The sequence below is a fragment of the Triturus cristatus genome, chromosome 9 (assembly GCF_964204655.1).
Source record: "Triturus cristatus chromosome 9, aTriCri1.1, whole genome shotgun sequence".
NCBI lineage: Eukaryota > Metazoa > Chordata > Amphibia > Caudata > Salamandridae > Triturus > Triturus cristatus.
The window spans coordinates 600,897,516-600,969,604 of record NC_140592.1 but is presented as its reverse complement, the minus strand read 5'-3'; positions in this window follow the sequence as shown (position 1 = coordinate 600,969,604).

Below are 72,089 nucleotides of genomic sequence, written 5' to 3'. Positions count from 1 at the left end.
CACCTGGCTAGGGCTACTAGCCAGGCAATCCTCATTATTTTGATTGGGGGGTTCTTGTGGACAGGGGCCCTCTTGGGGTCCACTGGCCTCCCTGACCTCTGCAGCCCTGGGCTGACTGAGGCAGGGTAGAGAGAGGCAGGCTACCTGCACCAGACTGGGTCCCACCTTGGAAGGGGCCACTGACATCAGAGGGTCTGCCAGGCCAGGCCTGGCTATCTCTGGGGCAGTTCCTTCACAAGGGGTGAGGTCAGATCCCTGAGGAGGCTGACCTTTTCCTAATGTCTGGGGAGAGGGAGACTTTTCTTCCTCCCCACTACTCTCTGTTTGTGTGGAGTGATCCATAGTTTCAGGCTTCACTACACCTATGTCAGTCTGAGTATGGGCTGAGACCATTACAGCCTTGCCAACCTTTTCAGGGAGGCACTCAGTTTGGGTTTGAGCTGTGACTGTCACAGCTCTGCCAGTCTCTACAGAGAAGTCTGTCTTTGCCTGGGCTGTGGCTACCACTGCCCTTCCAACCTTTTCAGGGAGGAAATCTACTTGGACAGGGGTTGTGACTGGCACAACCCCACCACCCTTTTGTGAAAGGCCTACCATTTTAGAATGGGTGTCTTGTTCAACTCCAGCCCAAGCTGAGAGTTCTAAGTCATTCCCCAGTAAGCAGTCCACAGGCAAGGTTGGAGACACTGCCACCCTTTTAGGGCCAGTGACACCTCCCCAGCTGAGACATACCTCTGCCATGGGATGACTGTTCTGTTTGCCATCAATGTTAGTTACCTGGTATGAGAAACCAGGCAAAAGCTGCTCAGAGGGAACTAGCCTATGGGCCACCATAGTGATGCTAGCTCCAGTGTCTCTGTAGGCCTCAGCTTTTCTACCATTGATGTAGGGTTCCTGTCTGTACCTACCCAAAGTGTTGGGACAGGCAGTGAAGTTGGCAAACCCCATGCCACCATCACAGACAAGAGTAGCTGCTGTAGGGGAATTGGCTAAGCCAGGATCCCCCTGTGTTCCCCAAGAAAACCCAACCAAATTTTTGGGGGCACTCCCACCACCTGGGGGATTACTGCTGACAGTAATAGGTGGTGTGACAGGAGTAGTTGGAGGAACAGTTTTGTTTTTAGCCTGTGGGCAACTGCTGTCAGTTTTCCAATGCCCAGGTGTTTTACACACATGGCAGTAAGGCTTTTTAACTGTGGTAGAGGAGGGAGTTTGGGACCCACCACCCTGTGTGGAGTTTTGGGGCCCTGAGGAAGATTTCTCTTTTGTTTTATCCCCACCCTTCTCTTGAGGCTTGGTGGTATCTTTCTTTTGGTCACCACCCTGATTTTTAGGCCTAATCCTGGTCCTGACCCATTTATCTGCCCTCTTTCCCAATTCTTGGGGAGAGGTCAAATCTGAGTCTACCAGGTGTTGATGGAGAAGCTGGTTCTGACAATTACTAAGGATCTGCTCCCTCATAATCAAGTTGTACAATCCTGTATAGTCCTGCACCTTGCTGCCATTTAACCAACCTTCCAAAGCCTTAGTGGCACAATCCACAAAATCAGACCAGTCCTGTGTCTGTGTCTTCTGGGTGTCTCTGAACAACAACCTATATTGCTCAGTGGTTAAGCCAAACCCATCTATCAGAGCACTCTTCAGGACTTTGTAATTGTTTGCATCCTCATCACTGACTGTGAGGAGCTTGTCTCTACCTTTGTCAGAAAAGGAGAGCCACAAGATAGCTGCCCACTGACTCTGGGGAACCTGCTGTACTTTGCAGGCCCTCTCCAAAGCAGTCATCCACTTGTGGATGTCGTCCCCATTCTGATATGGGGGGACTATCTTGCTTAGGTTTCTATGGTCATAAGACCTATCCCTATCTCTAGGAATGTTGCTGCCACCAGTGGGTTCTAACCCACTTAACTTTTGTTCTCTAGCCAGAGCAAGCTTCTCTTTGGCAAGGGCAAGTTCTTCCCTCTGAATCCTCAGATTAGCTTCCCTCATTCTGGCTTCATGCTTCTTTCTCTCATGGGAAGTCATTCCCCTGTGAGAGGAAGCATTAGAGATGTTAGAGACATGGGAGTGGATGGATTCCCTTGAAGGGGATCTGTCCCTCCTGCTTCTCTGTTTAAGCCTACTTGGGGGTCTGTAAGGGGGGACCCCATGCAAACTCCCATGTAAGCTTAGGTTAGCCTGGCTAAGTCTTCCTACTTGGCCCTGGCTGTATACCTCTTCATCTGAAGTCTCCTCTGACTCCTCTGTGGTGGGTAGACCCTCCTCTGTACCTAGGGTACCTGCCTGAGATGCCCTAATAATGTCATACTCCTCTAGGAGTTGTCTTAACTGAAGGAGGGTAGGGGTTGCACCCTGTTTTATTCCTCTGGAGGTACACAAGTGTCTCATCTCCTGGAATGTTAAGGTATCATATCTAGAGGGGGTCTTTTGCAGACCTGATCCTCCTGAGGGAGCATCTACTTGATCTCCTCTCAGAGACATGATCTAGTGAGGGTGTGGTGTGTGCACCTACCTACACTAGTTGTATCTACTAAACCTCTCTAGTAGTTGTAGTCAGGGTGTGTTACTCCCTTCAACCTACAACTACAAAGTCCAGTAGGACTTAAGTATTATAATCTATGTTATATGAACCTAGACAATATCTGTGTGATCTTTCAATTTAGTATCTCAAGATTACAATGGTATTACAACAGCAAGCTCAGATCCCAACCGCTGCTCACCAATGTGAGAAGTTGGCCTGATGTATGATGTCACTAGTTCTAGTGTACACCTTATATCAGTCCAAATACCCTTATGGTGATTGGTTGTAAAGTCAACCTTATAGACCAGCTATCCTAGTGGTAGCATGGACAAGAGCAGTCTTAGGCTAAACTCTGAATGGCATGTGAAGCCAGCTGTGATACCATATATAATCCCTTGAATACCAAATGAAAGGACACCACAACAGATATATATATAAAATAAAGTGTATTTATTCTAGTCAAACCCTCAGCACTCTTTATGAGATTAGAGGTAAGTACAACACAGTCTTATTTAAGCATACATTAAGTCACACAGGTAAGTAATACAGTTAGGCCCTAGGGGCCACGCAAACCATATACTAAGTAAGTGGTATAAGAACCACTGTCACGGAAATAGAATAGGCCTAGGCCTAGGGAATCGCTGGGGCTACACTACACTAGCGTTAGTTAGGAAGTGGGAGGCCCACGGGATTCGTGTGCAGAGTGGAAACACTCACGCGTAATGCGTAAAAGTCAATAGCAATAGTACAGTTTAGAAAACGGTAGATTTAGGACACTTCCGGAGTCGCTAGGAAGTTGAGACTTGAAAACTAGACACTAGGATAGTCACTATCCTGATGAGCACCGGAGTACCCAAGTTACCTAGCCCACAGGCTGCGGGTGCATAGGGGTGAAGATGCGTCGTTTTCGTCGTCGACTCCTATGGATGCCTGAAGAAAGATGCTGACAGGCAGTCAGTGAAGAGTGTTCGGTGGATCCCAAGGCTGGGATCAAGAAGAGAGGAAACCTGCAAGCAGAACGGACAGAGTCAAAGTCACTAGCCAGTGACCACGTGGAACCAGGAAGGAACCAGGCGATGTCGTGAAGATTGCAGGTGAAGGTGAAGCTTGTCGCTGCAGCCAGGAGGACCAGGGAGCGTCGAAGACGACCAGGACCAGGAGGCGAGCTGTCCCACGAAGGCTCTTGCTGTCGGCGGCGTCGAAGTTGGACTAGGACTCACCAAGCCTTGGCAAGCGGAACCCACGAAGAACGAAGGACTTGCTTCTGGTGCAGACCAGGAAGGTCTGGGGTGCTTCTTCTTTGCAGAGAAGCGGGAGCCAGTCTGGAGGAGCCAAACCAGCGCAGAAGGTTTCAGGGAACGTCGTCACAAAGGCCACTAGCCAGCGGGCAAGCAACCGGACAGACGCGGTAAGCAGGAAAATGCTGAAGGGTCCCACGCAGGACTCGTGGAGTGTGGGGGGCTGATCTTCGGTGCAGATGGTGCTTGGGGTTGGGGCTTCTCAATCCCCGGTGCACAACTTCGAGGGTACCTCAGAAGCTGCGCTTTAAGTTACTAGCCACTTTTTCCAGGTAGCCGGTCCCACGTCGCTCGTCGCCTCCACGGATCTCAGCTCTGCTGTAGATGTGGATCAGGGTCGGAGAAGTCTGGAAGTCAAGGCTCTGGTCAGGCTCTGCAGTCGGTTCCTCGTAGAACGTGGGCAAAGCAAAGGGTAGTCTCTTGATGGTGCCTGTTTGCACAGGGTAGCCACTCCTTGGCTACAAGGGAGATTCTTCAGTCTTCTTCTTTCGTCGAATGTCGAAGGTCCAGAGTTTCTGTTCAGTTTTGCAGGTTCAGGATAATCTAAAGTCTTGAGGCCCAACTCCCAATCTTATACTACTCTGGGGGGCTGGGATACCTGCTAGGTCACGCCTTATGGGTGGGACCTGGGAGGGGGTGGTTACACCCACTTCCCTTTGTCCAGTTTCGCGCCAGAGCTGGGGCTGGAGTGCCCCAGCGCCGGTTTGAACTGGACTATGCAAGGAACACCTTGTGTGCCCCAGGCATGTCTCATTCCTTTCAGCCCACCCTGCCCCAATACACTAAAGGCTGTCTGGGGAGGTGCTAGCACCTCCCCAAGCAGGAAACCTATTGTCCAGGCCTCCCTGGCTGGGATCACTCCCAGCTGCAGGAGGTCAGACTTGTGTCGTGGCAGCAGCATCCATTTTGTGATGCTGAGGCTTTGGTCAGAGGCTAACAGTTGAAGTATGATTTTAACATGTCTTTCCCTCTAGAAGGGGGGAATAATATTCTCATGTCCAGAAATGGCATGGGGGTATTATTCCACAGTGTTAGACACCTTACACGACATGTTTCGATAAAGCCAAACCATAGTTACCATAACCGTCTAAGATTATAAGGCACTTTAAGAGTATATGGTAGGCTATATCATAGAACAGCTATAAGGATAAGGTTCCGAAAGCTGCAGACAGGCTCAGCTCATGCTAGAGCACCATCTCACATGTTACCAAGCACTCTGCCTCCAGGATTGTCAAGGCCTGCCATAGGAGTGACTGATAGGTACACATGTGTCTATATGTAAGTTAGGTATAGGAATACTACACCTAAGCAAGGGGTGATTACACGACCTTGCCCCAGCTGAGTGATCAGCCAGTTGTGTCAGAATGGAAGGCCAGGCCAGGGGTGGCATAATACATGCTGCAGCCCCTGGTAGGCCTAGGGTACACCTATGCCCTGGGTACCTAGGGTACACTGTACAGGGGCCAATAAGGTGATCCTATCCAAATGGGTTATGCACCTAGGGTACATGGAGTCCATTTTAAAGAGAGAGCAGACAGCCTGAGACCCTGAATGGCAGGATCTCAGGCCAACTAAGTCGAAAAACCAGCTAGACACTAGGCAAAAAGTTGGGGGTAACCATAGTCAGATATCCACCTTCCTACAGCAAGCTAAATAAAACTTGATAACCAGCTTATGAGTATGCGACGTTCCTTTGGATATGAAACGGTACATGTGCGAGACCCAACTTAAACTATGCAAATATTAGGAATTGTAAAGTGGCATACAGTACAGTGTTGTAGAGTGTGATAGAGTGGGGTGGTCGTAAAGTGGCATAGAGTTAAGTAGAGAGTTGTATAGTGGTATAGAGTGGAGTAGAGTGTTTTATAGTGGATTGTAGGGACATACAGTATAGTACCGGGTCATACAGTGCTGTACAGTCTAGTAGAGTGTTTTAGAGGCCACTTTTATAGAGTAGAGTAGAGTCCGTAGAGTGGAGCGGTGTACATTGGAGTGTCCTACAGTAGCATAGAGTGGGGTAAACCTCCAGACAGTGGAGTGGAGTGGCATAGTGTAGAGTGGACTAAAATGTCATATACTTGTATGGTATCTCGTATAGGACAGTGCCGTGAAGTGTAGGACAGAGTCATGGTATAGCACAGAGTGGAGTAAAGCATACAGTGAAATAGCATAGAGTGAAGTGGCATACAGTACAGTGGTGTAGAGTGGAATAATGTACAGTGGTGTAGTGTATACTGGAGTGGTGTACAGTGTAGTGACATACACTACAGTGTTGTACAGTAGTGTGCGGTAGAGTGAAACAGCATAGAGTGGAGCAGTGTAGGGTGAAGTTGCATACAGTGGAATAGCGTACAGTACATTGGCGGAAAGTGGAGTGGTTTACAGGTGAGTGACAGAGTGGAGTGGTGTATAGTGGAGAGGCTTATAGTGGAAGAGCCTAAATTGGAGTGGTGTACACTGGATTAGGAAGTGGCATACGATGGAATAGAGTAGAGTAACTTTGAATATAGTTTAATAGTGTAGAGTGGAATGTTGCAGAGTTAAGTGGCACACATTGGCACACAGTGGAATAGTGCAGAGTGAAGTAGCATAGCGTGGAGTTGCGTACAGTGGAGCCACGTACACTGGAGTGGTGTACAGTGGAGTGGGGTAGAGTGAAATAGCATTCAGTGGAGTGACAAGCAGTGCAGTTGCCTGCAATGGAATAGGGGAAGAGTGGAGTGGCGTACAGTGGAGTAGAATACAGTGGAATCGTTTAGAGTGGAGTAGCATTACAGTGGAGTTATATAGAGTGGAGTGTCAAAGATTGGAGTAGCATACAGTGAAGTAGCAAGAGTGGAGTGGCGTACAGTGGAGTGGTGTACTGATTTAGATTACATTTGTCAGGAATTTACAGTATGGTGTGCAGATTAACACAGGTTAATACAAAACTATGATTTGCACTGCCTTGCGTTTCCCTAGATTTACAAAGGAAAGCAGGGCCAACAACAGTGGCGTTGTGTTGCTTTAGAAAAGTGACGTAAATATTGCGTTGCCCATGTAAGACTATGCGTGATGCAAGGGTAATACAATACAATACACATGGCCCGTAGTTATACAGTATGCCACGGTATACTACAGGAAGATGACAAGGCAGTATTTAATTAGCTAATGTCTGTTGTTACAATGTGAAAATGCAGGCATATATATTTTTTTAATACGCTTTACTTGTGTTCTGGGTTAGGGCCTTAAATATAGGTAAGTAGTAGGTTTTCTTATTATTCTCTACCTTTTACCACTTTATAAGAGTGTTAAGAATTAGGAAAATTAATTGATGGTTTTCTATATATTTTTTAAAACTATTACAGAGTACTAGGCTAGCATCTAGCAAGTACCATTTTTTTTATTACCTTTTTATAAAAATAAAAAAAATTTCAAGTTGCACGCCTTAATTTCTCAGTAATTTCAGTAGCCTGTTTCATAAACAATTAAATATATTTAAAAACAATAGTAAATACAAGGTAGTACACTATGGGGCTGATTCCGGAGGTGAACAGCACAACCGACTATTACTGGGAGCCGGTTAAACCAAATGACGCAGTACGATGCACAAAACTCTTTACTTACAGGACAACATGGTCACTCCGATTCTGTCCACATTGTTCAAACGATAAGTCCCCGGAAACGCAGAAAGGAGTCGATGGGAGGCATTTCCAAGTCTGATTCCGAAGTACGATGCGTACTTCCCATGTGCCGGATCCGTTGCTACAACCAGCACGTCAGAGCAGCCGGGAGGGGAGTATTTCAGGTCCTATTCATGCCACAACACGATTCCTGCGAATGAGATGTGCAGCCATGAATCCAATCATGCATGTCGTCCCCATAAACTACCACTTGGAGCACTACTACAACCGTAACGATGCGTTCGTTGTAGAAGGTAAGTCCGACACATACAGAATAACGTGAGTACCCAGGGAAAGACAATACAACAGAAAGCAGGGGCACAACTACAGCCAAAACGGGTGAATACTACTTGCATTGCAGTGTCAAATTTGTGGTTGAGGGGCAAATACCGACAGCAATGTAGAGTCAACAGGGGGTGGCAAATACCAACAGCAATGTAGAGTGAACAGGGAGTGGCAAATACAAACAGCAATGTAGAGTTAACAGGGGTGGGCGTCAAATACCCACAGCAATGTAGGGTCAATAAGGAGTGGCAAATACCAACAGCAATGTAGAGTCAATGGGGGTGGCAAATACCTACAGCAATGTAGAGTCAATAGGGGGGTGGCAAATAGCAACAGCAATGTAGAGTTAACAGGGGGTGTGTCAAATACCAAAAGCAATGTAGAATCAATTGGGGGGTAGCAAATACCAACAGCAATGTAGAGTCAACAGGGGGGGTGGAAAATACCAACAGCAATCCAGAGTCAACAGGGGGTGGGAAATACCAACAGCAATGTAGAGTCAACGGGGGTGGCAAATACCCACAGCAATGTAGAATCAACAGGGGGTGGCAAATACCTACAGCAATGTAGAGTCAACAAGGGGGGTGGAAAATACCAACAGTAATGTAGAGTCACTGGGTGGCAAATACAACAGCATGTAGAGTCAACATGGGGTGGCAAATACCAACAGCAATGTAGAGTCAATAAGGGGGTGGCAAATACCAACAGCAATGTAGAGTCACTGGGGGGCAAATATAACAGCAATGTAGAATCAACATGGGGTGGCAAATACCAACAGCAATGTAGAGTCAATAATGGGGTGGCAAATACCTACAGCAATGTAGAGTCAACATTGGGGGTGGCAAATACCTACAGCAATGCAGAGTCAATTGGGGGGCAAATACCAACTGCAATGTAGAGTCAATAAGGGGCATGGGCAAATAGACACAGCAATGTAGAAGCAACTCTGTTGTTGGGTTTGAAATAACCCCATACGTGTAGATGCATATCTGGGGTTGAGGGGAAATACACCATACAGGTAGATGTATATCTGGGGTTGGGGGGGAAATACCCCCATACATGTAGATACATATCTGGGGTTGGGGTAAATACCACCATACATGTAGATGCATTTCTGGGGTTGGAGGAAATAACCCCATATGTGTAAATGTATAAGTGTGGATGCATATCTGGGGTGGGGTGGAGTGGGGAATTAACTCCAGAAATGTTTAGATGAATAATGTGACTTATTATCAAACCCAGTTCCTAAATCACTACATGTGGAGTACATGCTGCAGGAATTTCAACATAAACAATCACAAAGGTATTTTTTCAATGAAAGGCATTCCCACATTGTTGCAGCAAAAGTAACTAGCAACATTGATGAATGGGTAGAGTGTAGATGCAAGTGCTCCAGGGACCCTCAACAAACAAACAAAGATTCATCATCTGCTAAATCGTCTCTCACAAACCTGTCAAATACGGGGACTGATAAGTAAACAAGACTGACGAACCAGCTACCACATATCAAGGACTGTATGTGTGTGTGGGGAAGCTGTCTTAGCCTGGGATGACACACATGATGGGGGACTGAAGCCTATAGACCCCCATCGGTGTTGACACCCAATCTAAAAGTGTTCAGCATACCCTTGGAATTGCCATGATGGCATTTGCGCATTGGTCAATAGGCTGCTTCACCAGGGTCAGCTGTGAGTCATGGTTTGGTGGGCCTTCCTATACCACACCAATTGACTTACCCACTAAAGTCCCCACTAGCCCGCTGCAACATTAGGCCACGATTTCCATGGATCACCAGCTGGTCTGTAAATAGAGGCTGGAGGACAACCTTTGGGGCATAACCACCTTGGTGCACTGCCTTACATGCTTTGACAGAGGTAGTGTCATCTGGACCACACAAACATCACTTTCAGGTCATGGCAGCTGCAGGGAGCTTACGTTGAATGTAGGGTCCTTGCAGGGAGGCAAGTCACAACTGGACAGTCTGAACAACATACCACACCCTTTTTTAGCAGCAGTGTTCAATTTACTACAAAACCTTTTACCAGTAAAATCACAGAGTCCAGGTTCAAGAGATGATCTCAGATTGTGTGCAAATTACTTTCTGAGGCCGTGAGTATCATTGTGATCATAATCCACACATGGGTCAATAGCAGGTTGTTTATGTATAATGAGGGAATGTCATCATTAGGTAGGTACAGTTAGCACTGAATATTAGGGGAATTACACATTTGACGCAGGACCGGGAATTGCAACAAACACACATATGTGTGTATCACAAAGTGAATAAATAAGTCCACAACAGCACACACAGAAACATCGCAGGACATTACAACTCCAATGTACTAACAAAAGTATGGCATTGTGATGCATCTGGGTACAATAAAGCACAGAGGATATCAGCACAGATGACACACTTGACAACAGACACAGCCACTCAATACTGCGTTCAGTGTCTCCAACTGCAACAACACAGAAGTGAGATACTTTAGATATGGACAGTGGACCAAAAACACATGTGCAGCACCTGTACCGAAGATCACTGAAATATTTTACTTCCAGAGTTGTTAAACAATCTTGTGTGCATTTCTTGAGAATGTGCCCCCTGTCCAAAGGCGCCTCCCTTCAGAGAGGGATGTGAAACAAAAAAGTAGAACCGGAGCTGCACCACCGACAAACAGACATATATATATAAGATAGGAAACAGATGTCACAGTATCACAATTGAATATACATCTTCTGACAATACAATATATTTTGTACACATTAAATACTGACTTATGTCCTGATGGAAATATGTGTTTGTTGAAAGTCTCCTTGATGTTTCAATAGATTATTGGACATTGTTTCAGTGACAAATGTTGGCAAAGTGGACTTAATTCTGCACATGTCTTTCATCCTCACAAGATGTACCCATATTTCCTTGTTTCAGGATGACTATGTCACTTGTGCTTTTGAGGCATAGATTGAGCCACCACCCCAGCATCCTCACCCTTGCTGGCAGCTTATCTTACACAATGAGCTGTGTACTAGACAAGCCAACACTGGTTGTGGATCCTACGTCCTGTGACTCATGCGTACTCCTACTAATATGCAGGACACAATCTGCACATTCAAAATGGGATTCTTTTTTTCCGGCATACACTACAGATTGAGGTGCTAGACGGAGATTGGCTGTGAATGAATTACTGAAAAGATGTCCACACATGGGGACTGTATCCTGCATTGTTGTTGGTCAATACTTCTTTCAAGACCAATATTGTTTTTGACTAGAAATATTTCCCTGACAACTGGGAGACAACTACTTCTGTATTGTTAAAAAAGCATAGTCAGAGTTGCACCACGGGCAAACAGACATATATATATAAGATAGGAAACAGATGTCACATTATCACAATTAAATATAAATCTTCTGTCACTACAATATATATATATGTTAATCTCTTCTTTATTGAGGTTTATTCCATTCTTAAAAACCATCAGCCAATGCGTTTCGTCCACTTAACATTGGACTTCATCAGGGCTGTAAGTTAAAAAAATAATACATACACATTGAAAACAAACTGTACAAGACTAACAAAACATATATATACACATCTTTATACAAAGAAAGTCCATAATGGTTCAATACAATATTAACCTCTATATACAACGAAGACCACAGACGTTCATAAGTGAAGGCACTTTAAAACCACACCCAAAAGAAACAGAAAAACCAAAGGTAGAAAACATCCCAATTTCTGTAAATCAGAAAATGCAGCCTATTTAGACTAACCAAAGTCAAAAAATGAATGTAATGTACACAAGATACTGAGTATCCAAATTTTACAAATACAATAATCCAGAGAATACTCATTGGGATAACATATTATTGTAACAGAACTTTCTCGAAGGGTCTAATATTAGAGAAAGTATAAAGAGATACGTTTAGTTGCATGCCTGTAGTGACACATAAAATCCCTTTGTAATAATATTGACAAGAGACAGAAAGTATCCCAAGGTGTTTCAGAAACAGAAAAAGTGACGTAAAAAGTTGATGAAAGAAATACATGTTCATACCGGAAACCTATCAGCCTGACCTGCCTATGGTCTGCACTAGCAACAAACACTCAACCCCTGTGACTCAAAAAAAGGAAAAGAATGACACCAAGCGGAGAATAGGACAATAAAAGGTGACCATGGTGTATATTGACAAGGAAATAATTGATTGTAAAACATCAAAAACAATCACAAAAGTGACCTTAGCCAAGGGCACTTCTCAGTACATGTGCAATTGCTGGCATCTGGAAAAGAATGGAACACATTGGTCATGATATCCAACAACATCAGTGTGTTGCCTACCTGTTAGCGCTGAAAATTGTAATAATCTAAGCCGAGAGATGAGTCAATTAAGAAACCAATAGGCAATAGATAAATATTCATAAGACCCGTAGTGTTGAAGCCAATTATCTATGATAAACGTGCAAGTCCAAATATGACTGTCACTCCATGGTGAAGATTATCCACCAAATCGTGTGCACCTGAAGATAAAGCAAGAGAAAGAGAGCAATGCCTAATGATGTAATGCCTAAAATGGCAAATCATGCCTGGGAATAGAAAAAGAAAAAGAAAGAGAAAACTGGGTTCTCAATTTCATGTGGTAATACATCTAATATCAAAAGCTACCAATTAAAGCGATCTTAACTTCTCCTGACCACAAATCTCTGAAAAAATCATCATGACAGTAATAGGCCTAGCATGGCTTTGCTAATAAAAGCTTTTCAGATCGGAACATCAGAAAATTGATCGTGCATTCACTTAAGCATCCCGGGGACACCCAAAGAAAAGAAGACAACGTCTAAAGCCAAGTTGAACGCAGGGAAAGAAACAACAAAGAAACGGGGGAGCCCATGCACAAGGCATTGCGTCACTTTTAAAGAATGTCCCGGGTGTAAACCATTTGATAAGAGATAAACCCAGTATCACGTACAGGAGGAGCTGGACTAATAAGGACATGATCTGTCTGAGCTATACATTGAAGAAAAAGAAGCCGACTGATCAATGGCTTCAAAGACCTACGGGTTTCTTCCCTTGCAGTAACTGCAAAATTTGCCACCTGGAACTCAAAACCAATGAGTTTGACTACAATGCCCAAAAAGTACAAGATTAGACAGTATATCAGTTGTCAAACCACTTATGCTATACATGTAATCAAATGCGTATGTGAAAAAATATAGGTAGGTAGTACAATTTGCCTACTGAAACTACGCATTATGGAGCATCGTAGAGCATGCACCAATGGCATACTCATTAGTACCACATGAATTTACTTCTGGCATAAATAGGGCAAACTTTAGGTTTCATGGGATTGATGTGGCTCCTGTGCATCTCGGAGGAGGGGACAGGGAGCATTCCTTGCGCAAACTAGAGGCAGAATGGATTTATAATCTAAGGTCGGTGTCTGAAGGTTTAAAGCAGGATAATGAACTGCATCACTATTTATGTTGAATTGTGCTTGGTTTGCATCAAGAGAACTGATATATTATCACGCACTCTGTGGAGTATAATTACCATGATGTTCCTCATGGCCTATTTCTGTATTTATACAAAATAATAGAGAACTCTTTGGGTTAAATTTTTACAGATCTCTACATTTTTCAATGTCATAACATGGCTTATTGTTATTGGCATACAACATTTTTCCTTTCCTGTTCTCTGATGTCTTTTTCTTATTTGTTTTCTGTTTATGCGCCTTGGTCTGGATATGTTAGTGATGGTATTACGAATTTTTCTGGCCCTAAGAGTTAACAATTGAAGATACAGGTACATATACCTTTCTGGTCTGAGCTTGGTGCCCATTTGGGAGTTCCAAGTAAGCCAGTTAGTATAATTGATTTTTACATTGATATATGTCGTGAAGGATAAACCTGTCTCCTTTGGAGTTCACTGATTTATTTTGGCCTATGTGCCTTGGTTCGGATATATTACTGATTGTTGTACGAAATGTTCTGGTACCAAGAGTAACCAATTGATGGCATGGGTAAATTTTGCCCTTATGGCCTTAGCTAGATGGCCACTTGGGAGGTTAAAGTAAGGCAGTCTTTATTACTTATATCTTCTATTTTAACGACACTTTTTTTGAAGGACTGAACTTTCCCCTTTGTGTTGTATTCCTCATTTATGACTTTCAGTCTGGTTTTTTAGTCTATTTGGTTCCTTTATGCATGCTTTTTATTGAATTCATTAATTAAGCATGGTACCTTGAAGATGTTAGCACTCATTAATGGCCAACATGATATTATTCAGTACTGTCATTGATTGCAATGCGAAAACCAGCGCGATCTGTCCATTGTATTTTTTATAAATATTTCGAGCAGTACTTTGATTATAATGTGTTTAGTAGTGCGTTAATTGTTATCATTTTTTGCTTTGACTCTTTGTTTGTTTATTTGTTTTTTGATAAAGTTGTAATATTCCATTTTGAGAGTGATGCTCTTTTCTCGTATCACTGAAGACTACGTGTAACTTTTGTTTCTATGGCCCGTATTTCTGGCCGAGACGTTTTAGTTGTTGTTGGTTTGTGAGTATTTAAGGACGTATGGCAGATGTGATCAGGTTGTCGTTTTTTTAGATCTCGCCTACGCAGTGCGCATGCGCTGCATAGGCAAAAAGAGCTTTTAGAATGGCTTCGGCTTTTCAGCTAAAAACGTGCACGCGTTCAATTGCCATCAATGGCAACGCGTGCACGTCCGGAGATTCACTTGTTGGAGCGAGCAGCTGGCGCCATATGTTATCAATTATCTCGGTGCCAGCCGCTCGCTCCCGCAAGCGAATCGCACAAGCCCCCTCTTCTCTCCCCTCTCCCTGCTCTGTATCCTTTTGGCAACTATCTGTGAGGTAAGCTTTTTTTCTGTTTGCTGCAGCCAGATATTCCCCTGCATTCTTTTTTAAAATTCTGTCCACTGTCTGTCACATTCTCTCCCTGATCTTTCATGATTCTCCTGCCCACCCTGTCCTTTCGGTCTTGCTCAGAATCCGTCTTTAACTCAGTCCTCCAGACCCACCCCGATTTACTAACACTCATAACACGCACAATCATTTTCCCCCCCAAACATGACCTTACGACTTTCTCCCATCCACCCTCTCCTTCACTTCTCTTCAGTAAAATAGGACAAGCCAAAGCCTTATTCAGAGATGGAACCTGGTTAATAAACAGATACATTAAGGTAGTGCTTCCCCCTGAGTCATTCAAACAGTTTTAAAAATACTATTAATTGGTACCTTGTCCTCAATATACTGGAGACGAGTGTTTAAATAGAATGCTCCAGGCAGGTAACAGTTTAAATGAATACTTAATTCTGAGACCAAAGGAGATAAGAAGGTCTCCTCCCTCACCGATCAACAACTGAGTCTGTCCCACAGAATCCCATGACCTCAGTGGAATGAGTCCAATGCCTTCAGACCCATAGTGGGCCTCACATTATGATACATCACTCTTCTTCCCTTTTTCACAAATAGCAAAATAACCAAACATTGCATAAAAAGGAAGCATGATCAAAATTAAGGTAATTAAAAGAAGAAAGAATTGAATTGCTTTCAATACCTACAATCAATATTCGAGATCGATGATACCACCTCATACATTTCTTCAACAACAATTGCAAAGTGGATAATGGTGCTGAAAATACAGTTCCAAGCAGCACTATTGCACACACTCTCTACCTACCTACCACTGGCCATCATTATTCGTCTAATTTCATATTGGTGAAAGTGATTTAAGGCCCAAGCACATGCCAATGTGTCACACTTGATCACTAAATATCTTTCTTTTGCTGATGAGAAAGAATGTGAAGCAAATGCAATAACCCATTCATCACGTTCCTCATTACACTGTGACAGCAGTTCACCCAGCACTTTATATGTTGCATCAGTGGTCACAATCTTGCATTTGGGAGCAAAACCTTTAAGAAATGGTGCATTGCAAATTTCATCGTACAAACTAATAAAAGCTTCTTGACAATCATTAGTTCACACAAATTTTAATTTGATTTAAAGCAATTGCCAAATGTGGTATGTCTTTTCTGAAAAATTCTTAATACAATTTAAGTAATATTTTAAAGGCCCGAACCTCATCTTTTCCTGAAGGACTCAGTGTTTTGTTATAGCCTCAACCAACTCTTGTTTTGGCTTCATACCATCCTTTCTAATGCTGTAACCTAGATACATAACCTCTTCCTGAGCAATAATACATTTGCTGAATTGCACTGTCACACCTTTCTCTTTAAGTGTCTCCAGAACCTACTTGCGCCTAGAATTGTGTTCAACTCTGTCTTTGAATCACTTGGATTTCATCCTTGTTGGAAAGTCATCCTGTGTGCAACCCCATTTTTTTCTGAAGGATACTGGTGGTAATGGACTCTGACTGTGCCCTGGGCTCTGTAGACAAGCCCAGGCCAGTGCCATGTTTAAAACACATGCTATGTGTTAGGGTATACCTATACTTGGCATGACCTACCCTATAAATCCCTAGTAGATAATGGGGCAGGGGGATTTAAACTGCCTATAAGACCCTAGTACATGATAGGACATGGACGCTTAGAGGCCAGTAGTCTTTGCTGCACGTGCATGTCTGCACTCCTGACTGCTTGAGGTAATTTTAAAACCAGTCCTGCTCTGCAGCACTGTTTGTAAATGTAAATTGTGCCCAAACTCAGCTTTGGTGGAAGGGGCACTTGAAAAGTGATAATCTACATTATTGCTATATAGTAGGGACCCCCAGGTTCTCCCCTAGCTGTACCCGAGGTGGGGTTCATGTAAGATTAATGATTAATGGAAACCTTGTATATAAATATACACCCTGTCACTTACGATTAGGTTCCATTTTTCACTTTGGGATACAGTGCACAAATATCTGTTCTATTGTAAATTTAAACAATGCATATAATAAGTCTGTTGTAAGTCATAATTGTACAAATGTGTACAAATGTGTTGGTGGTTCCTTGCCCTCTGACATTTTTCTACCCTCTTTTTATTGCGATTGTGCAAATTCTATTGCTTGAATAATTTTTTATGAGTCCACAGGAACCGTTGTTTCCCTTTACATGTATTGAAGGCTGTGGCATTATACATGCATTTACACATTGGAGTTATCATGTTTCACCTATTCGACAGAATGGACAATAAAACTTCTAAGAAAGATAAACGCAGATTAAGATTGATTACTTCTGGTTTACGATGATTTTTATCATCCAGCAATGTGGCGGTTGCATCCTGGGACTGATATATTTAATATCAGCTAGTTTTTTTGGGGGGGGAGTTATGGTTTGGAACTTGAGAAAAATATTAACTTCTGCTAATTCTCTGTTTACACAATACTTTAATTTTTGTCATGTAAAGTTATGATGGAAGGAAATAAATGCATTGATAGAGTTGAGCTATACAACACTAGTCTGAGTTTTTGAGTTGTGAATTGACTGAAGTAAACATGAAAAAATTAAACAGGGTGAAAATGGTCCTCATTGTAGGGCAAAGTGCTTGTGGCATACCATGGAAATTTAGTTGTGACATTCCGACAGATACTGGAACAATGGATTGGAAGGATCCTGTGATCAAAAAATGCTGTACTGTCATGTGTGTCTATATTCAAGTTATTGGTGCGGGATTCCTTTTGTGAGCTAGGTGATATAGCTCCAGCTGATGACATTAGCCAATTTTATTTTGCCTATTCAATAGGAAATTGTCTGATGTATACTGTCCTTCCATGTTAAGGTTTGCAACAGAAAATTTAATCACTGGCACAGATTCTTGGTGTCATATTTGGGATGTATGACGTTACAACGCACACTATTACAACGCATGCACTTACAACGCATTTTTTACAACGCATAATCCATTACAACGCATGACATTACAACGCATGACACTACAACGCATTTTAAAAAAATACCTTTACAACGCACTACCATTACAACGCATACTACCTTTACAACGCATACCATTACAATGCATAATATTAAATTACATTTAAGGTAAGTATTAGATAGTATAGGGGTAAAAATTACTATTCTAACTCCAGGGGGTGCAACAGTAGGGTAAGTGTTGGATAGTGTAGGGGTAAAAATTACTATTCTAACTCCAGGGGGTGCAACAGTAGGGTAAGTGTTGGATAGTGTAGGGGTAAAAATTACTATTCTAACTGCAGGGGGTGCAACAGTAGGGTAAGTGTTGGATAGTGTAGGGGTAAAAATTACTATTCTAACTCCAGGGGGTGCAACAGTAGGGAAAGTGTTGGATAGTATAGGGGTAAAAATTACTATTCTAACTCCAGGGGGTGCATCAGTAGGGTAAGTGTTGGATAGTATAGGGGTAAAAATTACTATTCTAACTCCAGGGGGTGCATCAGTAGGGTAAGTGTTGGATAGTATAGGGGTAAAAATTACTATTCTAACTCCAGGGGGTGCATCAGTAGAGTAAGTGTTGGATAGTATAGGGGTAAAAATTACTATTCTAACTCCAGGGGGTGCATCAGTAGGGTAAGTGTTGGATAGTATAGGGGTAAAAATTACTATTCTAACTCCAGGGGGTGCATCAGTAGGGTAAGTGTTGGATAGTATAGTGTAATATTATGCGTTGTAATGGTATGCGTTGTAATGGTAGTATGCGTTGTAATGGAATGCGTTGTAATGGTAGTTTTTAAAAATGCGTTGTAGTGTCATGCGTTGTAATATCATGCGTTGTAATGGATTATGCGTTGTAAAAAATGCGTTGTAATGGTAGTGCGTTGTAAAAGTTGCGTTGTAAAGGTTGTTCCCCCATATTTGATTTGCTCTGTTTCGGATATCATGTCAGCTTGTTGTTGGTACAATGGAATAAAGATGGTATATGAGAACCAACATGTATATATGGTCTGGTGGGACATGGTTGTGATTCTAAGCTAAATATTATGTACATACACTGATAGTGCGCTCGGGGCTCTTCAAATTTGTAAGGGTGCATTATACTCATGGAGGAACTGCACTCATTCTGTTTTGCTGTAATGCGTGTTATGAGTGAAGCTTATATCTCCATATTAAAACAGTAGAATGACATTTGTAATGCTATATACAGGAATTATTAGGATTACGCGGGTGTTTAGAGAAATCATGTAATTATGCATGTGCATTATGAATATTATGCAAAATAAATGTATCCACTGTTTATCGAAGATTTGCATAGAGACGGGTGTGTATTACAGAACATTCTTAGGTTAGCCAATCTTGTAGGCATAACTTTTGTTTTTCTTAATTTTGTTGCCCCTTTTCTGCTCTCAAGTAACAAGTTAATTAGAATTTATGTGTGTGTAGAAGTTTCCTTTTGCCCCCACTCCAGGTGCAGGAATTCAACCTTGTTATCTTAGATTTAAGAAGATACATGGGAGAAGAGGAATGTCTTTGAGCTTGAACAGAGAAAAGGGAGGACACCGGTTTGTGCCTGGTGAAACCTGGGAACCAAGGTCATCAAAGCTCAAATGAATTGGAGTTTGTGGAAAGTAACCCAAAGGAGGTGCTCACAGAATAGCTTACCACGTCACCTGCTAGGGGTGTAACTTTGTCTCTTTGTATTAGGTACAGGGACAGTATTGGAGAACTTCTGCTTTGGACTGAGGAAAGGGAGCATCTTAGAACAAGCTCCGTAGGTTTACGCCCCCTGACCCATTTAACGTGAATGTACTTCATAGGAAGTCAACAAGTGCTGACACATTTTGAGGGGAATTCATCTGGGAAGCTAGGCAGGGATGTCACTCTAGAAGTAGAGTAGGGACAGATTATTCTTTTAATTCTGGAAATACAAATGAAAAGGGAGTTGGACGCAGTGTCTATACACAGTTGCGTTCTGATATTGGAATTTATTGTTCTGTGCCTATGGTGCCTAATGAACTATTTTTGTAGGCTTGGCTCTGTATTAGTATTCATGCAGCTTCATACTTCTATATTGAAGTTAGTCTATCATCTTCTATTTTTGGCCTTATAATAAATTAGCAAAAATTGAATTAAGAGTCTGTAGTCCTTTGGTCACAAGGGGAAGGGAAATGTAGTATTCGTAAATTGTATTTCTCCCCTCTACACTTTCTTAGCAGGCAACAAAGACTATTGGCCAGGTGTTCCTAAGTAAATTTAGAACATGGAATCCAGCCCCATAAATTGGTAGCAGAAGTGGATGGTTGCCTCTAGAAGTGAGGGGAGAATCCAGGAAAACCTAGAACAGAATTTGACCCATATAGCCCAAAATGGAGCCCCATGATTGAGAGCAGAGGACAACTTGCGGTGACGGAGGTCAGCAGAAATTGATGGTATGGTGGAGACAGTGGTAGCGTGAGTACGAATAGTGATGTGTGTGTTAGATTGCGGTAAAGTGATTGTGTGATGTCTCGCAGAGTTGGAATGATAGTTGAGTGAATGTGGGGCCAATTCACTTAGCGAATCTGGAATAAAATCCATAACTTACTACTTCTGGTATTCACAGAAGGCATTTAGTAGTAGTAAAGTTAGGACTCCTAACTTTACTACTACTACATAATGTCTTCTGTGAATACCAAAAGTTGTAAGGTTAGGATTTTATCTCAGATTAGTTCTGTGAATCGGCCTCTGTGAGTTTATCGGTTTACTGGTCCGAACACGTGCAGATCAGGAGGTTTTTGGAAAGCAGACTCAAGAGAAGTCCAAGATCCCGGAATAGCTTTGTGCTGTAATTGTCTAATCATTGATGGGGGTGTCATGGAGCGCTATAGACGGCTCACTTGTGATAGGAACCTTTGTGTGAGTGGATTTAACAGTCTGTGTGGAAAACCTTGGGTGCTAGGGGTAGACTACAGCGATTTGAGTGACTGACACAGGTTATGGGTCATGGGGTACGAATGTTCTTGAGAGAGTGTATACTATCGATCTTTTAGATGACAGACAATTACTTGGTTTTCTGTAACAAAGTTACTGTTACTGCTGGAGAGGCGGTTACTTGGTTTAGTAAATTTAGTGTAAATAGGTACTTGGTTGTATGAAAATGAGAGTGAATGCACTTGGTGAGATTGTGAAGGAGGGTGAGCCTCTGCAAAGAGGGAAAGGTGACGTCGGAGTGCGCTGCACTGTGATAGGCCGGTCGGTGTCACACTGCACTGGGATTGGAGGGTTCTCGGCGGAAGTTGGAAAGGAAAATTGTGTCTTGGAACAATCAAATTTGAAAATGAGATGTTTAAGGTATTGCGAGATATATATAGAGGAGATTTTGGGGTGGTGACTCGGGTAGGGGAAGAAGCCCCACCAGTGGATACCCCGGCACATTACATGGCAACAATCGTAGGGCTTCATACAATAGCGTGGCTCCAAAATAGGCATAACATTACAGAAAAGAGGAAGAATTCGCTTTTCCACATTATAGGTCAGTTCGATGTGGATGTGTTGTATCAATTAAGGGGAGTGATGTCTTCGTTAAAACCCCCACCCAGACCCACACAATTTGAGGCATTAGATGCATGGATGCAGGCAGCACAAGTGAAGCAGAGAGAAAACTCCCAGGGAAGGATGAGAGAGGCAATGAAGTCATATCAGGATGTGAGGTGTGATGCTCAGTTGAATACATGGAGGGTGGATACCATTGAGGCCGAAATATTGTACCCACTGTTAGTACAAGGAGCAGGTGCACAAACAGGAAATACAGAAGATGACAGTGTCACAGAAGATAGCCCGTTGGATAGACTATTAGCAGAGTGTCCTCCACCTTATAACCCTCAGTCTTAGGAGGGGACATGAGAAATACCAGAAGGAAACCTAGAAGGAGTGGGTTTGGCTCCAATAGGCCCCAATACTAAAGTAGTGAGAAAGATCTCAATGGGATCCGAGGGGTCAGGAAGGTTAGTAGTTGGGAATCCTGAAATGAGGGGAGCCGACTGTGACATGTGGTTACCAGAAGCCCTCACGGTGCTGGTTAACATTGGACCTGTGGTCTCGATATATAATCCGAGCACAGGAGAAAGCGTGGGTCAGCAACTGATGGGAATGGGAGAAGAAACTATCTCTGGAGGAGGCATTACAATGGAAGGGACGTGTGTACCTTTGCCACTTGTGGAAGCTAGTACTCTACTGCCAACGACGGCAGACCCTTCAAGGGTATACATTGGGTCAGAACCAAGATGAACCGGTAGACTGACAAATTCTAGGTCAGAAATAAGCATGTGGGACCCACCAGTGAGACAGACTATGAGGTCAGCTGAGATAGGAATGAGACAACCGGCATCTAGAACACAATTTGGGTTCCCAAATGCAGGGTCGGAGGATCGATGGGGAAGTCAAAGTTGTGACCGGGAAGGACAGTGTAATGTAACAGATCAGGGAATGCTCAAGGTTGCAATGAAGGCAAAATTATTAGATGTACTGAAATTGAAGGCAGAAGTAGATGAGGTGATCGATGGAAACCTACAGTTGGAAAGAAAAGACCTATATGATCAAGATGAGCTGTTATTTTTTGCCAAGAATGTCACTAGGAAGGCAAAGCGAGCTCATGAGATGTTAGTTCAGTTGGCACTGACGTATGATGTGGATTTGACAAGCAAAAATGTTACAGGAAAATCACAGGTTAAATTACAATGATCAGGAATTGGAAGAAAAGAGAATAGTAGGGTTGAAAGCCCATATTCGAGAACTAGTAATAGGAATACGTGCATGGAAAGAGTTGGATAGATGGGAAGACAGGTGGTCCAAGAAAAATGGATAGGAGACACTCCGCCCCCAGAGGAGGAACGGAGAAAGTAGGGAATTACCCATTGCGAGAGGTGCCGAACGGAGGGTATGCGCATGTATCTTGGAGCAGGGGTGATTTGGCATCATTCACAAATGATTTTTCTCGGCTGAATGGTATAAGCAAGTTGATCAGTTTGTGAAGATTTCAAAGGTATTGTGGATAGATTTGAACCCCCTGTTTGACATTGTGGTCCCAGGTGATTTGTGTGCGGCGTACAAAAATGCAAGTGAGTGGTCCGCTGCAGAACCAGAAAGAGATTCCGTAAAGCATGTCCCATCTCCTGAGGTGATGAAAAAATACGAGCAGGTGATTACATGGCTCCAATCTAAAGTTGCCCCTCGAAGCATTGATTGGCTCAAGATTGATCATACCACCCAAGTGCCCAAGGCGTCAGTACATGACTATTACGAGAGACTGCTGCTAGCCTTTAAACAGCATAGTGGGTTAGATGCCTTGGAACAGAAAGACATGGGACAGTTTGTCTTGAAATTTGTGTTGGGATTATGGTCTGAGATTAGTTTAATGATTCAGCAACATTTGATCTGTTGGCAGAAGTCAGTGGACGAGATTCTGCGTTATGCCAAGTATTGTAGCGAAGAAGTAGACTCCAAACATAGGAAAATAAAGGATAAGCTGATGATCGTGCAGTTGAGGAATACAGAGATCCCACATCTATTGCGGGGGAATGGAGGTACGATGGGTTGGAGACAAGGGAGTGGTCAAAGAGCAAGACAAAATATGGCAGCTCCTCCAGGACAGGAGATAGGAAGAAGAAAGGACCCTGGGACAGGAGTTGAGTGGGCTAACCCGAGGAGGAACACTGCCTGTCATTATTGTCACAGGATCGGGTATTGGAAGTGCAACTGTCGCCTAACCACAGCTAATCAAATGCAATATGAGGAAAATGGCCAAGTATCTGATGGTTTGAACAGTGACTAGACCTAGGTCCATGTATGGGGAGGTACATACCATCAAGTACAGGTGCCTCATCCCCCGAGAATCTTCCCAGGCAATCATGTGTATCAACAGATGCCTTTCATCGAAATATCAGACCGTTCTGTTCCGGACCTATTGCAGAAACTGTGTCTGAGGGGGGAGGAAGGCTGTACCCTCGGAGCAGCCTTGGAGGTAGACCAGAGTGGGCCGTTTGTGGAGGCAGATGTTAACAGTCATCCCTTAAAATTCTTGATTGATACTAGTGCTGCCCGTTCTACTGTAGGGTCAGCAGTGCTTCCCAACCTGCCCCTCTCTTGACAATCAATCCAGGTGGTAGGAGTTACTAATCAGAAAATGACCAATCCACTGACAGATGAGTTACCTGTGAGAATAGGAACATTTCAGGATCGCCACCAATTTGTGGTGTGTGACTTGATCCCCGTTTGCCTATTAGGACGTGATCTTTTATGTAAGTTAAATTGCACCATCTATTGTACTCCAAAGGTAGTAGAGTTACAGACTTGTGACGATGATGCTGCCTTCAAGATGGCAAGCCAGAATTTGTGTGTGGAGATGTTCATTGTCCTGACCAAGGACGTGTTGCCATTTGATTTGAGGGACTCGGTCTCTCCTGTGGTATGGGATTTTACTGGTGAAGAGAGAAGTCTGATTTGAGGAGTTGAACCAGTAAAGGTACAGGTCAAGCCAAACACTGAATTTCCAAGTATGCTGCAGTATAAATTGACCCCGGAGACTGTGGCTGGACTAAGACTTATAATTTAGTCTATGATTGCACAAGGCATTCTGAAGGAGATAAGAGGAAGCCCCTGTAATTCACCTATTATGGGGTTGCAGAAGCCCAGTGGCAAATACAGAATAGTTCAGGACCTGGGAAAAGTTAATGAGATTGTAATTTCATGTTGTCCTGTGGTACCGAATCCAGCAGTAATTTTGTTCCAAATACCTTGTGAAGCAAAATGGTTAATGGTCATTGACCTATGTAAAACATTTTTTTTTATGCTCCCCCGTGAGGAAAGCCAATATTTATTTGCTTTTCGGTTTGCAACTGAGTGTTAACATGGTGTCGTATCCCACAAGGAGATACGAAAAGTCCATCCATTTGTAAACAGATCTTGAAAAGGAATCTTGAGTCTGGTTCTGCCACAGAATTCAGTTCTTGTTCAGTACATAGACTATCTTCTGGTTGCCTTAGAGACAGAATGCTTGAAGGATAGATACTGTGACTTTGTTGAATCACCTGACAGAGAATGGACACAAGGTGTCTCAGAACAAGCTTCAGTACTCTTTGCCTGGGGTTTAGTATCTGGGTCATCAGATTGAAAAGGAAAGTGAAAGGTTCCACCAAATTGCATAGAGGTGATCTTGCAAATGGGTACTTCTAAGACACAAAAGGAAGTCCGAATGTTTTTCGGAATGGTCAGCTACTGTCTGCAATGGATTCCAATTTTTTCCCTCAAGGCAAAACGTTTGTTAAGGTTGACACGCGAGAATGTATGTGATCTGGTACCATGGGATAACAACTGTTTAGTTGCCTCCGAGAACTGAGAGAGCCTTTGTCGTGCTCCAGCTCTTTAAATTCCTGATTATAACATAGTGTTTTCGCTCTTTTGTCTTGAGTGCAAAGGGTGCGTACTAGCAGTACTCCCTAAGACACATGGGGGTGCCCGTAGACCAGTGGCTTATTTCTCAGCTACCTTAGATCCGGTAGCTTCTGTGTTGCCTGGATGTCTAAGATCTGTTGCCGCTACCGGTGTCAGCTTTAAAAGATGTGAAAGCATTGTAATGGGCCACCCTCTTACTGTCTATGTTCCACACTCAATGGAACTCTGGATGACAAGAACCAAAACGCAGCACTTGACAAATAACAGGCTTACTAAGCATGAGCAGGTTATATTGGCATCCGAAAATGTCACATTGAAAAGATGTTCTATGCTGAATCCTGCTACCCAGATGCCATTCTCACCTATAGAAGGAGAAGATTGTGAGGAACACGACTGCTTGGATGTGACTGAACTTTCTACCAATCCCAGACCCGACATTGTCAATGAACCCGTACCCAAATCTGATCCCGTTCTCTTTGTTGATGGTTCATGCTTAAGAGCCAATGAGGGTTGTTTGAGAGCAGCTTTTGCTGTTTGTACCATTTCTGGAGTTGTGGAAGCTGCAAGGAGTATACTCTGCACAAGTGGCTGAAATCATTGCCCTGATACGCCCATGTCTCATCTCCGATGAAGTCAATGACTATTGTCACCAATAGTGAGTATGGGTTTGGAGTTGTTCATGATTTCGGGCAGTTGTAGTCACATCGGGGGTTCTTAACGTCATCGGGATCTCCTATCTGGAATGGAGAATACGTGCGACAACTGTTAGTGGCTTTGCAGAAGCCCAAGGAAGTGGCGGTGTGAAATGTGCAGCATATGGAAGAGGGGAGGATTATGTAACAAAGGGAAACTGCTATGCCGATGAAGTAGCTTGCTTTTGTGCCATACATGCTTGTATTTTTCAATGGGGAGTATGTAGGAGAGAGCACAGAAAAGACCAAGCTCAGAATGATGTTGGCTGTCGCCGATACCTGGTATGAGGTTAAGTGTCACCAAGAAAGGTCCCCAAAGAGGAAGAAGCAGAGTGGATTACAGCAGGTTGTGAGAAAAGAGGGGATGGCATTTGGGTGTCAGCGGATGAAAGCGCAGTGTTACCCAATTGTTTGAGTCGTATGGAGAGGCATATTCATGGAGCAGTTCACCTTGGAAGAGATGCTATGGTGAGGGTGTTTCGGCAGACCTTGTTCAATCCACGGTTTCGTGTGTACGCTGAGGCAGTGTCATAGGTGTGCTACGTGTCAGCAAATGAATGCAGGAAAGAAAACTGTGGTTGCTTTGAGTCACATTGGGAGATCGGGAGGTCCTTTTAACAGAATATAGTTGTACTTCATTGAGATGACCAGGTGCAATGGGTTGAGGTATGTTTTGGTTGTGGTGTGTGTCTTTTCACATTGGGTGGTGGTGTATCCAACTAGGTGGTCTGGAGCACAAAAGCGCCGGGACACTCCTTTGGAGTAGCCGTTGCGCTATAAAAGTCCCATTTAACATAACATAACAACATAACAGTCTCACAGTAGCAAAGTTGTTGCTTAGAGAGGTCATCCCACGGTTTTGGATTTCCAACCTCATTCGAATCGGACAGAGGAACTCACTTTCACAGTGAAATCACGAAACTGTTGTGTGCCGCCTTACAAGGTGATCAGAGACTGCATTGTAGCTACAGGCTGGAGGCATCTGGCCTGGTGGAACAGATATATTGGACTATCAAGATGAGAGTACCAAAGGTTTGCTCGTCGACGTCTTTGAAATGGCCGGATGCGCTGCCCTTGGTGCTGATGAGCTTGCGTAGCACTCCTGATAGGAGAACAGAACTTTCACCCCATGAGATATTAATGGGGAGGGCGATACGTTTGCCTGGAGTGCGTGCTACAGCATTGATAAACATCACAGATGACTTGGTTCTTGATTATTGCAAGGGACTGGCTGATGTGGTGAGTTCTGTGTCTCACCAGGTCGAGTCTGCAACTGCACCCACCTCAAAAAATCTCCTGCATGACCTAAGCCTGGGGGACTGGATGTTGGTTTGAAAGCACGTGAGGAGGACTGCCTTGATGCATGGTGGTGAGGTCCATACCAAGTGAATCTGGTTACGAGCACAGCCATGAAGGGTGGAGGCTTACCGGACTGGATCTAAACCTCCCACACCCGCAGAGTTCCAGAACACTTGGAAGAAACAGCTCCTCTCATTCAGAGAAATCCAACTAAGATAGCATGGTCAGGAGAGGGGACAAGCCAAGCTGTAGGGGTTCCTGCCGAGACTGACTGCTCACCAGGTCTATCTGAAAGAGATCAAAGTGTACAAGATCCTGGGAAAAGACTCTGAGGGTGATGGGATTGTTGGGGTTGTTTAGAGTCTGATTCAGCGGAGCGGACTGATGTGGGACAGGCACGGTGGGGAGGAGGAAAACAGAAGCTGAAAGCGGGAAGTGGCCAGTAAGAAAAAGACTAAATTTGAGGCTTATATCAGAAAGGGATCTCGCTCCCATCTCCGAAACGTCTGAATCTGATCAAAGTGATACAGAACCAAGTCAAGAAGGCTTATGGAGAGCAGAGAGAGAAAGTGCTGTGCCGGAAATACACTGCTCCAGAGTACATGTACCTGGTCACAGATGCAGGGATCAGGGAGGTCCTGGAGACTGGCGTCTGGAAGAGTGCGACATGGCCGACCACACTGATCATTGACATTGAACTGTTAGTCCCTGGAGTTGAGGCCCTCAGGCTCTTACTCTGATGGTACCAAATCCTCCAAGGCTGAGTGGATTGTGAATTCTGATCTTAAATCAACTGTCATTTCCAACGTTTGGCCGCCAGCCCTCAGCTCAAGAACTGGCAGCTTTTTGTATGGAGATTTTGCAAATTGTTGTTGCTACCCTCGGCACTGATCTGATCTAGGATGAAAATTGAACTGTATAAAGAGAGAGAAATTAACGTCATCATTGCTCTAAAAGACGATAACCTAGGTCCGAGTGGAAGAATAACATTTTGGGATTTTTCAGAAGAAGAAGAAAGAGGGCTGGGTGGCTGTTGATGAACTGTAAATCATTACTGTTGAAATGAATACAGAAGTCCAGATTACCAAAGGGATTCAGTAAGAACTTTGCGCACAGAACTATTAAGTGAGAAGAAAATACTTTGTTGATTCCACTGCTGCACCTTGTCGGAAAACTGATTCAATATGGAGTCTGGAAATTTGAACCAGAGGCAGAAATGCTTGATGGATACAATCCTAGTAGGGGTGATTATAGTCATTACTGTAGTGGTCCTTACATCCATGGTCTAGCCCAATGTTGCAGTAGAGGAAGGGGAAATGAGGGACATCTACACCTTCTATGTCAGACATGAGAGGGTGCATTGAAATCAGATAGGGGCATGAGAGAAGAAATTAGTCGCTTATTACATGTAGACCTATCCATAAATGCGTACGCAAGGTTATTGTATGAGTATGTGGACACCATGGATGCAAAAGATTGCTATGTGTGCATGCAGTTGCTGGCGCCTGTGGAGGAGGGCATTAGATATCACCACTTCCCCTAACATATGGCATCACTTGTAGCTTGTTGCTGAGTATGTTTTATGTAACCCTGGGAATAGTTCGCGTAGTAGCGCTACGCGTAGCACACTTCACACTACGCAAGATACACGTAGCACTACGCGAGATACATGTAGCACTACGCAAACTGCGTAGTGCGCTGTTCGCGATGATTGCACAGTGCCAGATGGTTGTCCGCACTGTGCAATCATTGAAAACGGTATCTTGCACAGTGCGAGCTGTCGTTTTCTGCCGCTCAAGTAGATTTTTACTCAAGCGGCAGCTTTCTCAACGCAGACTAGTAGTTTCTCATCGCGAGCGGTCGTGAGCATACACGACCACTCGCAATGAGAAACCTGACCTCCCCGCGTTGAGAATCTCACCGGGAGGTTTATTTACCACGCTCGCGATCGGCAACTTGATGTTGCTGATCGCGAACAAGGAAAAAGTCTCGTCGGGATGTCATTTTGCTCGCTCGCGGTCGTCAAACGCCGATTCACGATTGCAGAGAGCGCTGTGTGTGAGCCGACTAATGCCCTTGTAGCGGGGGTGTGTGCCAGCCTGAGGGCGTTACCAGGCGTCCTTGTGTCTCGTCGCTGCTGCGACGCTGCTCACTTCGGCTGGGAGCCGCGCTTGTCATGATCCTTGGAAACGCCGACGGAGCGACTGGGGGCTGATGCGAAGGCACCGATGTGCCGGTGGAAGTAAGTGGGCTGAATAGTTGGAGGTGGCGAGCACGTAAACAAGCACTGATGTAGCCCTGCCTGCTGGTTGGCGACGGCAGGAGGGTGTTGTGTGGTTGCCCCCCCTGCGTTACATGAGGTTCAGCGAAAATCTGTTGGGGACACAGCTACAGCCTAACTCCAGCATGTGAGGATGCTCTGAGGTCACCTGCAACGAAGGCAGGTGCCAGGTGTAGGGGCACACGAAGACGACCCGCTGCCGTGTGTGCTGCGGGGTAGACGCAGCCTATGCCTCACACCTCCACAGTTGGGAATAGTCGATGTGCGCGCTCCTTTTTTACCCTGACTTCACCCCGGCTGTCCAGGCTGCCTGCCGGGAATTTCTTCCAGCAAAGCGGGCTCTTCTGCAGGCACAGATTCCGTACTCGCTCCTCTACCCTGCTAAGCTAAAGGTGTCATATGAGGGGTACGCCCACATATTTACGGACGCTAAGGCGGCGATGAAGTTCGCCAAACATGTGGGAAGTAAATCCACAAAACGGCCCCGTGGTGCGGCGGAGGCGGTTGACGGCAGGCTGAGTGATAATGATTAATCATGGGTCTCGTATGGTACATCTATAGGGAAATGACTCCTGCTTGACTGGGAGCTCCTATCGGCTCGTGTGGGATGTGAAAATGTGTGACCCTGTGCTTCAATCATTGCTATCTAATATCATATATAGCTCCCAATCATTAGGTCTTGGGCGGCTCGTATCCCCTGCAGATCTTCTGGCCACCCTGTTCCATACAGGGTAGAAGCCGGCATAGCTACACCCCCTCGGGAATGTTCCCTCGTTTACTTAATGTTTATTTGGGGATAGTATGGGGATGGATATTTTACGACCCGGTTGGGGGGTTGGAGTGGGTGGGGGTGGGATGGTTGGGTTTAGTTTTTTGTTCAATGCCAGGATTTTCATTGTATGCTATCTGTTTGGTGTCCTCTGCGTACGAAATGGTCGTTGTCAAAATGCTTTGCTGTACTTTAAAACGGTTAGTGGGAAATGCCCAGGGTAGATAAAACATTGAACTGTCTTACCTGGAATGTTCAGGGGCTAAATGATCATAGGAAGGCGAGGCTGGTACATGCATATCTGGTGCATCATTGTGTGGATGTCTGCCTATTGCAGAAAACGCACTTGAACACCGCCCCGGCCCAAAGACTGCGACACACTAGATGGGGGCACGTTTACTCCGCTATTTATTCCAACTATGCCCGCGGGGTTGCGATACTGATCCGACGTGGGATGGACTGGAGGGAGGGCTCGGTTCAATGTGACCCGGAAGGCAGATATGTTTTGGTTCAGGGCCTGGTGTGTGGCGTCGCGGTGGTATTTGTGGCTGTATATGGTCCCAACGCTGACACATTTTTCCATAAGCTTTGGGGGCAGGTGAAAGCTACGGGCTGCAATACAATTATATGGGGGGGGGGTGATTTCAATGCAGTACTGGATGACAAAGCAGCCAGAAAGGGGGTGGCCCGAACACTAAACCCGTTGGCAAGCTCCGCGTTGAGGGAAATACTGTCAGACGGTGCACTTGTTGATGTGTGGCGTGGCAGACATGAGACTGTGAAGGAGGGCACCTGTATATCGGCTCACTGCAGCGCTTGGTCCCGCCTGGATTACTGGCTGGTGTCGCGGGACATCTCCCTGTGGACTGTGCAGGTAGAGCATATGCCCCGTTCCCTGTCAGACCATGCCCCTTGCATGTTGAAATTGCTAATCCCTGGTTGCCCGTTCCCTGCATTCTCGTGGCGGCTCCCGCCTCACGCCTTGCTTGATGATGCCTTTAAGGAGGAGATAAGGACGGATATCACTGACTATTTCGAGCGCAATGCGGGATCGGTCGTTACTGAGGCATCTCTGTGGGAAGCTTTTAAGGTCGTAATTAGGGGCCAGTGTATTGCCCGGCAGGTGGGGGTGCTGAAGGCGATACGGGGCACCCTGGCAGCACTGGAAACCGATATAAAAACGCTCGAACGAACCTTCTTTGATACTTGTGGGTCGGAGGTGGCGGGACTGCTGAAAACAAAGTTATTGGCATATGAAGAGGAGGCGATGCGGGAGGTTATATTTCTAGGGACATACACGGAGGCGAGGCGATATGGTGAGGGTGGGAGACGGAGGAAGGCCTTGGCCAGTATGTTGAAACCGCCACGTCCCGCGACATACATTCATGAGCTGCGCACAACAGCTGGCGAGCTGCTTCATGACAGAGTGGAAATTGTAGAGGCATTCTCTGAGTTTTACTCCAAATTATATACCAGCACCCAGGAGACGTGTCCGGAGGGGGTTGAATCCTTTCTGGATTCAATTGCACTGGTGTGGTTTAATCATAATCACAGAGAATATATGGACCTTCCGATAGACGCTGGAGATGTGGCGCAGGTCATTAAGAGTCTACCATCTGACAAGACACCGGGGCCTGCTGGTCTGACCACGGCGTTCTATAAGGAATACGTGGATGTGCTGTCGCCCAGGTTACTGGCAGTATATGAAGAAGCCTTAGAAAAGGGGGTGTTGCCTGAGACCATGCGTGAGGCATTGATCATCACGCTTCTGAAGCCGGATAAACCGGCTGATGATCTGAACTCCTATCGTCCCCTATCTCTGATTAATGTAGATGTGAAGATCCTGGCTAAATTGCTCGCGAACCGGGTGCAGCCCATGCTGCCAATGATCGCACTCCCCGACCAATCAGGATTCATACCGGGAAGAGCAACCTCCTATAACCTGCGCACGATCTTCTCCGCACTGCATTACCTACACCCCAATGTCAGGGCTGCCGTGGTGTTTTTGGATGCCACTAAGGCCTTCAATACACTTGAATGGCCCTATCTGTTCAATATACTGGGCAGGATGGGTTTCAGTACACTGCTCCTTAGGAAAATCCGCTTGCTCTACACTTTACCCAAAGCCAGGGTGCGGGTTAATGGCCTGGTGTCTGAGCCGTTCTCCATCTCGAGGGGCACTAGGCAAGGGTGTCCTCTTTCCCCTCTGCTGTTCACTATAGCTATGGAACCGCTAGCAGCCAGAATTAGACAACATCATACAGCAAGGGGTATAGGCTTCAGTTCTAGAAATCTTCTAATATCGCTATACGCAGACGATGTGACTCTTTATCTCATCGATCCTGCAGACAATTTGGATCCTATACTGCGGGAATTTGTCCGCTTTGAAGGCCTCGCGGGCTTTTCCGTCAATTGGTCTAAGTCGTAATCTTCCCCCTGATGGATAATACTGCAGAGGTGTCTTCCGAATACCCCCTGCGTTGGGAGGCGGATGAGGTCAAGTACTTGGGGATTTGGATCAGTCGGAGCCTTCAGGAGATCTGGAATCTTAACTATGGCAGAGCGATGATGTGGCTGGGTGAGAAAGTGAAGCTATGGGCTTCCCTGCCCCTGTCTCTTACAGGGCGGATTGCGTTGACTAAAATGATTATACTACCCAAATTCCTATATCTATTTGTAAATATACCTATACCGTTTACATCGCAATTCTTTGCCACTCTGAGATCCCACCTGGTGAGGTTGGTATGGGCAGGCGGACAGGCTAGGGTAGCTTGGGACATACTATCGCTACCATTGCATCAAGGCGGCCTGGGAGCCCCAGATATGAAGTTATATGCCCTCTGTGCTCAGGCTCAATTTTTACATTTTTGGACCATCCCGACTCCTTTTCAGCCTCACGTGGCAGTGGAGCGAGACGCTGTTGCGCCCCTTCCACTGAGCGTGGCGATATGTGCTGCGGCGAGACGCCCTAGAGATGATGTAGACACAGCTGGGACGCTACAATGGACATGGGAGGAGTTGCGTAAAAGAGCAAAGGTTCCACTGCTGTATGCTCCCTTCCTTCCCTCTGTTGCATAACACGATGCTGCCATATGTTGCTGATGGAGTGGCTGGAAACCTAGTTGAGAAACTGCATCTTCGCACCTTGGCAGACCTCTTCCCCAATGGCAAGTTCATGTGCCCCCCGGAGCCTGAGGAGTGCAGCACTGTGCCCTTTTCCGAACTATTTTTGTATCATAAATTGCGAGCGGCATGCCGAGCACTCCCTGGAGGCTTCCCTGAAGCACCGCCAATCTTTACGGCTTTGGAGGTGGTGGTGAGCTCCTCGTCCCCCGTAAGCTAGTAACTCGTATATATCAAATGCAAAACACGGCACCGGTGGTAACGCCTAAATCCATACTGTACTGGAACGAGGAGCTCCAACCCACGATATCTGAAGAACAGTGGGAATTCTGCTGTGGGCAGCTTACTGAGCTTTTGCCCAACTACAAGTTACGACTAATACATTTTAAATACTTGCATAGGTTTTATAGAACCCCTATCAGCCTGAAAAGAATGGGGCTTCGAGAGACAGATGAGTGTTGGAGATGTGGGTCTACCTCAGCTTCTTTTCTACACATAGCATGGTCCTGCCCTAAATTGGAAAGCTGTTGGCCTCCGGTTTTTAATCTGGTAAACCAGATTGTGGGTCGCTCGGACATCCCATCCCCTCTGCTTGGGATACTGGGGTATGTCAGAGGTACTCCGCCGAAATCGCGCAAGCTACATGCGCTGCTCCTATTGTTTGCTAAACGATAAGTGGCGATCCATTGGGGTAGATGGAGGGTGCCCACAGTGAAAAGCTGGCTGGCTGATGTAACGCATGGGTACACGCAGCTGAACACGTTCTGGGAGTTGCTGCCGTCTGCATCCCGGCCTCGTGATATCTGGGATCCATTTGTGAGTTGGGCTCGGGAACGTCAGATTATGGAATCAGAAGGTGATATCTTGAATGAATGATCCCCATGTGGTGGGTTGGGATAAGGGGACGTAGCATATGTCGGGGTGGCACATTCTTTAATCACGCTACCGGGGCAGTGCCTGTACCACTGTAACAGCTTTGAATATTGCCTCTGTATTCATATATAATTGTTCTGTTTAGGCACTGATGCTGCGTGTGGTGGCCCCCGGATCTCCTGAATCCCATCTAATCGCTTGCATTGCCTACTTTGAAATGGACATGATGACTATTGTAATCTGTTCTTTTATGTATGACACCTAGAAGCATACTGTGTGTGGCTGCTCTATAATGCTGACTGGCAAGTTCTGTTGGTTGTATTTTTTGTTGTCAACATTGCAAAAAACTGTTGAATAAAAAAAACATAAAAAAATAAAAGAATCAATAGAAAAGACGCTTTTGGACAAGTTGACCATAGTGCCCAATGCGTATTTTGTATGTGGGAGAAATGCGTATGTTCAGTTGCCACCAAATTGGTATGGAACATGTTATTTGGCTTTGGTATTCCCTAAGATCTTCCACGTGGAAGACTTGTGGCCATTGGAAGGGAAACTACCACTTAGAGAGAAATGTGGCACGAGTGTGGGAAAAATTGTTGGTGACATGTTTGGCGCAATGATTCCGAGTTTGGGGGTGATTCTGAATGATGTAAAGATTAGAAGGTTGTCAACCTTGGTGGACAAGCTGTCCGTGAATACGGCTCAAGCTTTCCTACTTGTCGCTGGAGAGATGGTCTCTATAAGGGCCATGGTGCTTCAGAACCGTCTTACATTAGATGCATTATTGGCAAAAGAGGGCGGGGTCAGTAGATTATTGAGTGTCCAACAGTGTTGCACTTATATCCCTGACAATAGCAAGGATCTGGTTACATTTTGAAGCCTATTATAATAAACTTAGTATCATCGTATTGTTGTTTGCCTTCAGAGCTAATAAGTGGCACAAGGCAAGACAGGCTGAGAGTTTACTTAGACAGGAAAGGCAGATGGAAAGACTGCAGGACAGTCACTATCAGAATCTTAAGAACCTCCAGAAGTTTAGGCAGGGAAGGCAGGCTACAACTTCTGTTTAGGTCGTTCTTTTCTACGAGGAGAACATAGCAAGAGAAAAGTGCTGTGTTTGATGACACTAGTCATCAGAGGGAGGGCTGATAGAGTGCTCTCAACATTTTTAAGGGTGCATTATACTCATGGACGAACTGCACTTGAATATATCATGATGTTTTGCTCTAATTTGTGTTATTAGAGTGAAGCTTATATTAAGATAGTACAAATTAAATTTGTAATGTTATATACAAGAATGATTAGGAGTTTGCACATGTTTAGCGAAATAATGCATGTGCATTATGAATAATATGCAAAATAAATATATCCACTGTTTATAAAGGATTTGTATAAAGACTTGTGTAACGGGTGTGCATTAAAGAACGTTCTTAGGTTAGCCAATCTTGTAGGCCTAACTTTAGTATTTCTTAAGTTTTGTTTCTCCTTGTCTGCTCAAGTTATAAGTTAATTGGATTTTATGTATATGTAGAAGTTTTCTTTAGCCCCTACTGCAGGTGCAAAAATTCGACCTCATTATTTTAGGTTTAAGAAGATACATGGGAGGAGAGGAATGTCTTTGAAGAACGTGACCAGAGAAAAGGGAGGACCCCTTTCGTGCCTGGTGAAACCAGGGAACAAAGGTCATCGGAGAGCGCCCGAATTAATTGGAAATTGTGGAAAGTTACTCAAAGGAGGTGTTCATGGAGTAGCCTACCATGTGACCTTGCTGCGGTGCAATTTTGTCTTTTTGTATTAGGCACAGGGACAGTTTTGGAGGACTTCTGCTTTGGAATAAGGAAAGGAAGCATCTTAGAATGAGCTCCGTAGCTTTACCCTACTTGACCCATTTAACGTGAGTGTACTTCTTAGGAAGTCAACACATGCTGACACATTTTGAGGGGAATTCATCTGGGAAGCTAGGTAGGAATGTCACTCAAGAAGTAGAGTAGGGACATATTATTCTTTTAATTCCGGGAATACAAATAAAAAGGGGGTAGGATGCGGTGTCTATACTCAGTTGCGTTCTGATATTAGAATTCATTGTTCTGTGCCTATCGTGCAGAATGAACTATATTCGTAGGCTTGGCTCTGTATTAGTATTCATGTATCTTTATACTCTTATATTGAGGTGTGTCTATGTTCTGCTATTTTTGGCCTTATACTAAATAAGCAAAAATTAAATTAAGAGTCTGTAATCCTTTGGTTGCGTGGGGTAGGGAAATGTATTATTTGTAAATAGTTTTTCTCCCCTCTACACTTTCTTAGCAGGCAACAAAGACAATCGGCCAGGTGTTCCTAAGTAAATTTAGAACATAGAATCAGGCCCCATCAGCACCATATCCATACATACACAAGTTGATATTTTCGGAATTGTAAAGTTTAGATGGGAGTATATATCTATATTGATAGATGTTAGATATTATACTACAGCACGTAATTCGTTTTAGACAAGTAGATTTATTTAAGTGAACAAAGAGAGATTAAACATGGTGAAAACCAAACAGCAAAACAGAAAAGTGAAGAAGTCAGTCAGAGTAAATAAAACCATAGTTGTAGATGCCAATTAGTTTACAGTCCAATGTCAAAAATACTACTGCCATCAGTCAGGTAAATGTGTCCAGAAATAGTCCGCAGAGTGAATGTGTTACACACAACTGAGCAAATTAGGTTTGAGGTTTCTTGCACCTGGTGGTGAAGGTCTTGCCATCCACACCTCCTGGAAATTTGTGTGAATGTCCTCACCTGCCAGTGCAAGGGGGGAATCCACACCTGCAGAGACAGGGTGTCTTCTAGTGTTTTTTTTCCTCTGACATGGCCTCCCTTCCTGTGGTTGTTGCAGATGTTTATGGGGCGGATGTTGTTGGACCACAAGAAGAGATAGATGCTACTCAAAAGCCCTGCATAGGTGTGTGTGAATGTCCTGCAGCACCCCAATCAGGGAGCCCATGTTAGTTATGAGCCTCCTTCGCATAGGCTCCCAAAACCTGGTTGATGATGATCTGGGTGTGAGTGAACCCAGTGCCCTCACTGTGTCTGCCCACAGTATAACTCACACAAGCCCTACCCCCATAAACCTGTGCCCAGGTTGACCTCTCCCACTGGATCCTGCCTCCTCCATAGCAGGATCACTTTGTGTTGGGGCCTGTGTATCTGCGTAGACTAGCGTGACTGCATCGTCGACGTTTCGACCCTATGGATTAGCGTATACATTAATATGTGTCAAGGGCAGGTCTTCATCAGGTCAAGGATAATTGTTGACAGCCTGAATAAATTGAGAGATCCGACGGAACGAGTATAGTAGGATCTAGATGTGATCAGCATAGGCAGACGCACACCGGGTGGTTGTGGTGTGAATTGTGCGAAATATTCCTTCCAAGTCTCCACCAGCTGGTTGGAGACAGTAGTATTTTAGATACACGTCGCTAGCTTCGCGATTGTTTAATTAACAAGGGGGTGAGTAGACGTGACTTCTTCTGTTCAATTCTTCCCGACTACTGATGAAGACCCGCCCTTGACGCATATTAAGCTGCGCTAATCCATAGGGTCAAAACGTCGATGTTGCAGTCACGCTAGTCTACGTAGATACACAGGCCCCAACACAAAGTGATCCCTGTGCCGTGTATTCATACTTTGAGAACATCGGACAGCATCATATTACTACTGTCGCTCTTACATGTTGTCTATTTGTATAATATATGTATAGCACTATTTTCACAAATTATCACAAAGTCACTTGTTGCGCTCTACACACTGTATCATTTCGTATTACTTTATTGACCGCCATGTTCAGTAATTTATATACAATACAAAATGTCTCTTTTGACTAAAAAATAAGTGTCTTTGTGGTGTGTTCCGACAGTACAGTTTTGTTCTTCAGTAGAGACGTTGAACCCTTCTTGACTTCATAGTTCCCCCACTAAAATTGAATGTTGTGGGTATAGTGATTTCACTTGTACAAAGCAATTACCTTCCTGACAGAACCAATTCTTTATATGCACTACTGGTTTGCAGCAAATTCAAAACTGGGCCCCCAACCTGAGATGTGTGGCACTGAGCCTGTCCTCTGTGTTCTCCCCTGCTGGTTCTGCTGACTCCACCTTTTCTGGTGCTGTGCGGGCGTTTTCTACAGGTTCTGGGTCCCCCACCCACCATGTAGTGCAGATGAGAATGACAGAGCCATACGCATCTAGGGAACCTCAATTACTACTGGTCATGCTGCCAGGGACGGAACGCCATAATCTTCAGAGTAATGGTGTTAAACCACACCCACTCCAAATGCAGAGCTGCCACATATGCAACCCGGGGAAACGCTCAACCTGCTGGTATGTCATCTACAGTGATGCAGTTCAGTGCAGTTCAGTGGCAAGCAGCGTCGTAGGCATGCATCAGCATTCAATGGAGCAGCGGGGAGGAGGAGCACCCAACTGCAGGATCAGCTGCCATCTTCACTGCACCTACTACTCTAATGTAAATTTAATGCTAAATCTAAGTTTGTGAAAAGATTTTTATTTAACATTATAAATCAGACCAAAAGTATTTGTATAAGATGAGCATACCAAACAGTATCGGAGATATGTACAGGGTCAAAGACAAAGATAAATGTAAATTATTCACATGGGTGGATGGTAGTCAATGACAAGTAATTAAGTCACTAACCTGTTAGGTTGAGTCAAAGATTTCAATATTATAAACCTGAGCTCATTCCCTGGTAGCTATGGCACAGAGCAAACTGGCATAACTTAGAGAAAGTGTAGAATGCATTAAGAAGTACCAAACAAGTTAAAAAGTGGAAAACACAACATAAGAAAAATTCTATAATTTAGAAAAATTGAGAATTTAATTAACAAAATATGACCAAAATGGTTAAAAATCCAATTAGGGGAAGCAGAAATAATACTTTTTTAAACATGTGCGTGGAAACAGCCCCAAGAAAAATGAAGGTGCAAATGATAGTCAATGGTGGCAGTAAGCTGGGTCCATGTTACAATTTCAGGCCAACTGCAATGGAGCCCGGGTCAGATTCACCAAGTGGATTGGTTCCGGTGAAAGTCTGGAAGTCAAAACGTTTTTTAAAGTGTATTAAGTCCCATTTTTCTGGAGCAATAATTTGAAGAACTTGCCAAACTTTCTTCTGGTGCCCAAACAATCATAGGAGTTTACTTCTAAGGCCCCTTGGACCACAGGGAAAGCAATGACAGACTCTCAGGGTATCAGGCAGAGGCCAACAGCAAATCCCAGCTGGACACTTCACGAAAATAGCCACATGAAGCTTGTTGTGTCCCTGGATCCACCCAGGAGATCAGCGAACTGTCCCTTAGAGTTCACGTCTTTGCTCTGAGTACTTGTAGAAGCAGGGTCAGACCTTAGGGGCTCCTCTGAGGTCACAGACAGCATGGCCAGTCCTCCTCAGTTCTTCTACAGGCCCTGAAAGTGTCTTCATACAGTACATTGGAGTGCCACATTTATGCCTGGCACTAGCTAGAGGGTAGAGATGACTCCTGGGTACTCCTTAACCAATGGGGAAAAGTTCCAGTAGACAACCCCACCCACTTTCAGTAGACCATGCTTGCCTTATAACAAACTTGACCAAAATGCCATATATCAGGGCATTTTCAAAATAGTGACAGTTTTCGGCCTCACTAAGCTTGGTCTATGAGGGTTGCGGGTTTGTAGTGGAGTACTCTATAGTAATCATTAAAGTCCTCTCACATCTAACACTAAATTCCAGTCTGAAGCAAGCCCTGCACCCACAACAAATAAGAGACAGAAGTTTGGCAGGACAAAGGCAGGGTCCTACTGTACCCAGATAAGCTACACAAGAATTGTCTTGGCAACATGTTTTCTGCCTTTCAAGTGAACCAAACTGTTACTAGTGGCTTGAACAGACCTGGCAGGGATAATTTATCAAGGTGGTGTCAAGAGGATGTCCATAGCTACCACCTTGAAGATGAGGAGGCATCCCTGCCCATTCTTGTAAACCCACTATGTAGCTCTGGGGAAGAATTTTACACCTCGTTGACACTAGGGTTGGACAGAACTCGTGGAGTTTCACTCCACAGAATTCCACGGAGGTACAGAAAAACTTCGCAAGATTCCACAGAACTCCACTAATAGGTGGAAAATATGAAGCTTGCGATCACGAACGCTGACAACTATCCGTCTTAGAAAATCACTGTAGAGGACACCAAATCTTGCTCATGTATTCCAAATCACATATTTTGGAGCCTTGCAGGGGTTTGAGGAATTTGGCCACAAGTAGCCAAAATTCCACCAATTCCGCAGGTGTAATGGAGTATTTCACCCACCCTTAATTCGCACCTTATTCAGGACTAAATACAACCTCAGCGTTGGCGTAGGCTAATGCTGAATAGCCTTCTGAAAGCTTAAGCAGGTGAAGGGTATTTTTCTAAAAGTTACTTTTATTTAATATTTATTAAAAATCTGACTTCACCAAAGAATTGACTTTCAATACCTACTATAAATAGTGGTTTCATTTATTTTTCTAGCTGGCCCCATTACCGATTAGCATCATAAATATTTTCATCGCATCTGTACTCTGATTTTCCACACAGGACTGTGGCCTCCTTCAGTAAAAATAGCTTTGAGGGTCTTGTCACTTTCGGGACATGTCAACATACATTTTCTAAAAGTCTCACTTTTAAATATCATGCACTCTACCTTGTGGGCTACAATGCCTGCATAGGGGTGACTTCATAATATATAGAGTGGAGGTTTTAACCTGTTTAAAAGGGTTAATTTAACAGGTTACACTGCAGTTTTAAGCTTAGAAGGAGACTACAATGGTAGTCCTGAAGTAATTTGCTCCTTTGCCACACCAGTGTATTGTTCAATACGTGCTGATGTTCAAAGGTGAAATTTAGCTCTTCATGCCATGGGTGTATTTCTGCACCATATACTATGACCTTAAAAAAACATTAAGTATGCAAATAAGGGATTGGAAAATGTGTTCCAGTTTTAGGTGTCAGAGCACAAATGCTGGCTACTAGATGGCAGAGGTCCAGAGTCTAAAAGCTAGCAATACAGTTCAGCAATAAATGGGGTGACCATGTAAAAAAAGAAATGTTCTCACATACAGTCAGCACATGATTAAATAGGTAGCTGGGTGCGGCGTGTTGTATTATATTTGTAAAGAGGTGCATCATTACCTCTTTCATAAATTGGAGCAGGGTTGCAGCGCTCCTGATGGATACAGGGATGATGTCCTAAACCCTACGTCTATTTTATTTTTTACACTTTTTTGCCTCACATCTGATATTGTCCTAATTGTGGGTATGCTGAAAGTAATCAGAGATGGTGAGCTTGCCACCAGATGGGTGGGGGTACTGGCTGTGAAGTCTTTGTCAACTATGTAGCCGGCTTTGACTATAGGATGAGTTGGCAAAGGAGGCAAGTGGGGTGCCATCCTGTTGGCTATGTCACATATTTCAACAAATGAATGAAGAGGTCACTGGCCACTTCTTCCTGAAACATTAGGGTCCTTCTGTCCACACCCCCCAGTAGAGAGAGTCAGTAGGAGTTTGTTATGAGTTTGGTTGCCGGCAAATGGTCTGAATGAAGAATGTTTGTAGGTGAAGAAGTGAATGAGAATAGTGTACTTGCTTTGCAATATATATATAGTTTTATTGAAGCTAGATTACAATAACTGTAATAGTGTTTTAAAAATGAATGGTTCTTTAAATAGTGGGAAAAGTAAACTTGTATGTTAGCGATCTAGAACATGATCTCAAGAATGACTTCTATTTCATTGCTTCCTATCCAAGGATTTCCTTCTGCATGACTGTAAATTGACTATAATTAGTGAAAGTAAAGTTAAAACAAAAACCTTTGCCAATTCATTGAAACTTCAATGTAATTTTACCAGATTAGTGGTAGCAAACACTTCTAAAATTAGTAACTGTGTCCCCTGATCAGGCACTGCTTCTTATCTCATGCCACTCTTTGAAATCCAGAAAAGTGCAATTTGCAATTGCAAGTGAGGTAGTAAACCTTTAAACTTGGAATCTATCCCCATGTTCGTATGTTCTTTATAGAAATGACCTTGGGGATATGCAGGAGAGGCCACATTCTTCATTTGAGCAGCGGCTGAGCTTCCACAAAACCTAAATAGCAAGCCTACTTGGATAAACCTGTCTTTCCCTCAAGTTATCCTTTGGATCATCTTCGGTAACATGGTCTGATCGGAAAGGATGTTTTTCAGAAAGTTATCTGTGGTATGCATGATACAACAAAGTAGCAAACAATAAAACAATTTGTAAGTAAAGAATCTGAAAACAAATTGCTATTGAAACAAAAAAAAGTATTTAAAAAGACAGACGAATTAAATCCTTCACCTCTTCTGCTTGTAACTGAGAGGTTGACACCTAGTTGTTTCCCAATATGTAAAAGGTTTGGACTTGAGCTCCTGTTACCTAGGTTCCAGTCTCCAAGCAGTGGGAAACAAATACTGTGAAAATGTCTAAAACAAAACTCTATTAAAATAGAAATCCTCAACTGCGGAAATTTATTGATACACCACACTAACAAATGTCTGTTTGAGCTAAGACCAAATCTTCCTACCTTCATACCTGCAGCATAGTAATTAACCTAGGGCTTATCATGGACACCGACCTTTCCCTTTTTTCCCAAATCAATAAAGTTTCCAAAATATGCATCTGCACCATAGCTTCCCATACCTTATGTTCACCCAAAGTGTACAGGCACACTGTTATCTCTTGCCGATCACCTTAGAGGCGTCCGCTGGGCAGGTAAGTTTCATACATAGCTGCAATCACATCACCATCACAATTCAAGCTCTTCTCTATCTCCAGGTGCCAAGGAGTATCTGTGCTAGTTATGGGCCCATATTTAGTTTTGGGCTAATCTAGCTGCAGCACAAACTCCGCATTTTACAAGCAAGAAGCATCCTCAATCAATACTGGCCGTGGCCCCACCCTCACCATCCTCAATTTCAAATTTGTACATCATCAAATCTTCTATGCTGTGCTGATGCCCAAGCTCTAGCACTGTCTTTCCAAAAAAAACAGCAGTCTTCCTAACCACCTGGAATTTCTAAGAGCAGTAAAAGATCTTGACCGTTCGCAGATGACTAACCTTTCCATTCAACCATAGCTACTTTACAACATGGTTCCCAGCAATAATCCAATCATGTACCTACAGTCCAAGAATCTAGCTAAAGATAGAAAATAAAAACAAGCAAAAATCTTGCCTTACTGAGAGAAGTTGGCCTAGTATATGATGTCCACTAATTAAAGTGGGCACCTTGCACCAGTCCAAACAACCCTTATGATGATTTAAGAAATCAAAGATAACCTTATAAAACTATCCAAGTGGTAGCTTTGGAGAGCAGCCTGCAGGCTTAGTCTTTAAGGAATGTTAAGCAGCTTGTTTTACCTAAATGCAACCTTATTGTATTGGTTAAATGAAAGCAGAACCACACAGCAGTTTTTTTTTTTTTACACAGTTTAATATAACGTGAACTTGACCCGTTTCGGGTATCAGAGCGCTTTACATAGCACCAGTTGTATTAAATGAGGACACATTCATTTTTGTTAGGCACGGGGAGATTAAGTGATTTGCCCAGAATCAAAGGATGTTCAGCATCATTGCCGAGACTCAAACCCAGTTCCCCAGATTCGAGGTCGACCGCCCTAGCCGTTAGGCCAACTCCTCTCTAGTCTCAAGAATATATGTTTATTATTATAACACCTTAACCCCTTTGATGCTCATGACGGAGCGGTTCTGTCATGAGCATCGATTGTGCTGTGCTCATGATGGAACCGCTCCGTCATGAACACAGCCCCTGGGGGAAGCGTTGGCGCTCCCCTCCTGTGATATCGATCTTGCCCCCACAGAGGGGGATGGCAGCGGAAGAGTTTCCACTGCCACCCCAACCCCCCCATGCATTCGATGTCATCAGGAAGCGCTGGAAACCATTTGTTTCCAGCACGTCCAGGAGGAGGGTGAGTGTTTCCTGCTCCGGAGGGCCGGGGGGCACACTGCGGCTTCGGGGGAGAGGAAACAGTGTTTCCTCTCCCCTGATGTCTCAATGCAGGGCATTCCTGGTGCACAATCGCACACAGTGTTGTGATCGTGCACCAGGAATGCCCCACTAGACCCCAGGGATTTGTTTTTTTGTGTAAAGGAAGCAACCCCTTGGGCAAGGGCCGCTTCCTAAGGGGGAAATATTTATTTTAGACTTTTCTGCCCCCCCGGGGACAGATCGGCCAATTTTTGGCTGTTTCTGGACCCAGGGGGGGCAGAAAAGCCCACTAAAGCCAGGGAATTGGTTTGTTTCCAAATCAGAAGTGACCCCTTGGGCAAGGGTCGCTTCCAGGGACCCAATTTATTTTAAAAGTATATTCTGCCCCCACTGGGGGCAGATCACTTTTTTATTTGTCTTCCTGCCTCCAGGGGGGGGCAGAAAACCCCACTAGACACCAGGGAATTTGTTTATTTTTTAAATGGAAGTGACCCCTTAGGCAAGGGTCACTTCCAGGGGCCAAATTTATTTAATAGTATATTCTGCCCCCCGGGGACAGATCGCCTTATTTTATTTGGGCGTTTCTGGCCCCAGGGGGGGCAGAAAGGCCCACTAGAGCCAGGGAATTTGTTTCTATTAAATTGGAAGCGACCCCTTGGGCAAGGGTCGCTTCCAGGGGCCATGTTTAGAAAAAAAAGTATATTCTGCGTTTCTGGTACGGGGGCGGGGGAATGAAAAGCCCACTAGAGCTAGGGATTTAAAAATAAATAAATTGGTCACTTCCAGGGGACATATATTTTTTTATGTGTATTCTGCACCCCCCGAGGGCAGATCAGCCCGTTTATTTGGCCTTTCTGCCCCCATTTGGGTAGTGACATAGCGTGTTATAATGTTAATTGTTTTATATCTTGTGAATTGCAATTGTAATGCTTTATTTCTCCCTTTTTGTTCTAGTTCGAGGCTTTTGCTCTTTAGACTGTTCAAGGTTGCGGTTTCGTTACTGGTGGTTCAGCTGTTTGTGTAGTTGCATGTGTTTGGTAAGAGACTTTTTTTGTACAATGTAAATGAGTTTCATTTCGCTGCATGAATGTGTTTTTTGCAAATGGTGTAATAATAGCAGTATGTTTGGCTTCTGTTTTTTGAGTGTCAAAAACTTTTTGCATTTGTGCTCGATGTGTATTTTGTAGTCTTGTGAGTAATTGGTTTTGTTTTTTTCATTCTAGTGGGATATCGTTGGTTTTTGCTGTGTCTCTGCAGAGTGGGTGCTGGTGAGTGTAGCTGTCTCTTGCAAGTGAATCGTATAGTTTTTGAGTATATAGATCTTTGTGATAAAGGCACACATTTTTTTACGTACTTCTTTTGCACAGTGTTGGTTGTTGTTGACTTGTTTGTGCAGTCTCCTTTCTTAGTAAGGATAATGGCTAGCCGCAGGATTACTGCTCAGCAGGTTGTTGGTATGCTTTTTGAGTCTTCCCCTGACCATGGTTCAGGGACTGACTCTGCATCTGAGGCAGAGGAGGCAGGGAAAGATTCAGGCAGTGAGTTTTCTCTCCACATGGAATCATCGGATGATGAAGCTACTCTCGGTGCGGATGAAGCTACTCTTAGTGCGGATGAAGCACCTGTGTTAGAGGAGGGCATTGATGTGTAGATAGTGCGGCAAGAGGCATCTGGGCTGCAGCCTGGGCTGCAAGGCTTCCTGTTGGTATAGTGCAGCAAGAGGCTTCTGGGCTGCAGCCTGGGGCTGCAAGGCTTCCCGTTGTTATAGTGCGGCAAGAGGCATCTGGGCTGCAGCCTGGGGCTGCAAGGCTTCCCGTTGAAAGTGCTGACCCCTGGGTTTCCCCAGGCATGGTGCAGCCGGCATTTGCCAGACTTTACTGGTGTTCCAGGGTGTAGAGTGAATACTGAAAACATTTTGCCGATACATTTTTTTCAGTTTATGGATGATGTATTTTTGGCAGAGATTCTTGAGCAGACTAATTTGTATGCCAAACAGTTTTTGAGGGACAACAGTGTCAGCCTTAAACCCCATTCTAGAGCTACCCAGTGGACTCCCACATATATGGAAGAGATGAAGAAGTTCTTGGGTTTAACTTTTTTGATGGGCTTGCTAATGGCACCACTGATCTTAACTTTAAATACTTTTATATGTTGTATGATAAGACCTTTCTTGGAAAGGTCCCAATGATAGATTAAAAGGGCATTTATGTTTGGTATGTGTTTAATTGTGACCACAATAGGTCGCAGTGTATAAAAAAGAGTGTATATATGTTTTTCTGCAGCCTTGAGAAAGCCCAGAAGGGGGTGAAACGTACGTCGGCTGCTGCTGCTCACTACTGATTGTGAAATGAAATAAAGCTAATAAGAAGAATCTGATTCAAGAGTCTTACACAAAAAAAAGGGGAATTTCGATTATACTCCACTGAAGGAAGAACTACTAATTTTATCTAAAGACTGATTGTTTATGTTTTGGATAACAGATACGACGAGGTGTGCTTCTGTATATTTTTTGAGTACATTGTTCTAGGTTGTTGGTCAGCTCTAGTGTAAACACACCCTGGTGGGTGGGTAGCGTAACACCATGGAAGCACCCACAAAAAATTGTATGTCTATCAATTTTGGAAATATGACTATGAATGGATGTGCTGATCATATAGCAGACACACGAAATCTTTGAAATCGTTGTGAATAGTTTTGTATGTGTCACACGTATGAAAGGTGTATGAATGGCCTGTAAAGAGGTTGGTGCTTTGTCGTGGCTTTACGTATCACAAGCTGTGAGTCAATGGTTCAGTTTCTCGTCCTTTCAATTAACAGTGCATTTCATTTTTGTGAAATCTCTGGTTAATACAACTGTAAATACTGAACCATCACTCACCCTCGTGCCAAATCCAACCAGTATGTATGTGTGCTTGAGGAATAGGTGGTTGTGCATAAAAATGTGTCCTTTCTGTTTTTGTCAAGCAAGGTGTACCTTGTCCTTTTTTGTGAATGTTGTAATGTGTTTGTTTTGTGCCTGGTGGTGTGAATGGATCCCTGGGGGAACGCTGGGTGGGAGGTAAGTTGTGGATCCACGCAGATTCCAGAACTTTCCCAAACAGAAATTTGAGAAAAAAGTGATTTATTTCAGCGAAATTTGAGGTTTGCAGGGGATTCTGAGTAGGAGAATGTTGGGGGACCCACACAAGCCATACCTCGCTGGATTCCCCCGGGTGTCTAGTTTCCCGAAATGTGTGGGTTTGGTAGGTTTCCCGAGATGGCTGCCAAGCCCCGGGCCAAAAACTCATGGGACCCCCCTCACAGAACCAGGTTGGTTTGTGACAGGTAATTTTGATGTCGCCTCAATAGGTTTTGGGCCCTTGCCTGTCACGGGTCCTTGACCCACCCACAGGAGTGAGGTACCATTTTTATCGGGAGACCTGGGGGAATGCGGGGTGGGTGGAAATGTGTGGATACACGCAGATTCCAGAACTTTCCACCACAGAAATGTGAGGAAAATGTGTTTTTTTAAACAATTTTTTAGGTTTGCAAGGGATTCTGTGTAAGAGAACCTGGTGAGAGGCAGTCAAGTCACCCCATCATGGAGTTCTCTGGGTGTGTAGTTTAGGTTTGCTAGGTTTCCCTAGGTGCCGGGAGAGCTAGGGTTAAAAAACTACAGCTAGGCACTTTGCCAAAAAAGGGTCATTTTTCACAGTGAAATTGAGGTGTGTCCATGTTGCGTTTTGCACCGTTTCCTGTCGCGGGCACTAGGCCTACCCACACAAGTGAGGTGCCATTTTTCTTGGAAGACTTTGGGGAATGCGGGGTGGGTGGAAATTTGTGGATCCACGCAGATTCCAGAACTTTCCACCACAGAAATGTGAGGAAAACATAGTTTTTTTGACAATTATTTAGGTTTCCAACGGATTCTGGGTAACAGAACCTGGTGAGAGGCAGTCAAGTCACCCCTTCCTGGATTTCCCTGGGTGTCTAGTTATCAAAAATGTATAGGTTTGCTAGGTTTCCCTAGGTGCCAGCAGAGCTAGGGTTGAAAAACTACAGATAGGCACTTTGCCAAAAAAGGGTCATTTTTCACAGTGAAATTGAGGTGTGTCCATGTTGCGGTTTGTGCCATTTCCTGTTGCGGGCACTAGGTCTACCCACACAAGTGAGGTACCATTTTTCTTGGAAGACTTTGGGGAACGCAGGGTGGGTGGAAATTTGTGGATCCACGCAAATTCCAGAACGTTCCACCACAGAAATGTGAGGAAAATGTGTTTTTCTTTACAAAATTTTAGGTGTACAAGGGATTCTGGGTAACAGAACCTGGTGAGAGCTTGTCAAGTCACCCCATACTGGATTCCCCTGCGTGTCTAGTTTTAAAAAATGTATAGGTTTGCTAGTTTTCCCTAGGTACCGGCAGAGCTAGGGTTCAAAAACTACAGCTAGGCACTTTGAAAAAAAAGGGTAATTTTTCATTGTGAAAATGAGATGTGTTCACGTTGGGTTTTGAGCCGTATCCTGTTGTGGGCACTATGCCAACCCACACAAGTGAGGTACTATTTGTATCGGGAGACTTAGGGTAATTCAGATTTGCAAAGCAACTGTTATTACCTATTGACTTTTGATGCATTTCTGCCTTCCAAATGAAAGACGATGTGTAAAAAAGAAGTCATTTTGAAAAATGACTGATAATTCTCTTGCTATTATGAGTATTCCAATGTGCAAATCTGTACTGTTTCTAAACTCTATATTTTGATCCCATTTCAGAAATACATAGGAGTCTTTCATACCGAATTTTTCATGTATACATTTTCCCAGAATAATTGCTATCTACCCGTTACATAATACAACACCATTGCAAGACGCTGCTCAGTTTTTCACTCTGGGTTCGTCGGATTCTTGGTGAACGTACAAGTCTTATATATCCCCACAACCAGTAAGGTCCAGTGGATGTAACGGTATATTGCTTTCAAAGAGCTGTCAGAATAAGAAGAAGTTATAGGTGAAAACGTTGACAAAAAAGGCTGGTTTTTTTCAACTAATTTTCAATTTTTCCTATATTTAACTGTTAGTTTCTATAAAGAAACCTTGATGGATTTACACAAACGACCCCTTTCTGAATTCAACATTTTGTCTACTTTTTTAAAATGTATAGCTTTCCAGGATCCATTATTGTTTTCATACTCAATTCTACCATTAACTGGAAGGAGGTTGAAAGCACAAAAAATAGCAAAAAGAGGCTATGTTCCAGAAAAATGCCAAAACTGTGTAAAAAATTTTGGTTTTCTGATAAAAGTCTGAAATTCCCTAAAAGCTGGGAAAATGGTGATTTTAGCCCTACAAACCTTTTTTTGATACCTTTTGCAGGGAAAAACCCAGACATTTTCATTTACAGCCCTTTTTTCACATTTTTCCCCCCCAAAAAAAAATTTAGCTGTATTTTGGCTAATTTCTGGGTCCCCTCTAGGGGAATCCACAAACCCTGGGTACCTTTAGAATCCCCAGGATGTTGGAAGAAAAGGACGCAAATTTGGCTTGGATACTTTATGTGGTCAAAAAGTTACAGGGGCCTAAGCGCGAACTACCCAAAATAGTAAAAAAAAGGCTTAACACGGGGGGAAAAGGCCTAGCAGCGAAGGGGTTAAATACCTTACAGTATCTGCTACATGCATATAAACACAAAGCACACAATACTGTAGCACAGAAACAATCGTAAGTAGAACTAATACACAGTGGGCTCCCAGGGGGTGAGACCAAACCATATAATAAAATAGTGGTATCAAAAACATGACTCAAGTCTAGACAGTGTCTAGAGAGTAGAGAATCGCCGGGACCCCAAGGAACTACCCAAAGTGAGAAAGTAGGGACCCCACAGAGGGTGGGTGCAGTGTGAGAACACGACTGCATGCTACGTACAATTCAATGGGAGAGTTTGGGTTGCAATTTTAAAGTTTAAGGACCCTTTCCAATGGATTACGAGGAAACCCTTTGGAACATAGAAGTTTGGAAATCCACCCCACCCATGGATACCAACATACCAGAGTGACCTCTCCCAGAGGAGCCAAGTGCATAGGGCTGAAGTGGCATCGGAAACCGCTGTCGTTCTCAATGGGAGTCTTCAAAGAAATGCCACTGCTTGAAAGAAGAAAAGTTTCCAGTGGAATCCACAGGTGGATTCTTGATGGAAGGAACCTGAAAGTAGAGAGGGCAGAGTCTGGGTCACTCAAGAGTAACCAGGGGCTCGGTACACAAATGCCCACGGATGTCGGGTGCTTCAGGTGCGAAGAAGGAGACCTTGACTCTACAGCTGCAGGGAGCAGGAGACGTCGAGGACAACCTGGAGCCGGATACGAGCTGTCCCAAAAAGTATGTCGAGTGATGAAGGGTCGGACTCTGGCGGGAACACCAACAAGCCTTGGCAACGGCAACCCACGAAGAAGGTCAAGAAAGGTTACGGTCTGGCCCAACAAGGACCAGAGGACTCACCACAGCATGGGGAGTAAGGGCAGGCCTGGAGCAACCAGGGGAGCTCTTGAAAATCAGGATTGTCCCTCAAATGGACCCACAAGCCAAAGGCACAGGAGTCGTGAGGGGACCTCTAGCAGTTTCACAAAACAACAGCTTGCAGGACACAAAGTGTAAGGAGGCTGAAGTCCTTTAAATGATATGTGCACAGAGGTTGGGGCTATTGACAGACCATTGTACGAAGGTGGGTAACACCAACAAGCATTTGCACTTGCAAATGTATACGTTGCACAGGGGTTCGGGTTATGCTGTCCACACAAGGGGTACTAGCCTCAAACTTGGTGAAAGGGCAGCTCAACCTCAAGGGACATAGGAGCAACCTCCTGTGTTGCTGGAGCCTTCGGAGTCTGTAGGAGCTCAGGATCAGCAGACCGATCAGTTGCGTTATGGTGCCTGCGAATGCAGGGGCGTAACTCCTTCACCACAAGGGAGATACTTCAGTTGTCCTTGATGATCCACAGGTCCTGCATGGAGCCTGTATGGTGCATGGGCATATACACTGCTTTGAACAGAGAGTGAGACCAAGTCTAGCCCAATCTAAGTCCAGAGTGTCCATATGGTCGAAGGTCAGTGGTTTCTTGTTCAGAATCTTGTCCACATCGAATCTAGGGTCCTACAGCCAGGTAAGCCTTTTGTACCCACGGAAGAGGGTTGGGCAGATTCAGGGGACCCTCTCAGGGGAGGGTCAGGACAGCGGGGAGGACACTCCCAATTCCTTTGTCCAGTTTCACGCCAAAGCAGGAGCCAACGGCTCCCAGAACTGGTTTGAACAGGACTATGCACAGGGACACCAAATGCGCCGCTTGTGAAGACATTCAGGTACTTTGGAAGTGCACCCACCCAGCCCCGATACACTAAATCCTGTCTGGAAGGTGGTCACACCTCCCTGTGACAGAATGCCTATTGTGCTGCCTTCCCCTGCTTGAACTTGGCTCAGCAGCAGGAGGACGGAAATGTGTTTCTGGTCGGCAGCAACCATTTTGTGCTGTCTGGGTAGAGAAGGCTAGTACTGAGAAGACCAGGGACCCACGAAGCTTGCTTCAGAAGGGTGGAATTATACCTCCCACACTGGTTACTGGTGTGGAGGTATGTATCCAAGGTGTTTGATACCAAACACAACATGTTTTGTTTCAGTCGTTTTTGAGATGGCATTTACCGCAAGGATATAATGCACCTTTACCTATATGTCTGGCTGTGTCCCAGACAACCAGGGAGAATGGTCTCCGAAGACTGCAGAGGGGCTCTGCTCATGCAGGGGCACCCTCTCACATAAAACCCAGCACCCTGCCTTCAGGATTGTTAAGGCCTGCAATAGGGATGACCTATAGGGTTTAAGTATAGTGACCTATAGATATAGTAAACCTATATCTAAGGTAAGTGGTGCATGCACCAGCTTACACAGGGTGCAATGGCAGACCTGTAGTTCCATTTTGCATGGCCTCTCATGGGAGGCATAATACATGCTTTAGCCCATGGTAGGCCTCTGGGGTAACTATGCCCTGGGTACATGTGTACCATATACTAGGGACTTATAAGGGTACCCCAGTATCCAATCTGGAGTGTACCTAAGTACATGCCAATACATTTTAGGGAGAAAGCAGATAGACTGGGAACATTAAAGTTGCCTTATTACATTAAATAAGCTGTAACTTCCAAATGGGAACAGGTAACCAATTTAAGTTTGTTGTCTTTGGAATTATAATGAAACAATCCCTGTTATGGTAAAGTCTGATTTTAAATAACAGTTTTGAAAATGACACTTTTAGAAAGTTTGCTTTTTCCTATCTTAGCCAGTTAGTTCCTGCAGCCTGTCTCTGGGTCAAATAACTGGGTGTAGCTGACACTAAGGCTTTGTATATTCCTCCTTGATAGCCCCACACAACAGAGAGCTTAGGTGTGCCTGGGTGGGCCATAACTGGCAGGATGGGAGGGCAAAGCTGAGCTCAAAGCTACTTACACTTGAATAGACTGTGTCCTGCCTCAACAGAACGGGCTGCATATCCCTCGTTATTAGTCTGAAGCCACGGCAGGAGAGTCAGGAAACCGGTGCACTTCAGAGGAAAACCTCTAAACTCTTCTTCCACTTCAGTGGAGGCACTGGGTATAATTATTGGATTTCAGACACCAACTCTTTTGTACAGTTCTGGACCTGTGGTGACTGTCAGGAAGAAGGGCTGTTGTGCTGCTGAAAGGACTGCCGCTCTGATGGATTGCTGCCCTACTGTACTACTGCCTTTCTGGACTGCTGCCTTTCTGGACTGCTGCTCTGCTGCCCTCCTGCCTGAGTCAGAGGAATTGGACCTGCACCTAAACCCAGGACTCCTATAGTGACTCAAAGGGATTATCTGCTGGCCTCCTGCTCAGAGCCACAGGGGCATAACAGGATCCCAAACAACTGAACCAGTACCCAGATCCAGAGGGAGTAAGCCCTTGACTCCCCATGTGATGCTTCTCAGGTCCTGGATCCTTGGTGTGGCCTCAGTAGAGGTTAACTGCAGTTTATTTGCTCTTGACGTCCGTGAATGGGACTGCAGACATCAAAACCTTGTCGCTCGCATTGTCCGTGCAAAGTTCCATCCACCCGACCATTTGCAGTTCAGAATTGACCGTTCGGTGGGGAGCGCCACCGTGAATCTCTGGCCTGACCGTTCACAATGACAACAGAATCTAAGCACCACAGTGATGACCATCCACGTCACCAGGCCTGCTCTTTGTGCTATATCAACGACTGACCATGATGCTTCCCTTCTCCTTGCTGCCTCCTCCACCACAAACAGGGCTTTTTGCACTGGACAGAGAAGGTCACTTTTCAGTGGGACTAACCGGTCCCCCGTATACAACCCCCACTCCATTGCCATCAACCTGAATGTAGCTGTAAGTGGCTCTTTGGGCTTTTGACGATATTTTCACTTAGATCTTTAAAATTGCAAATGTCTGGTTCTACTTATTGGATGTTTGTCATTTTGGTGTTGATTCTAAATTGGTGTGGTATTTTTCTTGTGCTGTGTTTCTACTTTATTACTGATTGAAGTGTTGCATAAATATTTTACACATTTCCTCTAAGTTAAGCCTGACATCTCTGTGCCATGCTACCAGAGTGTTGAACACAGGTTAATTTGGGGTTTGCTTGTGACTCACCCTGACAAAAATTGTAGTTCCTGCTTTAGTAGACTTACATCCCCCCTCAACCAGTAACTCAATTCCTCACATGCTCATAGTAATCTTACAGTTAAATCTTAGAATTGAAAGACTGTTCTCAGTGGTCTGATGTATTCTTTAATTTTAGTTCACTATTTCTGGGTGCAAGTCCATGGCCCTGCCTGAGTTCAGATAAAACAGAACACATTTGGAATCCTAAACCTCTATCTTGCATTAATGAAAAAAACACAAGCAGCACAGCAAAAAGTGACAATTATCCTTTCAACCAAACAGAGCTCTCCTTCAAAATGCCAGTTGGAACACTTTTGGACAGTTCTTACACCATTTTCTCCCAATACATATCTATGTAGCATAAACATGTGGCAGAAACTATTACTTCAATAAAACTATCTAGTGAGCAGAAGGCATAATCTTGTCAATGACAGAATGTGGGACATTCTTGAAGTGAAGATAAAGATATGTAAACATACTCCTGAAGTCACTTTTTTCCCATTCCTTCCATTCTCCCTGTTCATGATTTTACGTATTTCCTTTCAGGGTGACCAAGCCCATTCCTCATCGAGTACTCATTGACTTGTATGTTCCATTTTCTATCCCCTAGGTGCACCTATCTCCGGAAGGCACCTCACTTTTGATTTATGATTATTTTTTTCACACACCTGGATGGCTATAGTATCTAACATAAGGGGACGTGACTTTGACCTCCGTCTTATATTATTTGTCTCCCCCTTGAGAGGAGACGAGGTTCATAGGTTCTGAAGAATTGCCGAGATCCAGTTGGACTTTTTAATAGGCAAGAAACATGTCGACCCTTTTGCACAACTCACTAGAATTGACACAGGTCTAATTTCCTCTCTCAGTTTGTGACTTTTTTATGCATGGCCCAGCACTCCGTGAATAATTCCCCTTGGAGTATTCAGGAGCCATTTTTAAATCACACCTGCACATTCCCACATCTACTCCCTTCACATAGGTTCACCCTCACATAATATCATCTAGATTCACGATGGCAAAACCGAGAAGATCTCCAGCAAAGAGACCCCTCATGGGGCCCGTTGGGCATTGCAGCGCTGGCCCAATGAGGAGCTGCCCTATGATAAAGCATGACACCCCTCGGGGTGTGTGAGGGCCCTTGCTACTAATTGGAGTTATCCCTGGACGAGCATTAACTCGCTTGCACCCTCTAGCACCCACCTACATCCGCCATTACTGATGTGTCCTTCCATTTTCCACCCCTTTTTCCCCCCCTCTAGCTCCCTAGGAACAGCACTCCTTTTGTCTACAACTATTTTCCTACAATCACACTTCTATTTGCCTACATTGAACTTGAGGCTACGCTTTTTATACCAGATGCATGTAAAGAGTAGCAGTACTACCTGAAATAAAATGGCTTCTAAGGCTGCATGAAACATGAATTAAGCTTGCGTGTTAAGGCTAATGAACACTTTAGATTAATTTCAAAACCAGGAACAGACTTGGGACACTGGAGAAAGTAATAGAGGCAGCATTAATGGCCCTACGCTTTCAAAACCAGCCTCCAAAGGCTCCAGCAGACTGAAATAAAAGGCCTGTCGAGCCCTGATGAAAATATTATTTATATTCAATTCTGTAATCTATCAGTGCATGATGTGCTATACATATGCAAAGAAGCATTGATATTTTAGGCAACAGGAATACATAATTATGTTTTCTTATTTGAATAGTGCCTTGGCTTACAATTTCACTTGTTAGTGTGCCACTCATAACAAGCAGACTGGGCTACGGCAATGCACTCTACGCTGGAATCAACAGAAATCTCCTGCACAAGCTCCAAACCATCCAGAACAGTGGCCAGACTCGTTCTCGGAACCCCACGGCATGGTCACATGACTCAACACCTATGAGACCTCCATTGGCTCCCCATCGAGAAGAGAGTAACCTTCAAAATACTCACTCACGCCTAAAAAACACCCTCCATAACATCAGACACAAATAACTCAACGAGAGAGTCTCCCATCACGGACCAAAAAGGAACCTCAGGTCCACGACCTCGCCCTGGCAGAAACCCCATGCATCCGCAGAAACAGAGCAGGCAGAAGAGCCTTCTCCTACATCGCAGCCAAGTCCTTTAACGAGCTCCCTGTCAACATCAGACGCTCCCCTACACTGCACACCTTCAGGAAGAACCTCAAGACCTGGCTCTTCGACTGAAACGGAGCTGCAACCCCCCAGCACCTTGAGACCTTCACGGGTGAGTAGCGTGCTTCATAAAACCCCTGATTGATTGATTGATTGATTGATTGATTGATTGATTGATTGATTGATTGACCAGTTTTCACCTAACTAGGTCACACATGCAACTTCTTTTTGTGAAAAATGATATGTTGTATTTTGTTTTTTTCTCATCTTCAGGGGCTTGAAAAGCTAAACGTTAATGGGTGCAGGCCGTCTGCTACTCTTTGGATGCCTACCTGCCATTAATTGCATAATTTCTTTCAATATAATAAGGTGCATCAAGTGTTGGCCTTTGAACCCTAGCAGAGTGTAGTGACAACCTAATTGCCCCTATTGCCCCTATTTAGATTGTCTAAGAGGGTCCCTGCTCTTTGATTGTGTGTTTGAGGATGTTGACAAGGAAGGGCGCAGTACATGACTCCATAAAATTAAGACGGAACCTCTGAGGGGCAGATCTTGGCCAGGCTGCATAATGGGAGCTCTCTAAAGAGGCTCTGCCGGCCGAGTCTGTAATACGACAGGAATCTGGTGTTAAATGGGCGGAAGACCTGCTAAGCAGACTACGATAGAAGCCTGGATCTCTGCCGGCGTAGTGGGGGCACCTTGGATGTCACCACACCCTCCTGATGGCCATGCTGTATGGGAGTGAGTGTGGACTGACTGATAGCCTGGCCCGGCACACAGAGGTTGTGACGGAGCGGCACCCGAGGTGGGGCCAGGCTGCTGAGTGTCACGGACCGAAGGGGAAATGGAGTCCCTGTATACCTACTGCCATCATGAGAAGTAGGAGGTGAGCGGTGCGCTGCATGGGTCGGGAGTGGTGCCCGGGCAAATATTGTGACACCTGAGGCAAAGAGTGGGCCTAGAAAGGCTGCAGGTGCTGTACCCTGCGGTACCTGGCTCAGGAAGTTGAGGGGCCCCTACTGCATAGCTGTGTGGCACTGCCTGCTGAACTGTGGGGCCTGTCTTAAATCCCACTGATTGCCTACATACTGTTCCCCACACACACCAGAACTCTCTGCCAATTGTACTTGTACTTGTTTGTACTGACATCCATCACCTTTAATCATGGGGAACAACAATGCCAAGCAATCAAAAATTCAGTTTGTAGGCAGGTGCCTCAGGAGACAAGGAGATATTGAACTCCGGGCTGTCGCCTGAGCGCTCTGATGTGGACCCGAAACAGGAGATCGATGTAAGAAATCCAAGGTAGATGTAAAGTCTAGCCTTAAGGGCATTGATGCAAAGCTCGACATCCTCACAAGCCAGCTGGTTCTGGTTAACAGTGGGTGGATAAGTGTGAGGATCACTTTGATCATTTAGAGCACTGCTTATCGGAAAGAGAGGATGCACAGGCAAATTCCAGGGAACAACTACTGAAAATGGGCTGAGTGCTGGAAGTGATAGGGCTAAAAATTAAGATCTTCAGATTACGGGCATCCCGGAATCCACAAACATTACTAAAGTGGAAGGCTATGTTGAAAATATGCTCTGTGAACTCCTTTGGGAAGGTTTATCTACTGTGTTTATTGTGGAACGTGCACATCGCTCAGTGGTTCCCTGGCCTCCCTCAGGTGCAAGGAGCAAGGGTCAATACAATTCCAAAGAAACGTCCTATCATTTTTCTCAGACTTTTCTATAATGGTGCAGGCAGCCTGCCGTGAGTTTTTGCCAGCTAAACAGATCCTTCAGAAATCGGAGATCACTAATGTCCTAATCTACCCAGGTAGGCTGAGAGTGAATTGGAAGGGCAAACAACATTTCTTCCAGGACGCCAAATCAGCTTTAAAATTTGCTAAGCACATCACTAAGGACAAGGGGTCCCCCTGATCTATGTTGCATGCAGCTGATAAAACCATGTTGAGTGATAATGACTGACACAGTCCCTTCCTACAGTGGCGGGACAAGGCCTTCCTAAGATTTGTTATGCTAGCTTTGCTGTTTGTGAATTTCATACCGTCTCTATTTCAGTTTAGAAGCCAGAGTCCTGGACACCCCCCACAGTTGCTATCTGTTCTGTTTTAGTAAGTAGCTCCAAAACATGGTCCTATGTAAAATATAGGCCACTGATATAATTGTCTCAGCCACCTTGCCGTACATGGTAGGGTTTGTCTGCCCGGATACTCTATGCCTTACGGGATGATTCCTAATCAAACGTTTATGTTAGGGGAGTTTGGGGAGGGTGGGGAATTGTACACAACCAAGTTCGGGGGTTGGTGTGGGTGGTGACAGGGAGGTTCTATTTCACTGTTTATAGATTGGCTTATGCTCAATCCAATATTCCAGCGATTACCTCTCAAAATTTGTTGTTTGGTGTTCACCGCCATTGCACCCTTGCATTAAGCCCAAATATGTCCACTTAAATTACTAACGTTGAACATGCTCGCCTTAATGACCATCGCAAGACGGGACAAGTGCTTGCTTATTTACAAAGACACTCCATAGATATTTGCCTAGTACAGGAACTGCACCTCACACGAGAGACTATCACCAGAATGTGATCTGGGTGAATTGGGGAAAAGTATGTAGCTACCTATTTCAATTATGGTTGCAGTGTGGTGAAGAGGGATATAGGTCTGGTATGTTTCCGGCAAAGTTGCTTCATAAGCCCTGGGTGAGCAACTACATAATGGAATTGCAGGATGACAATTCACATGTACATATTGGCAAGGAGGTATTCCAAAGGGTTATGGTGGACTTTGTTTCCACCTTATATGGAACAAGGCAGGATACTGCTCCTAAAAGTGTACCTGACTACCTGGTCTCAATCCAAATCTTGTGGCTCAAAGAGGTCATAGAAGATATTTGGATGAACCATTTACACTGGGGAAATTATTGGGGTGGTCTGTGCAATGCCCGCAGAAAAGGCCTCTACCCTTCATGGCATCACTGTCGCATTCTATAAAAAATACGCCTCCTTGCTTGCCCTGCACCTATTAGTGGTGTAGGCGGAGGCTCTCTTCTTGGGTACTCTGCCCCCCTCCTTGCAAGAGGCCCTCATTATTACTATACTTAAGCCTGGTAAGGACCCCTGCAGTTGTGATGCATACCGTCATGCCCTAATTAACACAGACAATATAATTCTTGCTAAAATCTTTACCTCATGTCTTCGCCCCTTACTTTCTACTGTGGTGAGACCTAACCAGGTGAGTTTTTTGACGGGCATATCTACGTCACACAACCTCTGTACTTTTTTTGTGTTGCTCCATACTTTTGGTCAAGCCTTACATGCTGTGGCAGTTATTTTAGATGCCACTAAAGCACTTTATTCCTTGAATTGCCGTATCTCTTTACTTTGCTGGCATGTCTAGGCCTGAGTGCTACCTTTATTAAATCTATTAACCTTCTCTATTCCCTGCCTATGGCCCGCTTTAGAACCAATGGCAGCATTTCTAATCCTTTCATAGTCACCGGGTGTACCCGACAGGTGTGCCCCCTCTCCCCTATTCTCTTCGCGATTGTGATAGAGCTGCTCAAGGCACATCTCCATCAGCATCATGCACACCCCTCACAGAATATTAGTGTTGTTATATGTGGATGCTGTCACTTTATACATCAGGGGCCGCATTATAACTTGAGCCCTCTTATTAGGGAATTCATCAGATTTGACCGGATAACGGGGATTGAAATAAACTAGGCAAAATCTATTGTCTTCCCCCTGAAGAACCTGACTTCTCAACCAGACTCAGAATTCCCCCGGGTTTGGGTGGATGGCCCTGTCCAATATCTGGGGGTGTGGCTTAGCAGAAACACTGACCGAACTGTGGAGGAATAATTATTACGGTCTGCTAACTTATCTGGACGACAAGCTTGAGGGCTGGAAAAGACTCCCTTTGTCACTGGTCGGCTGCCTGGCCATAGCCAAAATGGTAATTCTCCCCAAATTCCTCTACATTTTCATTAATTTACCATGTCTGCTGCCCCTTCACTTTCATTTACAAATTGGATGGCGTCTTGTATACTTACCTTGGGCGGGTAACCAGCCGCGTGTAGCATGGGAGATTACTTGCCCTTTTGAGCAGGGTGGCCTGGGTGCCCCTGATATTGACTTATATTATTTCAGTGCACCGGCCCAGTTCTCCCAATATTGTCTGTTTCCCATCCATTTCCTAGCCCACACTGCCCCTCAGTGGGATCGCGCAGCCCCTTGCCCTTTCCATAGGGCACTATTTGTGCCTCCTGAGTGCCCGTGTGAGCATATTGACAGGCTGGCATGTACGGTGTGGGTGTGGGGTGAGTTGAGGTGCTGGGCCCATATTGAGTCTCTCTGTACTCCATCCGTGCCACTTATTGGACACCCCTTGTTACCCATCACGAGCGACTCCGGTACATGTGCTAGATTGCGTAAGCTAAACCTCACTACTACGAATGTGATTCGTCACGACGATACCTTTCTCTCACCATAAGAGGCCTTGCAAGGTGACAATATTTCTTTACTAGATACATTTACAATCTACCAATTAGGCGCCACAATCCATACACTCTGCACGTGCCATTCCTGCGTCCTCATCTGCATTCCAGGTGCTGGAGATGCTTCTGACCTCCCCCTCCCCTCAGAGACTTGTCGCAAATGATATACTGCACTGTAAAACTCTGCGCCTATTGGCCTCCCTATTAGCAGAAGTGCATAGGATGCTGACATTATGCTCCCGCTGACGGACACACAGTGGCACTCTTGTGTCACTTGCCTTATCCCCTAATTATCACCTTGTCAGAACCAAGCTCTGAATTTATATTGCGCACAGCTACCCTTGACAGGGTTTCCCGGCGCATGCGTGTCCACAGCTGTAGACTAAGTGAACTGAGCTAATTACTGAGACAAGAGACAAGTTTTAAGATCACGGCGGATCCTGAGATAAGAGGATTCATGTTTCATGAAGTTAGGGAGAGAACTCCAGAGTTTAGGTCCAAGACAAGTGAAAAAGCGGCCACCCATTCTAGTTAATTTGAATCTAGGTAATACTAGATTGCCTAAGGTGGAAGAAAGTAAGGATCGGGAGGGGACATAGGGACGAATAAGTTCCTGCAAATAAGCAGGGGAAGAACCTTGCTTAACTTTAAAAATATGACACAAGGTCTTGAACTTAATGCGGCTTTCAATAAGAAGCCAATGCAGATTCTGAAAGTAAGGAGAAATGGGGGTTTTCCTGGGGACGTGGCAAAGAAGGCGAGCTGCAGAGTTTTGAACCACCTGGAGCTTGTTCAAAAGTTCCTGACTGCCCCTAGGTAAAGTACATTGCCGTAATCCAGGCGAGAGATAACAAGTGCCTGGACCACAGTTTTTTGAGTGGAAACAGGAAGCATCCAGATGATCTTCCGCAGCCATCTAAGAATGGTAAAACAGATTGCAGCAGTACTGACCGCCTGTTGGCGCATAGACAGTTGGTTGTCAATAACAAACCCCAGATCGCGGACCTGAGCAACAGGCTGGGGGAAAGGACCCATTTCCTGGGGCCAGTGGAGAGGGCTCCAAAGATGTTTATGTTTGCCCAAGATGATAACCTCAGTTTTGTCACCGTTTAATTAAAAAAAATTAGCACTCATCCACTCTGATACTTGACGTAAACCACTCTGCAAAGAAGATGCAGGCGCTTCTTTAGTAGAAGAGAAAGAAAAGATGATTTTAGTATCATCGGCGTAGGAATAAAGGGAGATGCCAGCGTCCTCTACGATGGTCGCAAGAGGTCTCACATAGATGTTGAAGAGCAGTGGGCTCAGAGTGGACCCCTGGGGAACTCCATACGCAGATGGTCGAATAGTGGATGAAGAGTCGGAGGAGAAAACCTGAAAAGTACGGTTACTGAGAAAGGAGGTCAGCCACAATAGGGCAGGACCTTCAACTCCTGCTGACTGGAGAGATTTTAACAAGATGGAATGAGACACAGTATCAAATGCCACACTCAGATCTAATAAAATGAGTGCCATAGTCTCCCCTCGGTCAAGGCAGGAGCGCAGTTTCTCGGTTACCCCCAGTAAGGTGGTCTCTGTTGAAAAATGGGTCCTGAATCCTGATTGAGACGGATGCAAAAAGCCTGAATTTTCTATGTGAGTTGTGAGCTGAAAATTTACATGTTTTTCTAAAATTTTAGAGAGCGCAGGTAAAAGTGAAATTGGACGGAAGTTAGACAGGATTGATGGGTCAGCGTTGGGCTTTTTTCAAAGGGGGACCCCCATTGCATGCTTCCAGTCCAAAGGAACAAAGGACTCCCGTAAAGAGGAATTTAGGAGTGCCTTAAAAATTCCCAAAACAGGAGATAATTGTTGTAAAATATTAACCGGTAACGGGTCAAGGGGAGAGCCCGATTTTACCCTGGCTAAACAGTCAAAGAAGGATCCATCTTCAAGGAGGGGCCAGTTTGAAATTTTAAATGTCGAGTGAGGAAGGCTCGTGCAGGTGGTTCCTGACTGAAGCCTGTCGGAGTTAGCAGGAGCAGAAGTTGTTAATTTGCTGTATATAGTCTCCACCTTGGTAATAAAGAAATTGGTAATATTATTGCATCTGGTAGCCTCAAGGGCGGGAGGTGAAGGAAGGATGTTAGCGCCTGCCAATTTCTTAACCATTGAAAATACTGCTTGGCGGCGATTCAGTGAATTATTAATAGTATTGGAGACAAAAGTGGCTCTTGCGGCCTTACAGGCAGAATGATAGGTGTGGAGAGCGGCTTTATAGTGAGTTTTGCAACTGGGAGCGTATAATTTGCGCCATTTTCTTTCCAAATGCTTACATAGTGGATGAAAAGTTACCAGATCATCTCTAACAACAACCACTCTGTTCATATTCCATATTCCGTGATCAGCAGTTTAACCCGCATTCTTAAAAAACTTGATAACTTGCAAAGGTTTAAGAAATGTTGTAGAAGAGGTTCTTCTACAAGGATTCTTAATTAGAACCCAATCTCTCACTTTCACAATAGTGTCTTGCACACTCTTTCTCTGGTCATAAAGCTCCTTGCGAGCTACAATTTTTTTTGATTCAGTAAGTTTCCAATCACGCTCATCACAGCGCCCACCCGATCGTTTTGTAAGTCATTTACCCATGTAGGTGCCATCTACGTGTTGGGACGTCTTCCCCTTAAAAGTTCAAAAGGGGTTTTCTTAGTTGTGGTATGAGGGGACAACCTATAAATTTCAACCTTCTTAAAAAATTCATTATGCCAGTCTGACCCAGAAGATTTAGCCAGCTCAATCATCTTTTTAAGGACACGATTGAAGCGTTCCACCATTCCGTTGGTTTCAGGATGGTATAAGGCACACTTCTTGTGCTTAATGCCATATTGAACTAGGAACTGCTGCATTTCTCTGGAGACAAACTGAACGCCATTGTCAGTTAGTATAGCATCAGGGATTCCTTCCCTGGCTATGAGTTTTTGCAAAAATGTTTTCATATGCTTAGTTTCTATGCCACGTGTGACAGCTATTTCAGGCCATCTGGAGAATAGGTCAACCAGAACAAGAACATACCACTCAGAGCCATTGGAACGAACAGGGCCAATAATATCCAGTCCGACTTCCTTCCAAGGACCATCAGGGTGATCTCGTATGACAATCGGTTGGACCTTCGACTTGGCTACCCTCTCACTCAAAGCACACTGCATGCAATCCCTAATAGAGCGCTCTACCTGCAAATCCATCCCTGTCCACCAATATGATGGCCTCAGTCTCTCTTTGGTTTTCGACATCCCCTAATGTCCAGCATGGGCCAAATCAAGAAGATCGTGCCTAGGGACAGAAGGAGGAATTAATCTCAAACCCCTCACAAGTTGACCACCGTGATCTGAGAGTTCATCCTTGACATGCCAACATTTCTTTAACTCATCTTCACTCTTGGGTTTGGTTCTCCAACCAATCTTCACACGTTCCAAAACCTCAAGTAACACACTGTCAGATAAAGCTTCAACCCACCTTTGTCGAGTAATACTGTCACACTCTATGCCACACACCATGTCTTCATCATCTTGTAGGCAATCATCAGATGGATTTTGTTCACCAGAATCAACCAGAAGTGACAAAGCATCCACAACCTTGTTGTCTACTCCAGGCAGGTACTTAATTTCAAAATCATAGTCTTGCAGACCCACTACCTACTTGGTGATCCTACTAGACACAGCATAAATGCCTTTTTTCGTGAAGATTTCACACAGGGGTTTGTGGTCAGACCTAACTTCAAACACATTGCCCCACAACAGTATTTGAGTTTCTTGATGGACCAAAATACAGCGAGAGCTTCTCCTCCTATAACAGAATATCTCAATTCAGCTCCCCGCAGACTCTGTGACAAAAATAAAATTATGTCATCCTGACCTTGATTCTTTTGAAGTAGAACGGCACCAAGACCCTTCATACTGGCATCAGTTATCAAATACGATTATTTTTTGGGATCATAGCCACTCAGTTTGGGTGCAATGTGCAATTTCTCCTTGAGATTACAAAACTCATCTTCACACGCTTGGTCCCACACAAATTCACACCCCTTACGTAATAATGATCTCATCTTGACAGAGAGAGGCAAAGCGCTGCACAAACTTGCTATAATACTCTGCCATTCCTAAGAAACTCATCAATTCCTCCTTACTAGCGGGTGAATGTAGTTTGCTAATGGTATTAACAAGATCTGCCTTTGGGCATAACACCCCTCGCAAAAATGGTGTGACCTAAATAATCAATAGATTCTTTCCTGAATTTACACTTCTTAATTTTGACTGTGAGATTATGGTCATTAAGTCTACACAAAACTTCCAGAACTCGTTCATCATGCTCTCTATTGTCTCTTCCATAGATCAGTATATCATCTGGAAATACCCTTACTCCGGTGAGATTTTTTAAGACATTTTCCAAGGCTCTCTGAAAAACCAAAGCTGCTGACACAAGACCGAAAGGGAGCCTGGCAAAGCAAAAGGTGCCAAATGGAGTAACAAAAGCCGTAAGATCTTAGGAATCTTCACTCAATTTAATCTCAGGATAAGCAGATTTAAGATCTATAGTACTATAGACTTTTGCACCTTGAAGTAGCATCAACAAATCTGCGATCTTCGGCAAAGGGTAGTGATCCACTACAACATGTTTGTTTAGTTCTCAGAGGCGTAAAGAGGCCATCAACTTTCTTAGCAGCTACCACTGGAGCAAGCAAAGGAGTAGCTTCAACCTTCTCAATTATGCCTTCTGCTTTCAAACGTTCTAACTCACTTAACACTTGCTCACGTAGAGCAACAGGTATATTACGCACCTTGCTGCGCACAGGTTTAGCACCATCAACCAACCGAATGTGGTGCACATAATCTCTCAAACAGCCCAAAGTTTTGCAAAAAACTTAAGGAAACATTTTGCATGAAGTCTTCAGAGGAGTTGCTTCCTACAGAAGATATTAAGTGTGTGTTGAAGTTTTCTCTTAATCTAATAGGGGGTGAGGCATTGGGATCTAAGATTATGCCAAGATCTCTATGGTGGAACCAGCTTAATATGCTGTCCCCTTTTTGAGAAATTTAAATCTTAGCATTGATCATTATGTCTTTGTTTTCAACAGGACCACAAAAATAGCCTAAAAGCTTAATTGGTTCACCGCCATAAGCACGTGGTGTAATGTCAGGAGGACAGATTTATATTTTGTGCTTGATTTCCTTAAGGTAGAACTCTTTTGAAACTATGATGATTTTAGCACCGGAGTCAAACAAAAGAGAGGTTCTTTCACCTTGCACCAAAACTTCATCAATGGGACCATTCTTACCCTCACTATTACTAGTGACTTGTAGAAGAATTTGACCACAATCAAGCTCAGGATCAGTATCATTGACATATTCATCTTCTTCATAAATTTCATTTACTTTCCCCTTGTAAGATTTGCCTTTACACACAGCAGCAAAATGACCCTTCCTTTTACAATTAGTGCATGTAGCTTCCAGCCCGGACATACCCTGTCATTGGCCAAGTGACCTAACTTGCCACAGCGAAAACATTTGGGATGAAAAGTATTAAATTTCCTATTTTTTCCAGAATCAGGTTTCTTTTGATCAAGTTGTTTAGTTACTTTTTGAGTTTGTTGACCAATTGAACTGAAGTGTTTTCTTTCTTATCACCATTCTTTTTAATTAATGACCTCTACACATTTAAGAGAATATTCGATCCTTTTAGCAATGACCAAAACATCCTCAAGTGAGGGCTGGTCTTTTTGCCACAACTCCTCTCTAACACGTTCAATATTACAACCCAACATAAATTGATCTCTAATTCTTTCATCCACAGTGGAACCGAACTTACAAGAAGAAGCCAGTTTTCTCAAAGCGGTTATATAATTTTCTATGGATTCATCTTCAAGTTGACTCCTGCGATCAAAATGATACCTTTCAAGGATGGTACTGATTTTAGGCAGATAATGTTTGTCCAGTTTAGCAATACAAATTTCAAATTAATTGAGATCAGGTTCATGTATTTCAGTGTGGAAATATGGATTTTTCTGGTCAGTTATGTCCCCTATCTTGGACCCCAACGGTTCTATGTGCATGTTACAAGTACATGTATGTTCCCTCCAGTTCCAGTTATGAAGACGCAAATACATGTGCGTCCACCGTCGACATGTCTTTTGTCAGATCCGCCATGAATAGGCCGGATATTCCATTCCTAAGTATGAAAAGCCACCGGCCTTATATGGTTCACTTATGCCATTTTACAGTCCAGGCAAGTAGGCCCTGATTCTGTCATCAAACTCTTCTTGCCTTCTGCCTCTGAAAGCTCCAGTCTGAGCCTGCATCTGTGACCATGAACTTTGTCTCATTCTCTGCGCGGCTCACGAAACCTGACATCAGCCTATTCTCTGCCAAGAACTGTATTTCACCTTCGAATTATCTGCTTCCCCCTCAGCCGATGCATTCCTGCCTAGTAGTTTAGGTAAACATTCTTCCAGTTACCAAGCAAAAGGGCCCAACTTCTCTGTCTTCATGCAAGTGATTCATAGCCCTGTTACCATGGAATGTTCCTACCCCCTCGTGTTTAGTGTAGACACCTAGACGCTTGTACACGCACACACAGTCAGTATAGAATAGATTCTGTCCGAGAGTCCCTCTTTTATGGATAACATAGTTCTTTAAACATAGGATGCTAGATATGATTTGGGATTAGGTTGACTTGACCCCCCAGACTTCTTGTCTCCACATGTAGAGCTAAATGTCAAGTCCCCTTCACCCCCTAGTTACACGTCAATTACACGTCATACTGCTGCGCGCGCATGTAGGCCAAGTATTATCTTATAGATCCACCTATGTATGACATCATAACCAATCATGTTCCTTTTTACCCATTATTACACCCATTTTCGGTTACGCAGACCAAACGTCAATTTCCTTATCAATTGTTACGCCTACTGTATTCACTTCATTATAATGTATGTACTATAAAAGTTACTTCTTGTCAATAAAGGGTGTGCTTCACTTCCTGAACCTTCGTGGTGACGGAACATTGGGAGCAACCGATTATAATCGATTATTGGAATAAAGCCCGAACCTCTAATACCACGGATTCTGCCTCTCATTTTATTGAGCTATTTTACTATGTTCCTGTATCAAATTCAGTCCTGGTAAAGGAATTTTTATTTACCACATGATGGCGCCCGAATAGGGACACTTTCTCATCTCACGCGCCGGCGGTGCGTTGCAGGCCCGGTCTCCTGCCACAGCTGGACGGACAATAACGCGTACCAGCAGGATTTCCTGTATCTCCCTCCGGTCAAGCGGGGGCGACTGAGACTGCGATCAACACCCAGACGAGGCGGTGAGAAGTGCGAAGTATCCCGACCAGAGCCTAGCTGAGAGAGCAAGATCCGAGGTATACAGAGACCCACCAGTCCGAAGTCAAGCCCAGTGTCCGACGAGTCGAGTCGAGTCGAGTCCAGTCCGGTCCAAATTCAAGTTACTGAGGCCTTCCGTTTCCGAAGCTACCCGGTGAGTACCATTGCTGGGGAGGCATTTCTGACGTGCACATAGGTTGTGCCGGTCAAGACGGGTTTGGGTACACAAATCCGGTCTGCACTGTTTTAGCAGTGTATCTGTACTGTTTAGCAGTATATCAAGTATTCCGAAGTATTCCGAAGTGTCTAGTTATTGTCTAGTTATTGTCGAGATTTAAGCTTGGTGATTAGTTATGCAGACGATCACCATTGTTGTTTTCAGTTAAGGGTTTAATGTTTAATGTTTAAAGTGTTTAAGTATGTTCTGAATATCGTGGTATGAATGACTGTTCATTATCGTGTTTATTGTATTAAGTCTGTTCAAATTCAAGTATCAGGTCAAAATCAAGTATAAGGTCAGTTCTCAAGATGCCGCTCTTTTCGAAATTAAGACAGATCACTACCAGAAAAGGGGTTCTCGAAGAAGCCGTCCCTATTCCTCCTAGGGACACTCCAGGGCACTTTATGTATCACAAACATGGCTTAGACACTATATTATTTCTTGACTTATGGGTAGACTATACCAAGGGATTACCAGAAAGTCAGAGGTGGCCCACAGCGGGGACCTGGGATGCAGAGTGCATCATGAAAGTCGAGGAAGAGTTATGGAAAAGGAAAGTCAGACAGTCACAGAAAGACGCCGTTGAATTATGGCGTAAAGAATCACATAGACGAACAGAAAAGGCACGTAGACAGGAAGAGAAGAGTAAAGAAAATTCCAATAAAGTTCGGGAGAATCTATTAATTGAGGAAGGTATCCGAGTGAAATCAGAACAAGTTGACAGACAAAGAAATGCCCTTATGAATGGTATGTATCCCCTTCTGGCCGAAGGATTACCTAAGGCTACTCCAGAAACACCAAAAGACTTGCCAACCCCATTGTTCCCAATAAAGATACATCCTAAGGGGCATCCTAGAACCGCAGAAGATGTTTTTCTTTCCTCATATTTAGATGACGCAGCTCCCGAGTATGCTAATTCCGCCCCACATAGACCGCATACCAGGGAGGTTCAACGCCAAGATCCAGTGCCCGTATCCCTACAGCAACAAATCGAGTCACAAGTTCCGGCAAGCACATCTGTTTCTGCATCTGTTCCTACAGGTACTTCTATAGCTGAATCCACACCTATAGTTGCTGTGTCACGTTCGACGAATCCTTTCACACCCGACGCCCCAGACGGGGCCACGGGAGGTGCTACCAATATTTTTTCTACGCCACCTAGAATAAATAAACTTATTTTTCAAGAGTCAGCGCATTCACATACACCCAAATTCGTAAGTGATCGTACGCTTAAGGAACTTCTTATAGATTGTAGATATGACCCGGTGCTCGGTAAGGAGGACGAAATGATCCTGGCATCATTACGTATCAGACGAGCCGCAGGGTATTTAGCGAAGCTACCAGGAATGACTGCGCATCTAGATAAAATATATCATCTTGTTCAAACAGGGCGAGATCCAGAATGTATTAACAGAGCTATGGAATACCAGAAAGTAGAGATACAGGGGGAACTGTTACGTTTCCTCATAAACTGTGTGATCAGAAATCAAGACCGACCGGGGGTAGATCCGGAAGCAATGAAAATCCTTACAAAATGGAGCCAGAATATATCAGAAGGGAGACACGATAAGCAAAATTGTATAATAGCCATGTGCCGAAAGATCCGTAAAGAAATAGAACGCCTACACGAGGAGAGATTAGAGACAGACGAGTTCGAACAAAGCGAGGAAGAAGGGTCAGGACTGCCTGCAGGACAGCCGGACACCATAGCCTATGTAGGTAGAGGAAGATCTTGTAATAGGGATCAGACTAGATGTCATACTGACGCAATACGTCCAATATGTCCAGATAATGACAGGAATTTCCAAATACCTATAATTAACATAAGGTCTAACGAGCATTCGTTCCAAACCGCCGACAAACTACTCCGAGAACGAAGGGGTTATCATTTTCTCGATTCTATGGATGAACAAGATTTAGCAAGGGCAGCTGTCCATTGGGTGGACAGTCCCGGAAAATATAGTGATGAGATAGTAGTACGCACATTTTTGAATCTTACCCCAGATGAACAAAGGTTAGCTGGGATTTATATGATTCAACAACTCATTGTACTATATCGGAGTCAGCATTCGGACCCTGGTCCCTTACCTGACATACTGACTGAATTGCTTATGAATAAATGGAGAGGTCCAGGTACTAAATTAATTAAAGAAATTCTAGTATCAAGAAAGCAGTATATTCTTTTTGTATGCTCAGAGCATGTCTCATTGCCTGTCAAGGAAAGAACTGCGTATCACCTGGATAGACAGAATCCCTTACGAGAAGTGCACCCAATAAAAGGTGAGGACAATCAGTTTAAACGCGTATTTGTATATACGCCCATATCGAAAATAGAATTGTTAGAAATGAAGAAAGTGGTACCCAGTCATGACAAAGACCCAGCGGGTTTTCACCGAGAAATTAAGGACATGTTACTCATGGGAGAGTATACCTACCCCGACATTATGACAATATTAAAGGTGTTGATGCCTGCTGGCATTTATGAGAAACTCAAGGAAAAGGAGTGGGAGGTAGGTGACCAAAAGATAGAATGGTCAGCATTAGAAGCAGAAGAAAGGGCCCGAGGTCCAGGTTCGGGGCTTGGGGACAAAACTAAAGCACTACCCGGTCTACTAGTACAGGTACTGCCACGTTTATTAACTACGAAAAAGGAAGATTGGGGTACCATTTCAGCCTGTAAACAGAAGCAAGATGAAGACACTAGCGATTACTATGCCCGATTCGAGAAATGTTTTGGTATAAATAGTGGCATAAAAGCAAGTAGCGAATCATACCCACATCTGTTTGTAACAAAATTAGTGGAAAATGCCCTGCCCCCAGTAAAGAATAGAGTATTAAAATTCGAGAGTACCTGGCAAGGTAACACTCCAACACAAATGTTACAAATGTTACAGTACCACCACAATAGAATTAGAGAGGAACAAGAACATGAACACAGACGCATGAAAGACACAAAAATGAAAATGCTAGTCTCCCAGACAGTTCCAGCTGAAGGACATAAAAAGGGTATGACACATTCCGATTCAGCAGGACCTGTAAAAGGGACATGCAACTATTGTAAAAAGCCAGGTCATTACGTACACGATTGTCCAGTGCTAAAACATAATATCGCCATAGGTAAAACACAGGAAAGATCACGGCCACTAAGACAAGATCAGAACGAACAAGGAGCTACGCAGCATGCCCAGGCCATGCCAGCCGCACAACAGCCAATACAGTTTGTGCCAGCTGCACCACCGTTGCCTGTTGCTGCCACACAGACAACAACACGACAAATGTATCAGACCGCACAGTATGAATATCCCGAGTATCAGCGTTACGCATGAACTAGCCTAGAGAGGGAAGTCGACTTACCCCTTATCGAGATTCCTGTAGATCAAGAAGGACCTTATGTACATAGTGAATTATTAGGTCAAGATAGAAAATTTTTACTCGATACAGGGGCAAGTCGAACAACTATAAAACGTAGTGAAGTTCCAGGGGCACCCCTCTCAGGCTCTCAGAATATTTCCCTTGGTTTTTCAGGAAAACCTATTGTTAATGAAGTATCACAGCCTCTTCCACTTACGATAGGACCTCTGACCCGAACTACAGATCTATTGCTTACTAAATCATGTCCAGAAAACTTGTTAGGAATAAAAACGTTGAAAGCCCTAGGAGCCATAATATGTTGTTCTCCGGAAGGAGTAAGGTTGTTTTTACGTGATTTTAAAGGTCACTATGTATCTAGAGACATGGATCCCCGACTGCAGACTTTACCTACACATCTATGGGCACAAGGCCCTACTGATGTTGGATGCATGAATATTACACCATATCGAGTCACATTAAAGGCAGGAGTGGTGCTACCACGAATGCGACAATACAAGTTACCACCAGATGCTGTAGTGGCTTTACTACAAATCATTGACGAGCTCATTGCCCAAGGAGTAGTTGTGGAAACAGACTCCAATATATGTAATTCACCGATAATACCGATTCTTAAGCGAACAGATCCTACAGCGCCGCCAGTATATCGATTGGTTATTGATCTGCGCGAGTTAAACAAATGCATTGTGCCACAATTCC